Source organism: Vicia villosa, linkage group LG2, assembly GCF_029867415.1.
Source record: "Vicia villosa cultivar HV-30 ecotype Madison, WI linkage group LG2, Vvil1.0, whole genome shotgun sequence".
NCBI lineage: Eukaryota > Viridiplantae > Streptophyta > Magnoliopsida > Fabales > Fabaceae > Vicia > Vicia villosa.
Window position 1 is genome coordinate 186,539,485 of NC_081181.1, and position 72,089 is coordinate 186,611,573.

Here is a 72,089-nt window from a genome sequence, read left to right on the forward strand (position 1 = left end):
GTTATTTTAGAGGGAATATTTTGAGGCATTTTTAGAATGTTTTATGCAAGTGTGCTCTTATGAGGAGTGTCAAACCTTATCAACTCTATTGTATGCTTGATTTTTTCTTCTTCTTCGCGCCCTCTAATTGGAGAAAAAAGAGAATTCAGTTTAGACCTTGCTAGTAAAAGATGGAGTTGAACTTAGTATTAACATAGACTATTTTTTGTCTTTCAGGCATAATACTTTAAGGATTGTAGAATGCCCGACCAAGGAGTTTTTTTCTCTCAAGAAGTTGAGTAGATGGAGGCAAGGTAGTTGATTGTTGTGTTTATTGGACATGTTTGTAAGTTGATGATTATCACATGGTTTCTTCACCATTGTTTATAGGTAACCATTCTTCAATTGATCAACATTAAGGTCTCTCGTGTTACTTTGTTGCTTTTGTTTACAATTTAATTCCCTCTAAAATTTTGTATTTTCAAGATGAGAAACGAATGTATTCTTGACCTCGGTAGTGGATACTCACTCGTTTCTTGATATCCATATGGTGATTGACCTATAATTTGCATACGTGTAGTAACTTGTGTTGTTTGATAAACTTGGGAAGAAAATTGTTTTAAAAGAATATTCTTTTAAAATCTAGCCTAATTAAGTTTGGTTAGAAATAATAAGTTAAAAAAATTAGCCTTATTTAGCTTGAGATCTACTGTGATATTGTTGTGGTAATATTGTAGCGCTATAGCTAGGAATTAAATCTTAAGACTGATCGTTAGCTAAAATTCAGTGGCGGTTTTGATAGGAAATTATAAATATTAGTTGGAATTTTTCTAGGAAATTTTGGACTAGATAATTAGCCGCTCAATCCTTTCTACGGCTTATTTAATAGTTAATCCATAACTAATCCCAGCCTATCTCTGTTTGATAGAGATTAACTACAAATTAGACGTGATTTCCGTCGTAGCTAATCATAGATTTTCTTGTCATGTCATCACAACTAGAAAATGATTCATTCTTTAGGGGAAAAATTGTCATGTCATCACAACTAGAAAATGATTCATTCTTTAGGGGAAAAAACAGCTAATTAATTCCTAAATACGCTTCTTAAGAAACACGACAATATTCTCTCTGCATCTTCATCTGCTTGTACAAGTTTCCAATAAAAGCTTCAGCTTTTGCAAAAAGTTGTTGTCCATTAACACCACAAATCTCATCTTCTACTTCAGCCTTCCATTCTTATTCACTTCCAAGTCATCATCTTCATCTCCTATATAAAAAATACTTGGCACAGATGGACATTTTTTCATATTAGAAACAACATATTAATTTGATTAGTTATGTTTTGGTACAAATATTAGGACAATGTGACATTATAACATTTGCAAGTTGAAATTAAACTTGTTACATTATGAGTATTTTGAGTGTTATTGAATGTTTTATGATAAGGTCGGTAAAAGAATAAATATATTCCTCAGCCTTTATTAAATTTTTTTGACAAAGCAATGAAGTAGCGACGAATGTAAATTTGTTTTTGAACCTTTCTAAAATTTCTATGGCATCTTTGGTCTTGAACCTCATTCCAAAAATGGTCCTTGAGATGAGTCCCACAAGGCATTTATTTTTGTGGAATCTACTAGTATTAGCAATATAAAGTTCGTCTAAAATGGTGAATTTTTTTCACGTGTTTGATTATTAATGTGCTTGACTAGATGCCTAGAATAAATGGTGGTCATGACCCATGCTCGGATGACTAAGCTAAACATTTTATATTAGACATGATGCGTAGAAGGCCATTTTTATGCTACTGATGCTCACAATTCTAAGCTAGTATGTAGAAGGCCATACAAGTGCTAGTTTAGTAAGAATAGTTATCTTTGTTACTTTTTATTATGTCATTGCACATAATAAGAGAATGTGATGATGGTAAAAACCAATTGTATTTCTCACTACTGTTACGAGTTCATAGGCTCTGTTTTGTTTGGGTTATGGTTGGGTTTAGGTATAGATGGTAGTGTTCATTTTGCTATTGGGCACGAGTAAAATTATGTTGATGGACTTGTTTTATGATCAATTGTGAGTTTGACACGAATTTCTTCAGTGTCATTTTTTTTATCTTGTATAATATGCCATTCATTTGTTATTTTAGAGGGAATATTTTGAGGCATTTTTAGAATGTTTTATGCAAGTGTGCTCTTATGAGGAGTGTCAAACCTTATCAACTCTATTGTATGCTTGATTTTTTCTTCTTCTTCGCGCCCTCTAATTTGAGAAAAAAGAGAATTCATTTTAGACCTTGCTAGTTAAAGATGGAGTTGAACTTAGTATTAACATAGACTATTTTTTTCTTTCAGGCATAATACTACTTTAAGGATTGTAGAATGCCGACCTAGGAGTTTTTTTCTCTCAAGAAGTTGAGTAGATGGAGGCAAGGTAGTTGATTGTTGTGTTTATTGGACATGTTTGTAAGTTGATGATTATCACATGGTTTCTTCACCATTGTTTATAGGTAACCATTCTTCAATTGATCAACATTAAGGTCTCTCGTGTTACTTTGTTGCTTTTGTTTACAATTTAATTCCCTCTAAAATTTTGTATTTTCAAGATGAGAAACGAATGTATTCTTGACCTCGGTAGTGGATACTCACTCGTTTCTTGATATCCATAAGGTGATTGACCTATAATTTGCATACGTGTAGTAACTTGTGTTGTTTGATAAACTTGGGAAGAAAATTGTTTTAAAAGAATATTCTTTTAAAATCTAGCCTAATTAAGTTTGGTTAGAAATAATAAGTTAAAAAAATTAGCCTTATTTAGCTTGAGATCTACTGTGATATTGTTGTGGTAATATTGTAGCGCTATAGCTAGGAATTAAATCTTAAGACTGATCGTTAGCTAAAATTCAGTGGCGGTTTTGATAGGAAATTATAAATATTAGTTGGAATTTTTCTAGGAAATTTTGGACTAGATAATTAGCCGCTCAATCCTTTCTACGGCTTATTTAATAGTTAATCCATAACTAATCCCAGCCTATCTCTGTTTGATAGAGATTAACTACAAATTAGACGTGATTTCCGGCGTAGCTAATCATAGATTTTCTTGTCATGTCATCACAACTAGAAAATGATTCATTCTTTAGGGGAAAAATTGTCATGTCATCACAACTAGAAAATGATTCATTCTTTAGGGGAAAAAACAGCTAATTAATTCCTAAATACGCTTCTTAAGAAACACGACAATATTCTCTCTGCATCTTCATCTGCTTGTACAAGTTTCCAATAAAAGCTTCAGCTTTTGCAAAAAGTTGTTGTCCATTAACACCACAAATCTCATCTTCTACTTCAGCCTTCCATTCTTATTCACTTCCAAGTCATCATCTTCATCTCCTATACAAAAAAGACTTGGCACAGATGGACATTTTTTCATATTAGAAACAACATATTAATTTGATTAGTTATGTTTTGGTACAAATATTAGGACAATGTGACATTATAACATTTGCAAGTTGAAATTAAACTTGTTACATTATGAGTATTTTGAGTGTTATTGAATGTTTTATGATAAGGTCGGTAAAAGAATAAATATATTCCTCAGCCTTTATTAAATTTTTTTGACAAAGCAATGAAGTAGCGACGAATGTAAATTTGTTTTTGAACCTTTCTAAAATTTCTATGGCATCTTTGGTCTTGAACCTCATTCCAAAAATGGTCCTTGAGATGAGTCCCACAAGGCATTTATTTTTGTGGAATCTACTAGTATTAGCAATATAAAGTTCGTCTAAAATGGTGAGTTTTTTTCACGTGTTTGATTATTAATGTGCTTGACTAGATGCCTAGAATAAATGGTGGTCATGACCCATGCTCGGATGACTAAGCTAAACATTTTATATTAGACATGATGCGTAGAAGGCCATTTTTATGCTACTGATGCTCACAATTCTAAGCTAGTATGTAGAAGGCCATACAAGTGCTAGTTTAGTAAGAATAGTTATCTTTGTTACTTTTTATTATGTCATTGCACATAATAAGAGAATGTGATGATGGTAAAAACCAATTGTATTTCTCACTACTGTTACGAGTTCATAGGCTCTGTTTTGTTTGGGTTATGGTTGGGTTTAGGTATAGATGGTAGTGTTCATTTTGCTATTGGGCACGAGTAAAATTATGTTGATGGACTTGTTTTATGATCAATTGTGAGTTTGACACGAATTTCTTCAGTGTCATTTTTTTTATCTTGTATAATATGCCATTCATTTGTTATTTTAGAGGGAATATTTTGAGGCATTTTTAGAATGTTTTATGCAAGTGTGCTCTTATGAGGAGTGTCAAACCTTATCAACTCTATTGTATGCTTGATTTTTTCTTCTTCTTCGCGCCCTCTAATTGGAGAAAAAAGAGAATTCATTTTAGACCTTGCTAGTAAAAGATGGAGCTGAACTTAGTATTAACATAGACTATTTTTGTCTTTCAGGCATAATACTTTAAGGATTGTAGAATGCCCGACCAAGGAGTTTTTTTCTCTCAAGAAGTTGAGTAGATGGAGGCAAGGTAGTTGATTGTTGTGTTTATTGGACATGTTTGTAAGTTGATGAGTATCACATGGTTTCTTCACCATTGTTTATAGGTAACCATTCTTCAATTGATCAACATTATGGTCTCTCGTGTTACCTTTGTTGCTTTTGTTTACAATTTAATTCCCTCTAAAATTTTGTATTTTCAAGACGAGAAATGAATGTATTCTTGACCTCAGTGGTGGATACTCACTCGTTTCTTTATATCCATAAGGTGATTGACCTATAATTTGTATACGTGTAGTAACTTGTGTTGTTTGATAAACTTGGGAAGAAAATCGTTTTAAATGAATATTCTTTTACAATCTAGCCTAATTAGGTTTGATTAGAGATAATAATTTAAAAAAATATCCTTATTTAGCATGAGATTTACTGTGATATTGTTGTGGTAATATTGTAGCGCTATAGCTAGGAATTAAATCTTAAGACTGATCGTTAGCTAAAATTCAGTGGCGGTTTTGCTAGGAAATTATAAATATTAGTTGGAATTTTGCTAGGAAATTTTGGACTAGATAATTAGCCGCTCAATCCTTTCTACGGCTTATTTAATAGTTAATCCATAACTAATCCCAGCCTATCTCTGTTTGATAGAGATTAACTACAAATTAGACGTGATTTCCGTCGTAGCTAATCGTAGATTTTCTTGTCATGTCATCACAACTAGAAAATGATTCATTCTTTAGGGGAAAAATTGTCATGTCATCACAACTAGAAAATGATTCTTTCTTTAGGGGAAAAAACAGCTAATTAATTCCTAAATACGCTTCTTAAGAAACACGACAATATTCTCTCTGCATCTTCATCTGCTTGTACAAGTTTCCAATAAAAGCTTCAGCTTTTGCAAAAAGTTGTTGTCCATTAACACCACAAATCTTATCTTCTACTTCAGCCTCCCATTCTTATTCACTTCCAAATCATCTTAAGACTTGGCACAGATGGACATTTTTTCATATTAGAAACACCATATTAATTTGATTAGTTATGTTTTGGTACAAATATTTGGACAATGTGACATTATAATATTTGGATATTTTATGATAAGATCGGTAAAAGAAGATATATTCCTCAGCCTTTATTAATTTTTTTTTTTGACAAAGCAATGAAGTAGCGACGAATGTGAATTTGTTTTTGAACCTTTCTAAAATTTCTATGGCATCTTTGGTCTTGAACCTCATTCCAAAAATGGTTCTTGAGATGAGTCCCACAAGGCATTTTTGTGGAATCTACTAATAGTAGCAAAATAAAGTTTGTTAATACTCTAGGTAGTTATTATGCATGTTTTTCATTTTTTATATTTTAACACATGTAAAAATAGATATCTTATATTTATTATTGATTAATTGATCTAATTACTAATAATTTGCCAATTATTTTGTATTTTTATCTCATCATATATGACTTCAATCAAGGAAAATAACAGATCAGAAATTAAATCAAGTCTCATCTATTTAAATTAAGTTTTATCATTTTATTTATTGATTGGAAGTATAAATAAATCAAATCTTGTTATATATCATTATTATGAAAATTGACTTTTATCTCGATTGGAAAACGACTGATACATCAGTTGGAGATCCGAGGTAATTAATAACGAAAGATATTACGAAAACTACACAATTTTTTCTCTCGGGTCATTAGCCGATGTGAAAAACTGAAAAAGTGCACCACTTTTCCCCTAGTTGAGAGTTTAACCAGGGAAAAATTCCCCCCTTTTCATATTGGTTGGTATTTTGCATATTTTTGTTATAATCTGTATTTTTGTAAAAGAGAACCTAAATGACACATTTTGTATCATATATTTAATGACTACAAGGTCAAAACAAAAACCATGAATATTTACATCAAAAGCAAAATGAAACACGTTATGTACCAAAACAAAAAGTATACATATTTACATCAAATAAACTAATCAATTATGTCTAGAGTAACTCATAAACTACACATATTCATTTTTCAAAAAAATAAATAAGCATATCAGTGGTTCAATTGAACTCATAAAACTCAAGTAATAAAGTTTTCTAAGGTGAAGAGGCATACCTCATATAATTCTTCTTTTGTGAGTGGTCGGTGTCCATTTGTTAAACACTAACTTAGAGACCAATTTACCATATATTGTTAAAAGAGTTTGTGACATAAGACACTTGTTCTATTTGTGATGCCATGATGAAAGGTTCGTTCATAAAAACTACATTGCGAATGTTAGTTGAGAAGGATGTGATACCGTTTGAGGAATCTGTGATCGAGGATTTAAATCAAGAGAATGTAAAACTTAGCAAAGTTGTGCTAGAGGAAATTACACCTATTTGCGAGTTTTTGGCATCAAGGGAGGATACAGATTTTAAGCCATATAGCTCAAACAATAAGAAAAATAATAGGCAGAAGGCTAATAAAAATGGTGCAATCACATACAACTCTAGATCGCATGGTGGTAACACAAAAATTAATAATGAATGTATTTTAATGGAATGCACAAAAATGATTGTTAATCAAGGGCATGCTTTTTTGAGCATTCAATGGTGGGATTAATCCCACACTATACCAAATAAGACCTTAGGCGTCATTTTTTTGACCTTAGGCGGTGCTTTTAAGAATGGTTTAATCACATATAACTCTAGATCGCATGGTGGTAACACAAAAATTAATAATGAATCACTACAGGAAAAAAGGCCTCCTGCCACGCCCAAAAAATCGAGGCTATATGCAAAATAACCGTGGCGTAATGCTTAGGCCACGGAAATCCAACTGTGGAGTATACGGCCGTGGCCTAAAGTAAAGTCCACGGTTTTTTGGTATAGACCACGCCTTTTTTACAACCGTGGCTTTTTTAGGCCACGGTTTAAGTAGCTTGATTAAGGCCGCGGTTTGTACTTGCCATGACTTAAAAACTGTGGCTATATGGTAAAGCCACGGTTTCATTTTAACGTTTACGACACAGTATTAGTTCAAGATATAGCCACGGTTTGGTTATGACCACCTATTTAAAACTGTGACTATATTTTGTATGTTCTAAACCATTAATCTTGCCACGGTTTATTTCTGTGCCATTACATAAAAATGGCATTATAGAACTAATTTTTTAGACATTAATGATTAGAATCTAATTACAAGCAAATTAACATTAACGTCAAAAACAAAATATTCATTAAGAAGTGACGTTACGTACCCACTAATAAGTTCGATAAAAAATAGATAATTAAGTTTTGATGTCTTCCCAAATTCAAAACCATGGGATTCAAAACAAGAGCTAAATTAAACACTTAAAAACAACAAAAATCCATTGACAAAACTAACTCTATCTTTCCTCTTACAATTTGCACCACCAAACAAACTCTACCTAGAAACTGAACATTTGAAAATAAAAAGAAGTACACATGAGCTGAATCTTCCTCTTTCCTCTCCAAGAATTTGATGTAGCTTTAAGTGGAGCCGGTTAATGACTGAAGTAAAGCTACTGCATCTCCAGCATCCTTTGTTGTTACCAATGCTGGACCTACAGGACACAGTGCAAGTAAGTCTCATGAAGATATTGATTACTTAAGCATCTAGTTTAAAATAAATCATGAGGAAGAATACAAATGCTCATAAGAAATAAGACTAAGCTATAGTATTCAATAGATAAAACATAAAAATTAACAATTAAGGATGATACTCTAGAAACAAACTTCACTTGGTGAGTTCAAAGACATGAAAATTATTTAGAACGCTATACAAACCCAATTTGGGAAACCTCTCCCGCATCAACTCTTCAAAAACAAGTTGATCCACATGATAAAATGAACATGTATTTGAATATGTCAAAAATTCAAACAGTAGTTATAAATTTTCTCTAATGTACTAGTGTGTTAATTCTATATTAATAATATAAACTGCTGTTTTAGACAAATTCTGCAACAAAACCAAAATTGAATGCAATATATGACCAAACCTGTTACACACCAAGCTGTAGAAATTTCCCCAAACTATCATTCATATAAGCTAAATTTAATGCATTAAATAAAATAATCCAACATGTAGTATATCTTGAATTTCAAATTGCCAAACACTTAAAATTTCAAGTTCCAAAAATGAAGTTTACCCTTCTCAATCTGCTGTCTCAACACATGGTCAGGGAGTGTCAAAACAAATAAAATAAGGGACCGTGAGGATTGAGGAATGCTGGATTATGACATGTTGACCCACACTGAAAGAGACATTCTAATATCATGTTGATATTTCCTTGAGATTTTTTGAATTTTCAAACAAACAGATGCTTACACAAAATGCATACCTATATGCCTTGTATTCATGTATGCGAAACAATTTCATAGCAAAACATAAATCAACCCACCAAGTCCAATCAAGTTGTAGCCGTAATTCGAATCCTAATGTAACAAGATTCGTCGAGTTCATTCAAGTAGCACCTGCCAATCTCCAGACTGTTGAGGCTCTCAATATACCTTAATCTCTAAGGCAAATTGTGATGCCATTTGATCATTCCAAAGGTAGCTGAATGATAAAGCAGCAGTTATAAACCTATAAGGCAAACCAGAACATGTTTCTAGTTAAACCTTAAATTCTAAATTTATAAAAGCAAACCAGCACATGTTTCTAGAATAATAGAGATACAAGCAAGTGCAACCAAGATATCAAAGGACAGAGTCAGATATTCAGTTTCAATAGGATCCTATAAAACCATGTCCAAACTCCAAATATCCTTAGTAATAAGTAACATTAAAAGAAAAAAATGCAATACTAGTAGTATCTGAATCTCTCATGAGATGTGCACAAGTAGTAAATGAAAGCAAAAGACATTTAAGAATGAAAAGAATAACAACAGAAGATAACCTTCAAGTATAACAGAAACAACCAAACCCTATCCCACTAAGTGGAATCGAATCGATTACATGGAACAACTTTTCCGATAATGTTGTATCTCGAACCATGCTTATATCCAAATCATTAATTTTGAGATAATTCTTAATAGCTTCTCTTAAAGTTTTTCTAGTTATTAAATGAAATCTATATATTGGATCAGTAAGTTCAACTCAGGAGAGGGAGATTTGCAGATATTATTAAATGAAATCTAGTTATTGGATCAGTAAGTTCACCTCAGAGGTTGCAATATATGACCAAACCTGTTACACACCAAGCTGTAGAAAGCTCCCATAGAAATACCAACAGCAGTCAAGTTTCCAACCAATATTAAAGTAGAATAAGATGAACATTTTTACTCAGATAGTAGAACACATACTTGTTATATAGTAGCTTTCAAAAGTATGAAAAGACAATTATTTCACTACCTATTTTTTTATTTAGTACTGTTCTACTCTGAGATCAACAAGGAGTTGGGGTGGTTCTGGATTTCTGATATAGTTGAATGAAGGCTGACCTACAATATTAATACTTCAACGTTCAAGTAGTAGGGAGTGAGAAATGGAATTTGAATGAAATATGAATTGTACCTTGAAAGTGACCCGCATTCACCACCTAAATAGGATTGGTGGTTGAACCGCGTATGTGAGTAAGATGTGGCTGACCATTGGATAGTTTGTGGGAGATCATGCATTCAATTGTATTGTAATTATTATCATTCATTTTTCGACATTAAGCTAAGTTACATAATGAAATAATTAGTAAAATTAACCTATTGTATGACTGAATACTCCTAGTTGCTTAAACCTTTACCATCTTCCAATACTGCTCCTTCAATCTATTTTAAAAAAATGAGCAACTCATTAACAGAAACCAAAAAAATACAAATACAAATTAATGGCTCTATTTTCCAATTTAGCATTACTACTTATATATGCATTGCAAAAGTGAATGTTTCTATATTCAATTCTTTGTGAACTAGTGATTAGATAGCATGTAATATAGGCTCTAAAGCTGAAAAATCTTTTGTTAATTTAATTTATCATGATTCATAAATAAGAAATCTACATAAGTGAAGATATAGGACATAAACTGCTCTGTACCTCAATGTATGTGTGTTCGTCTCTTAAGCTGAATTTTTTCCTTTATGAAAGAACTACCTTGATCAAGAAAAAGTATTTGCAATTTTAGGGGAATCCAAGACAAGGTGGAATCAGGATAAATTAGAAAATACTAAAGTAATAGACCAAAGTAGTTTTCTACTGTAAATCTATAAAGGTGTATAGGTAGCTGTCAATAGAATAAATACTAGTCATTTTCTAGTAACCATTATCTTTTGACGACCGGGGAACTTAAACTTAGCATGATGAAGGGCCTCTTTCGAATGGTGGTTATTGTTGTCCTTAAAAAGTGATAAGAAAAAGCCCTGTCCAATAGAAACTCTGGCGCAAACTCCTTCTGGTTTTATAAAAACACCCAGCGTACCAGTTTGGATCTTAACATCTCCATTACATGAAAGTTAGATATCTAGAACAAGCAAACCCATAACATAATAAAAAATTAAATCCCAAAAAAACTAAATTTACATATATGTAGAACAAAAGATAATTTAACCAATTTTACCTTGAAACTACGGATACGGCGAGATGCATGTCTTTGACCTTAAGCTGCACATCTTTCCGAGATGCACGAACATTAATAGGCCCCAAAAACATCCTCAGAAACTTCCCTAAAACCCTCACACACTAAAATTAACCAAAATTAATCAATCAATAAATCAAATTAGTGAAAGTAATTAAGAAACTGATTAGCAAACTAACCGTGAGCATGTCCTAGAAGAAGCGAAGAAGCATCGCCATCAACAACAATACATCTGTCTCTCTGCAAATCTTTATCTAACTGCAACAAACAAAAATAGATCCATCAAATAAAACTGAAATTCAAAATCGAAATTCAAAATTAACAGAAACAGTACCTTATCGGCTAGGGAGTGATTAATGAGTTTATTGTTGAGGAGAGAATCGAGAAAAAACAAAGTGAAAGGATTTTGGAGTCGAGAGCAAGAGCACGTTGGCGGAGAGGATGTTCATCGCTCAAGGATTTAGAGATGTGACCAGCGACGGAGTCTTGAAGCTCTTTAGCTTCTTCCAAAACGGAAGCCACTGATCCCTTTATGGATCTCCCGAAGTCTGATTTAGGGCTTCTTCGAGGAACGGACTTGGTAGCCTTTGGGTTAGAAGGAGATTTGTGAGATTCAGATTTGCTTTCTCATTTTGGTGTCTACCTCTTGTTCTCTATTCGCCGCGCCATCCTTGGGACTCTGAGGTTAGGTTTAGGTTTGAAGGAGAGGAAGAGAGGCGAGTGATGAGAGGGAGAGGAGAAGCGACTGAGTGTTTCTTTGAAGCGGTTGAGTGTTTCTTTTAGGGTTTTGCAGAGAATCCCAAAGGTGACTTAACCCTAATCCTCTTTTATGTTTATTTGTTTTAGTTTTTTTTTCTTTTTAATCTTAACAAAAAATAAAATATAAAACAAAATAAAGAGGGAAACAAAAAGAAAAGAGGGAAAACATGGCGGACACTAATTTTTTGGACTTGGTCCACAATTTTTAGTCAAAATTATAAGGCCGCGGTTTTTCTTTGCGCCTTAAAATATCCGCAGTTCTATAACCGTGGCAATTGAAGTAAAGGCCACAGTTTCATACTCCGGATTCAATATTTTATAACATAATTTTACGCTTTGATAACCATGGCCAAATCATATATGTGGCCACAGTTTCTGAGTTGTGGACAATTTTAGCGTGGCCGTAGGCCAAATTTCTAGTAGTGAATGTATTTTAATGGAATGCACAAAAATGATTGTTAATCAAGGGCATTCTTTTTTGAGCATTCAATGGTGGGATTAATCCCACACTATACCAAATAAGACCTTAGGCATCATTTTTTTTACCTTAGGAAGCACTTTTAAGCGTTGTATATTCTAGCTCTGCTATAGGTATAGAAAACGCTTTTTTAATGTAAAAGCGCTAGCATAAGTGCACTTCACGCAATGCTTTTTGGTAAAAACATTGACTTAATTGCACTTTAGACATCACTTCATCTTAAAAGCGATGGTTTAAGTGCACTTCATGCATCACTTTTTGTTAAAAGCGATGCCTTAAGAGCACTTTAGGCAGCGCTTTAAGTTAGATGCGTTAGTTTAAGTGCACATTAGGGAGCATTTTCTATTAAAAGTGGTGACTTAAATATACTCTAGACTACACTTTCTGTTGAAAAATGCTGGCGTAAGTCCTCTCTAGGCAGCACTTTCCGATAAAAGCACAGACGTAAGTCTTTTTTAGTTTCAATGTAGATTTTTTCTCTTCAATTTATCATAAATTCTACAATTCTCATAATCATAGATCAATATCATATCGTGATCAATAATAACCACAAATGAACGAACTTAACTTTGCATAAATTTCATAATTTCTATAATACAAATTCAAAATTAAATATATGGGGAAAATGATAACCTATATCTATTCAAAATTATATAATCTTCATGATATATTGAAGTATAATTCCTTCTTTTTTGATAATACAGTATGTAATTACTTCAATAATATCTTCTTTCAGATCTTTCATTTTTATATACCATGCACATAAAACATTTATGTGATCACTCTACTTATGTCATATATATATATATATATATATATATATATATATATATATATATATATATATATATATATATATATATATATATATATATATATCATATTTCAATCAAGATTTTAGTGACCAATCATCATATGTGATAAGGAAATTTTAAAACTAGTGAGTATCATAAATATATACAAATTAAAAATTTTGGTTCACTAAAATGCATATTTTCAACGTTTTCACTTAAAGTGGTAGGATAAGCCATTTGAAAGTAAATCAAAATGACACTAAGATATTATACGAGTATCATATGTTTTAAAAAATTATTCCTTAATATTTAATTTCTAGGATCACAATTGATAACCTATAACCTTCTCTAAGTAACTATTATTTGACATATCTGTATTCACTTCAATCCTCCTTAATTTCATTCAATTTATGTTTCGAGTAATTTCTGTTACTTTTTTTGGCAAGATGTAATGAATAACTACTTGTAGAAGTGATTGCATCGAGACATGAAAATCATAAGATTTTAAGCCAATTAATTTGAGATCTTTCGTTGGTACTTATTTGTTGACATTTGATGAGTACCCTTGAGGAACTTCGATATCCTGCAAACACGCATTGTTTTTCTTTTCTAGACAGCGTATGACATGTTGGTGGAAATATGTTCTTTTATCTATTTCTTTTGGAGCTAACTCTTTTCATATACCCATATCCACTATACTTAGACAAACATTTTTACCATTTTTTTGGCCTTGAATGTTGAGAAGTGTTTTATTTACACTGTCAGACATTTTATTTCACATGTATCATATCAAGACAATATCATACATCGAGGCTAGATCAATATGGAAAATCAAAGAACACCGACCTCTTTTTCCATATATTTTTCTCTACATAATTTTTTTAGTTGTTTCTAAAGACAACATCAATGTTTTTTTTTGTCGTTGATAAATTTCCTCCATGATAAAGGGCTTTAGTGGGATATCAAACTCCTTTTCTTCATTAAAATCTTTCTACAATCTACTATATGGATGATTAGGTCTTAGAAATTCTCGATACCCAAGGTAAATAGTAATTTTCCAATCTTTAGCTGGCGTAGGCATGCCTCAATTTCACATATAAGACACGGTTTATGCCCCCTAATGTTGTAGAAAAAAAAATACCATAGGTAGGAAATTCGTTGATTGTGCAAAATAAATGATACAAATCTTAAGATTTTCACCCGAATACGTATCATCAACATCGAAGCCTTCCTCCCAAAAAATACTAAATTTTTAAACAATGAACTTAGATAAACATCTATGTCGTTTATTGGTTGTCTTGGGCCTGAAATTATAATAAATAACATCATATATTTGTGTTTCACAGACAACCACGAAGATAGATTGTAAGTTATAAGAAGAACATGCCATGAAGTATAATTAGTACTCAGATTACCAATCAATTTCATTTAATAAGTGGCAAATCTAAGACTGAGATTTCTTGACTCATGGCCAAAATCCAGAAACAACAAATCAATATTCTTCCATAGGAAAGAATCATCTACATGACAATTTTTTGCATCACATTTTCATGCCATCTATTATTCTTTGCTACAACACCTTGGTAGGAGGAACCTTCTTTCTTACGCTATCATCATCATGAGCAACATCAATGTCCTTCAACTTGTAGCTTGACTTCCCACACAGTTTGACAACAGTGTATTTTAACACACCATCTTTTACTCTGTTCTACGACAATACGACAATTTATGACTTCTCGCATTATTTTCATTACTTTTAATGTGTTTTTTAAATTTAGTTTTTAATTTAATTTTATTTTATTTCAGTTCTTTATTTTTGTAATAAGATGTAGTTTGACATCTGTTCCAAAAGACCTCTTATCATCTGCCACCAAAAATTACAACCATTTATTAGACAGTGACAAACATGATTCACAAAACAAAGAGTGTTATCTTTGATTTGTGCCCTTTCAACTTTACGTGGGTAGGGTGTTAGGTGCCAAATTGTGTTAATATTTAGTTTAATTAATGGCACCTTTCGACCGTTTTTATCGGATATTCGTACAATTCCCTGAAGTTTTAGATAATTATTTATAGTTTATAATTTTAAGCTTTCTTTTAATGATAATATGTGTTTTAGTTGTGATCTTGTAGGTTTTAGCCTTTTTTGGGAAGTTTGGAGCTTGTTTTGGCCTTCATTGGAGAATGCTGGGCAGAAGATAGCGCGCGTCGCGCGGAGATATGGGCGCGTCGCGCCCTGGGCAAGATATTTTGGAGCTTCCAAACCAGAGAGTTGCGCGCGTCGCGCGCATTGGCGGTTTATATTTCTTAAGTGTCTTGGCACGAAGCGCGCTGGAGGGCGCGACGCGCCCTGGACAGAAAACTGTTTTACTATATAAGGAGTAATTGTGATATTTGACTTCTTCTTGACATTCTTAAGAGCTCTTGGAACCCTAACTACTGTAGCAAGTGAAGAATTGGAGATTCGAAGCTTTGATTGTCGATTAATCGCCGTAGATGCTTGTTGATCTTCATCCTTTCCTTCTTGAGCAAGCTACCATTTTTATGGATAGTTAAATCTCTTTTGTTTCAAGATAAGATGTAATCTTCTTAGCCTTTGTTATGTTTTTCTTGTGAATATACTATGTATGAACAAGTGATGATCAATATAGATGGTTTAGTTTGTTTATTAAAGCTTTTCTTTGGTATAAGTGTTTGAGACATCAATGTTTGTATCTAGACTTAAATTTATCATCTATCAAACTATAAATTGCAGACATGGATTTAGCGTTTGATGTTTACTTAGTATCAGTTTTAAAAACGTTATTCGTATTGTTTAAACGGTGGAGAAATCGTCGGTTAAACAATACGGTAAATCTAATTATATCGTTGCGGACACGGACGATATAGGCGTCGATACGTAATTATATTGATCGTTACCGAGTTATATACATATATTTATAAGGAGGCATACAAATTTAGGTTGATGAAATCAAATCTTGATACATTTTCTTTAACTTAGAACTTTCATTAATTTACTCTTTGCTACTAAAATTGATTGAATGAACTTTTGCAAACTCAAAACTAAAGTAACATTAACTCAAGACAAAATAGGCTATAGAACGGCGGTGATATCGCAATAATCCCTGTGGATATGATATAAACGAAAAGTACACCACAATACTCTTCCAACAAAATGGCGCCGTTGCCGGGGATTTTTGTTTAGATATTGCAAGCATTGCAATAGTTTGTTTTGAATTGAGTCTTATAATTAATATCTTGTTTCTAAATTTATTTTCCTTGTGTTTGTTAATTTGCTTGGTTAGTTTTTCAGATTACAGTTTATGCGAGGACGTATACCTGCAGATCAACTCCTTTTTGATCATGAGATTGACAGGACTGCTCGTAGAGAGAATAGCAAAACTCGTAGGAGGATACAACTAGCTAGGGAAAGAAGACGACAACAAGAAGCATCTTCTTCTTCAACTCCGGTTGAAAACTTGGTTGAGGAAGAAATGGCTGCGGATCCTAATGTTCCAGCTCGAGGGCCCTGTGTTAATAGCCCTCGACTCAATGCACAATTTGCTCGTGATCAAGCCAATGGAAGAAACTCCGAGATGAAAACGGGGTTACTTCAATTACTTTATCAGAATCCTTTCACAGGAGCAGATCACGAGGATCCTTTTACTCATCTAACAAAGTTCTATGAGATCGCCGGAACCATTGGTGCTCCGGAAGCCGAAGAAGAACAGGTGTTCAATAGACTCTTTCCTCATTCCTTAATTGGAAAAGCTAAGGAATGGTACCTTGATCAACCAAATAATGTCATGACAAATTGGAACGAGTTAGAAGAGAAGTTCTTGGATCGGTTCTTTCCTCACAATAGGTTCATGGAAGCGAAAACTTCTATTGCGGTGTTCTCTCAAGGTTCGAATGAATCTCTCAATGAAGCATGGGAGAGGTTCAAGTCCATGGTTAGAAAATGCAAAGGTCATGGGTTTGAGGAATTGTCTCAAATCCATATCTTTAGGAATGGACTCCAACCTCAACCAAAAACTCTTTTAGATGCTACCGCGGGTGGTTCGTTGATGTCAAAAACAGCTGCTGAAGCAATTGCTATCATTGATAGGATGGCTTTGAATGATCATCAAGGGAAACACAACCGTAGTGCATCGCAAAGAAAACCAGGAGTTCTTGAATTGAATACTAGTGATGCAATACTTGCTCAAAACAAGTTATTGACACAACAAGTAGAATTGCTCACTCAACAAATGTCAAAACTCCCTCAGCAAATCAAAGAGATACATGGGATCCCTTCTAAAAATCAACAGGTGATGTGTTGTGAATTGTGTAGGGGTGACCATCAAACTGGTTTTTGTCCTCCACCGGGTGAAGAGGTGAACTATGTTGCAAATCCGAATCAAGGCTATGGTGGGAGACAACAACAACCTTACAACAATAACCAAGGTTACCAACAAAGAGGTAATCAAGGTTATCAAGGATGGAGGCCGGATGCGGGTCCATCGAATCGTCAAAATCCTTATCAAGGTGGTTACAATCAACAACCTCAACAAACAAAGCTTTCAATCGAGGACACTCTTAGCCAATTCATGCAATTGCAAATTGCAAGCCAAAAGAGTACGGATGCCGCCATAAAGAACCTTGAAACTCAAGTCGGGCAATTGTCAAAGCAACTTGCCGATCAAAACAAAGGTCCTTTTCCGGCTACTACACAAGAAAATCCTCGTGAGCATTGTAAGTCAATTCTAACTCGTAGCGGTAGAAATATTGATATGGGTGTAGGAGAGATAGTTGAGGAAGAAATTGTTGAAAGTGAAAAAAATAGGGAGATTGAAGTAGAAAAAAATGTTGAGGGTGATTTAGTTGAAAATGAGAAAGAGAAAGAATTAGTGGAAAAAGATACTCTTGATAAAGTTGTAGAAAAAGAGAGAAAAAAATTGAGTGTGAGTGAGAAGGGGAAGAAGAAGGTGGATGATTCTATACAAGTGAAGAAATTACCTTACCCTCCCGGTCCGTCAAAGAAAGAAGATGAAAAGCATTATGCTCGGTTCTTGGACATCTTTAGTAAGTTGCAAATCAATGTTCCTTTTTCCGAAGCATTAGAGCAAATGCCGATGTATTCTAAGTTTATCAAAGACATCATCACTAAGAAGAGAAGATTCTTGGATCCGGAGGTAGTCACTGTGAGCTCTTGTTGTAATGCGTTAATTCAACGTACTACACCGATTAAATCAAATGATCCTGGGCGGGTAACCTTGCCGGTGTCTATTGGAAATGTTCAAATAGGCAAAGGATTGGTGGATACCGGCTCTAGCATTAATTTGATCCCATTGTCTATGGTGAGAAGGTTAGGAATTAATGACTTGAAGCCGACTAGAATGACGTTATCATTAGCGGATAAATCCACAGCTCATCCTCATGGAGTTACGGAAGACTTGCTTGTCAAGGTTGGCAAATTTTGGTTTCCTGTTGATTTTGTTGTCATAGACATGGAAGAAGATCCTGATATACCTTTGATCTTAGGAAGGCCTTTTATGAAGACGGCCCAAATGATGATAGATATTGATGATGGCTTAATGAAATTAAGGTACCAAGATGAAGAATTATGTCTTGGTCTCTTTGAAGCCATCAAGCATCCGAGTGATGATGATGATTGTTTTAGAATCGATGCTACCGAAAGGGCTATTATGAAAGTGGAGGATCAAATGCACTTGTCGAATCCTCTTGAGAAGACTTTAATGGAAGCTCTTGAAGTTCTCACCAAAGATCAAGAGAAAGAGATTGAAGATTGCTTGAGAAATTTAGAGGCTTGTGATGAGATGAATCCATTTGAAACTCAAATTGAAGAGTTGAAGGATAAACCTAAAGTTGAAGAGCAAAAGGTGGAGTTGAATGTGTTACCGTCTCACTTGAAATACGTGTTTCTCGGTGAAAATTCTACTAAGCCGGTTATCATTAATAACGGTTTGTCTAGCAAGGAAGAGCATCGATTGAAGGAAGTATTGATAAAGAATCAAGAAGCAATAGGATGGGTTTTATCCGATTTGAAGGGTATTAGTCCAGCCTATTGAATGCATAAGATTATGTTAGAAGATGATTTTCGGCCTGTGGCACAACCTCAAAGGCGATTAAATCCAACCATGAAAGAAGTTGTTAGAAAAGAGGTTGTGAAGTTATTAGAGGCGGGGATGATTTATCCCATCTCCGATAGTGAATGGGTGAGTCCGGTGCATGTGGTTCCTAAGAAGGGTGGATTGACGGTTGTGAGAAATGAGAAGAACGAGTTGATTCCTTCGAGAGCGGTGACCGGGTGGCGTATGTGTATTGATTATAGGAGATTGAACCAAGCAACAAGAAAAGATCACTTTCCATTACCTTTTATGGATCAAATGCTAGAGAGGTTAGCCGGAAGAAACTTCTATTGTTTCCTGGATGGTTATTCAGGATACAATCAAATATCAGTGAATCCGGCGGACCACGAGAAAACTGCCTTTACATGTCCTTTTGGCGTTTTTGCATACCGAAGAATGCCATTTGGACTATGTAATGCTCCCGCAACATTTCAAAGGTGCATGCAAGCTATCTTCTCAGATTTGATCGAGATAAGCATCGAGGTGTTCATGGATGATTTTTCTGTGTACGGGTCGTCATTTGACTTGTGCTTGAAAAACCTTGATGTGGTGATGGAAAGATGTATTGAAACAAATTTGGTTCTCAACTGGGAGAAGTGCACTTTCATGGTAACGGATGGGATTGTTCTTGGCCACAAGGTATCTTCAAAGGGGCTTGAGGTCGATCCGGCAAAAATCGAGGTTATTGAAAAGCTTCCCCCACCGGTGAATGTGAAAGGCATAAGGAGCTTTTTGGGACATGCTGGGTTCTATAGAAGATTCATCAAGGATTTCTCCAAGGTCGCAAAGCCTTTGAGTAATTTGCTCAACAAAGGTATGGAATTTAATTTTGATGAATCATGTCTAAAAGCTTTCTTAGAACTCAAAGAGAACTTGACTACCACACCCATAATTGTCGCCCCTAATTGGTCGCTTGAGTTTGAACTCATGTGCGATGCTAGTGACTATGCGGTTGGTGCGGTCTTAGGCCAAAGGAAGAACAAACAATTCCATGTTATACATTATGCGAGCAAAGTTTTAAATGAGGCATAGGTTAACTATGCCACTACCGAAAAAGAATTGCTCGCAATTGTATTTGCATTGGAAAAGTTTCGTTCTTACCTCATTGGTTCTAAAGTGGTGTGTTATACTGATCATGCCGCAATCAAATATCTTCTCACCAAGCCTGATTCAAAACAGAGGCTTATTCGGTGGATTCTTTTGCTTCAAGAATTTGATCTTGAAGTAAGAGATAAGAAAGGTACAAAAAATTTGATTGCGGATCATTTATCTCGGTTAGTGAATACCGAGGTGACAAACAATGAAAAAGAAGTGAGGGAAGAATTCCCTGATGAAAAACTGAACATGGTACAAGAAGTTAGACCCTGGTTCGCAGATATGGCTAATCACAAAGCATCTGGCTGGATACCAGAGGATCTAACTTGGAATCAAAGAAAAAAGTTTTTGAACGATGCCAATTTTTATGTTTGGGATGAGCCTCACTTGTTTAAGTTGAGTAGTGACAATCTTTTGAGAAGATGTGTCGCGGATGAGGAAACAAAAAGCATTTTGTGGCATTGCCACAATTCGCCTTATGGTGGTCATTTCAATGGTTTGCGTATGGCCACAAAAGTCCTTCAATCGGGATTTTGGTGGCCTACTTTGTTCAAAGATGCTTACCACCATGTTGCCTCATGCGACAGTTGTCAAAGAATTGGTGGAATAGGGAAAATAGAGGAACTGCCCCTTCAAAGTATTGTAGAAGTAGAAGTAATTGATTGTTGGGGCATTGACTTTGTTGGACCATTCCCTTCCTCAATGTCAAATGAATACATCTTGGTAGCTGTGGATTATGTGTCTAAGTGGGTGGAAGCGATTGCTTCACCCAAAGCGGATGGTAAGACCGTGATCAAATTTCTGAAGAAAAATATATTTTCGCGGTTTGGCTCGCCAAGAGTGTTAATTAGTGATGGCGGATCTCATTTCTGTAATGCCCCGCTTGAGAAAGTGTTGGAGCAATATGGAGTAAAGCACAAGGTAGCTACTCCATATCATCCACAAACTAATTGGCAAGTTGAGAGGACCAATAGAGAGATTAAGAAAATTCTTGAAAAAACTGTTTCTAGCTCTAGGAAGGATTGGTCGATGAAATTAGATGAAACCTTGTGGGCATATCAGACCGCTTTCAAAGCACCGATCGGTCTTACACCATTCCAAATGGTGTATGGTAAAAGTTGTCACCTTCCCGTAGAATTAGAACATAAGGCATATTGGGCCTTGAAACTTTTAAATTTTGACCAAAAGTTGTGTGGGGATAGAAGAAAAATCCAACTAAATGAGTTGGAAGAGATGAGATTGCATGCCTACAAGTCTAATTCTATCTACAAAGAAAAGACAAAAATTCTATCATGATAGTAAGATTAGAATGAAAGACTTTAAAGTAGGGAAATTAGTGTTACTCTTCAATTCCCGGTTAAGACTTTTTCCGGGAAAGTTGAAGTCGAAGTGGTCCGGACCGTTTTTGGTCAAAGATGTGAGAAGCCAAGGGGCTATTGTGATAGAGGACCAAAAATCAAAGCAAGAATGAGTAGTTAACGGTCAGAGGTTGAAGGTTTATCGAGGAAGCGATTTTAATCGTGAAACTTGTGTTTTATCGTTTGGTGATCCTTGATTGCCTTTGACCGTCGAGCTGACCGACATTAAACAAAGCGCTCTTGGGAGGCACCCCAAGTTGTATATATTCGCTTGTATTTGTGTTATTTTTGCAGGTGGGATTTTTGAGTTGTCGTCGAGCCAGAAATGATCTACCGATATTTTTGGACATACTGAGCTAATGCAGTTTTTCTGCTGTTTCTGGTGTAGCGCGCGCCGCACCCATATGCGCGCGTCGCGCGCTAGATAGATTCAAGACCCCCTTCCTGGCAGAGATGAGGGCGCGTCGCGCGCTTTACATATTTTTGAAAAAAAAAAATTTTGGTTTGGGCCCACCCATGCTGGGCCCGACCCGGTTTCGTTGGCAGAAGGTTTAGTTAGGGTTTTGGAGGTCTTTGCCTCCATTCCACCCTTTCTCCTTTTTGTTCCAAGAAAAGAAAAACACAACACACACTTGTTCTTATATTCTTGTGCATTTCCCTCACTATTTTCGTTCTTTCATTGTCATCATCATCAAAGGTATGTTCTCTCTTCCCTTCTATTTCCATTAATTTAAGTTTTAGAAGTTTAGGTTTTTAGATTTAGGAATTTTTGATAGATTTTGAAAAACTAGGGTAGAAAACAACCATGGGCTGTATCTTTTGCCTGCTGGAACCCTTAGAAGGTAGGAGAAGTAAGTTCTTCTCTTCTGTTTTGCAGAAAAATGGTGTTTTTGTCTGGGTTTCGCAGAGCGCGCGTCGCGCCCTGGGTTCATTTTTAAAATTTTTTTTATGTTGTTTGGGCTGTGTATAGTGTCTGTTTGATGATTGATGATGACTGTAGCTTGAATTGTGCGGTTAATTTTGAGCATATGCTAACTTTGTTTCAATTATTGTGTGTTTTGTTTGAATTATAATTGTGCAGGAATGGCACCTTTTTTGAAGAGAAAGAAGACTGGTTCTGGTGAGGGATCTTCCTCACAATCTGGCAGGTTTGATCGGACGAAATTTCAAGGTCCGGAGCAAGAGGCGAGGTACCATGAGCTCGAAAGCCGAGTTGTGTGGAGCGAACGCACTGTAGTTCCTATTGACCACGGCCACTTCCAAAGGGCGTGGAATGCTTTGTCTGAAACATGCTGGGACAAGTTGTTCACTCCAGGACAATTCTATTAGGTGGAGATTGTCAGAGAGTTCTATGCAAATGCCTTACCTCCGAGGTAAGGCCATTGACTTTAGCAAAGAGGCAATTTTTGATTTTCTGGATAACCCTCTTGCTTTGGTAGAAGAGTGTGAGTACCATCCCAGGTTGAATAGAGGAAACTGGGATGTGGAGAGTATTAGGGAAAAGATTTGCAGGCCAGGTTTCACCTATACTCTGACGAAGGCTGGGCTACCTAAGACTTTTACCCGTAGTCAGTTGACGGATGAGGCTCAGTTGGTGACCTCGGTGGTCCTTTATAACATAAGGCCACAAAGTCACACTTCCTCCATCACCATTGATATTGCAGGTCTGGTTCAGGGTATCTTAAATGGTGATAACATTGATGTGTCTAGGATAGTGGCAAATGAGCTGAAAAGGGTCGCCCTGAATGGGACTCTTCATGGAGATGGGGTAAAATGTAGGTTGATTTTTCCTGGTTTAATAATGGGTTTGTGCAGGAAAGCTGGTGTCCGGTTTCCATCTGGGGGTATGATTCCCATGGATGGTGTTATCGATGATGTTTTTGCTAACAGGTACTGTTTGCCTGGAGGTCGTCCTTTTGGTGCTCCTGCTAATGCACCTGACCTTCCCGACGCAGCTCGAGCCGTTCCTGTTGCTGCTGCACCGCCTGCTGGTTCTCAGTATGGTGAGGCAAGTGACTGGAACTATCAGATGCACATGGCGCATCAGAGAGCGTTTATGTTTATGCAGGATTCTATCCGGCAACTTTCTCTACAGCAGCCTGTTGGTTCTAGGGAGGATTTGTCTGCATATGCTTCATGGCCTGAGGGCAGGCCAGATCCTGAGGAGGGGATGGCTGATGAGGAGGACACTTCTGATGAGGAGTAGATTTTTATGCTTTCTTGTTTTTATGTTTTATTGTTTTTAGTTTTATGTTAGAACTTGTTAGTTATTTTGTTTTAATTTTGTTCCATCCTTTGGATGAGGTACTTTGAAAGGCTAAGTTTACGCCTTTGGATAGTTAAGACCGGTTTGGTGTGGTTTTTTATTTTATATAAGTTCAGTTTACTTTATTTATCGCATTTTTTTTAGTATTTATATTTAAGATATAATTAATTTTGATAAGTTATCCTGATGATTAATTAGTTGGAACATGAATTTTTGTTGTCACGATGAATTTGGGTGATGCAACGCAATTTGAGTGGTGATGATATAAGTTGAAAACTGTACGTGCAAGGTACATCCTTTATTGTTTTGTTTATCAAGTACCGTTGATTCTGATGCTTTTAATTATACAAATTAGTTGTCATTAATTTCTGTTGATAAAATTAGTTCAATTGTGAATCACTTTAGCCTAGCTGTAGTTGTGAGGAGACTTTCCACTGTGTAGATATATAATAAATTGTGCTGGATACCAGCAATGTGCATTTTAACTCGTTTTTATTATGATTAATCTTGCATTTATTATTAAATTGTGTTAAGCATGAAAGTGATCAAGGCGTTTTGTTCTGCACTATGAGAAAAACTTCCAATCCAAATGTAACCTACCCGGTGAGTGTGTGAGTATTTGATAACCACTTTGAGCCGTTTTTGCCAAGATTCAATCGGTATCATTTCCTTGTTTATATTTGCCGATTTTTGATCTGAATCTTGATGATTTTCTTTTAACCTGGAAGAGTACCATGAAATATGGTTAAGAGTGTTTCCTTTTCGCCTTAGAATAGAGAGCATTCGTGATTATGTGGTGGTAATATTCAAGTTGGGGAGAATATAAAATTTTTTGGTTGTATTGGTGATGAGAAGAAAATAAGTGATTGCTCAAGAGAAAAAGAAAAAGAAAGAGAGAAAGAAAAAGAAATAGAAAAATAAAAAGAAAAAGAAAAAAGATTTGTATATAGCTAGTTTCCTTTAAATTAAAAAGGTGAACTCTTGAGCAATAAATTTTTGAGATTGGTTGATAAGGATATGTGGATGTAATTGTATTTGAATGCTCTCTTAGGTATTGACCCTTTCGTTTCAATGGCCGTGAGATATGACACTTCTTTGATAACCAAGCCAAGCTACAACCCGAAAGTCCTTAGTGATTCATGCTTATATACTTTTTATTTATTCTGTGCTTAGACGAGTTCATAATTAATTCGGTATGTTTGCGTCATTGTCTGGTGAGTGTTAGGATCCTCCATTTTTGTTCTCTCAATAGAGATGTGCGTAGGTGTGATTCATTCTTGAACTTCTTTTGCTTGTGGAATTTTTGACATAAAATTTGTACATAGGATTAGCATTGTTATCACGGTACTTTGATGGAAAATGGTAAGGATTGATCTTTTTGTACTGTTGGAATTTGAACCACTCAATTGTTCTTGCTTATGCCTGGTTGTTTCATTTGTGAAATTTTGTGTTCTTGGTAATTTGTCATTGTTTTGTTTGAGGACAAACAAGAGTTGAAGTTCGGGAGAGTTGTTAGGTGCCAAATTGTGTTAATATTTAGTTTAATTAATGGCACCTTTCGACCGTTTTTATCGGATATTCGTACAATTCCCTGAAGTTTTAGATAATTATTTATAGTTTATAATTTTAAGCTTTCTTTTAATGATAATATGTGTTTTAGTTGTGATCTTGTAGGTTTTAGCCATTTTTGGGAAGTTTGGAGCTTGTTTTGGCCTTCATTGGAGAATGCTAAGCAGAAGATAGCGCGTGTCGCGCGGAGATATGGGCGCGTCGCGCCCTGGGTAAGATATTTTGGAGCTTCCAAACCAGAGAGTTGCGCGCGTCGCGCGCATTGGCGGTTTATATTTCTTAAGTGTATTGGCGCGAAGCACGCTGGAGAGCGCGACGCGCCCTGGACAGAAAACTGTTTTACTATATAAGAAGTAATTGTGATATTTGACTTCTTCTTGACATTCTTAAGAGCTCTTGGAACCCTAACTACTGTAGCAAGTGAAGAATTGGAGATTCGAAGCTTTGATCGTCGATTAATCGCCGTAGATGCTTGTTGATCTTCATCCTTTCCTTCTTGAGCAAGCTACCATTTTCATGGATAGCTAAATCTCTTTTGTATCAAGATAAGATGTAATCTTCCTAGCCTTTGTTATGTTTTTCTTGTGAATATACTATGTATGAACAAGTGATGATCAATATAGATGGTTTAGTTTGTTTATTAAAGCTTTTCTTTGGTATAAGTGTTTGAGACGTCAATGTTTGTATCTAGACTTAACTTTATCATCTATCAAACTATAAATTGCAGACATGGATTTAGCGTTTGATGTTTACTTAGTGTCGGTTTTAAAAACGTTATTCGTATTGTTTAAACGGTGGAGAAATCGTCGGTTAAACAATACGGTAAATCTAACTATATCGTTGCGGACACGGACGATATAGGCGTCGATACGTAATTATATTGATCGTTACCGAGTTCATATACATATATTTATACGGAGGCATACAAATTTAGGTTGATGAAATCAAATCTTGATACATTTTCTTTAACTTAGAACTTTCATTAATTTACTCTTTGCTACTAAAATTGATTGAATGAACTTTTGCAAACTCAAAACTAAAGTAACATTAACTCAAGACAAAATAGGCTATAGAACGGCGGTGATATCGCAATAATCCCTGTGGATACGATATAAACGAAAAGTACACCACAATACTCTTCCAACATAGGGTTTATCATTTCTTCTATAATGATGCTGATGATTATTGAACCCTTTTATAAACTAGTCACAAAGCATTGCCAAAAAAACACACACATAGAATAACAGGCCCGACCCACTAAATTTCTAACAATAAAAGGCCCTTAAAACTTTGGCACAAATAACAATCTCTGATTAATGTTTTAATATATTAAATAAATAAAAACATTAAAAATCAAACATTTAATTTAATATTACATATTTAGAGGAAAACATAAAATCATAATCATGAAAACATTGAAAGAATGTGTAAATACGGGGGGATGGTTCTGAGTCGTATAAGAGCGGAAGGTTCAGTTCTCTGGGGTGGCGAGTTATCCTATCGATTGAACTCGGGGAAGGGGGTTCCAAGCCTTCTTGGTTTGAAGAGAAGCTGTCTAAAGAAATAGGAGACGGAAAAGAGTCTTTTTTTTGGTTAGATCCTTGGTGGGACGGGAAAAGGTTGAAGGATGTTTATCCAAACTTATTTAGCTCTCGCTAAGGAAGCAACGGTATTTGAATCCGTAAGAAGTGAAAGAGGAGTTAGTATATGGACTGCTAGCTGGTCCGCCCCGTTAGACGAAGGAAACCAAGAATCAGAAAATTGCATTCGTGAAATAGTGAGGAGTATCGCCATAAAGAGAACTTTAAGGATAGGTGGAGATGGTTCAGGGCTGATTACTCTATTAAAGAAGCTTATCCTCATATCCTAGATAGTGTTGTTGCTGTAAACAATGAAGATAAGGTCTTTGCAATTGCTTGGAACAAATTGGTTCCCCTTAAGGTTTTGGTTTTCGTTTGGAAGGTTCTGCAGAACAAAATGCTGTCAAAAGATAATCTTATCAAAAGAAGGCATCTTAGTTGATTCTCAAAATTCATGTTCCTTTGGCTGCGGTATGGAAGAGAATGCCGCGCACATTTTCTTCGAATGTCCGATAGCCTTTTCGACATGGAGCGAGATCCTAAGATGGCTTAATCTTTCCTCTGTTTTTCATAATAACGTTTTGCATAATTTATATCAGTTCCAGGGATTAATCAACGGAAAAAAGATCATCCCGGTGTCGCTTAGCGTTATCTGGTTTGCGTGCATCTGGGCTCTGTGGAGGTCTCGAAACAGGAAAGTTTTTAGGGTGTCTGGAGAATTAAGATCATCAATCTTTGAAGAGATTCAACTGTCATCTTGGAAATGGTTTAAGAGCAAGGCGGTCGGTTTCAGCTACGGTTTCTATCATTGGTCGACTAATCCGGTAGCCTGTTTGAATAGGAGTGGTTCTGGCCCTGTCTCACTCTGATTCTGCTGCCTTTTGTAGCCTGCTTTTCCGGTTCATGGCTGCCGGTTCTATATATTCCTAGCTGTATTTTTAGTTCTGCTTTTGACCTTTGTTCTGTTGTAATGGGCTGTTACTGTTACTGGTCTGTGGTAGTTTTACTCTGCTACTGATGTATGGGTTTGAATGGGAGTTGTAATATCCTGTGGTGTTACTGGTTTAGTGGAACTGTGTTGTAATTTTGCAGGCATAGCTTATGCCTCTGAGTATTTTAATGCTATTATTTCTTGGCTTTCCAAAAAAAAAATCAGAATCACCTCTCTGCACAAAAAACAAGGTAATTAAAACCAAACCAGACATTAAATTGGTCTCATGACCTATTTTCTTGGAATTGAGATTAAACAAAGTAAGAATGAAGTGTTAATTTGTCAAAGAAAATATGCAAAGGAAATTTTAAAAAATTTCAAATGGAGGAATGCAAATCTGTTAGCACACCAATGAATCATAATGAGAAGTTTAGCAAGGATGATGGTGCTGAAAAAATTGATGAAGGATATTACAGAAGCTTGATTGGATGTCTAATGTATCTCACTACAACAAGGCCGAACATTCTATTTGCAGTAAGTCTCTTGTCTCGTTTTATGCACTGTCCAAGTGAAATTCATTTGCAAGCAGCAAAAAGAATATTGAGATATGTTAAAGGCACTATTGGTTATGGAGTCAAATTTGATAAATGTCAAGAATTCAAGTTGTATGGATTCTTTGATACTGATTGGGCTAGATCCATTGATGATATGAAGAGCACTTCAGGATACTGTTTCAGCCTAGGCTCAGGAGTATTCTCATGGTGCACAAAGAAACAAGAGATTGTAGCACAATCCACCGCTGAGGCTGAATTTATAGCAGCAATAGCCACTGTAAATCAAGCTTTATGGTTGAAGAAGGTTTTATGTGATTTATCTTTGCAGCGGAAGAACAAAACAAAAATTTTTGTTGACAACCAGGCTGCAATTGCTATTGCAAACAATCCAGTATGTCACGGGAAGACTAAACATTTCAACATCAAGCTCTATTTTTTGAGAGAGATGCAGCAAAGTGGAGAAGTAAACTTAGTTTAAGAACCTGTGTTGTTTAATGACACCGTACTAGCTAAGTCCCCATTTTAAGCTTGAAAAAAAAATCCAGATGCAGAAAAACATATTAATACAATTCAAGATGAAGGAGAGTACCTTAGAGGGAAGAGGAAAATTCAACGGTTGAGATGGGTCATAACTGCATTTTAGAACTATCACCAACTTTTATAGTCCCACATCGGTTGTTTCAGCATCAAAATTGGTCTTTATAAATCAATGAAGCACATGAATTACCAAAATAAAAATAATGTGGGACTAAATGGACTATATTGAAACTTAAATGGGCTAATTACTATTTAAAATTAAAATAATATTAAAACAATAATTTCTATAAAATATTAATATTAATAAAAGTATTAAAACAATATATTGTTTAAAATATTAATAAAACAATAACTACCACGTAAAACTTTTACGTCGCCAATATTACAAAGGGGGTCTGCTTGCAATTTTTTATATAAACACAACGTATATTTGTTTAACATTTTCTTCCTTAACTGACCCGACAATTATACAATGTGTAATTTTATTTAAAGGAACAACAATTTTATTATAAATTATATAACCACAATAATTTATTGTAGGCTTTTATACTATTGGTAAAAAACATGAAACAAATAAGTTCATTATTTACTATTTATAAGAAGCATGGAACTTGTAAAGTAAAGAAAATAAAGTATAAAAAATAAAAATAACAATTAGCGAAACAACTGCAGGACCTAAAAAAATTACCAGACAAACAACATAGACAAATTCATTTTGTGAGACACTTTGATATTTTCTTTTGAACAATATAATGTATAGTTAGACTAAAAGAACATTATTACACGCTAAAATAAAATAGCTCTAATAAGTTAATTTAAAAACAACCGGACTTATTGGAGCTATTTCTTTCTGGCCTCTAACAATGTCTTTTCTTGTAAAAATATATATTGTCCAAAAAAGAATATCAAAATCAAGCACAACATGGATCTGTATACACATGCTTGGTGATTTCTTTAACCGTGGCAGCTGCTTCCCTTCATAGTGTTAGTTTCTATTTTATTTTTTTAATTATTTTTTTCTTAGGAGTCATTCCATACTTCAATATAAATTTGTAGTTCCATTGTAATGAACCTAAACTTAAAGAACAATAAAATGATGTTGCTGATCTTATTTTCATACTGTCTCGGTCAAACAAAAAGACTATTTTACAAAATAATACTACCAAATAATACTCTCAATATTTTGGTTTCTCAAACATGTCATATAATTCCAAATTATTCAAGCAAGAAAACCAAAAAACAAGTAGATGCACTTTTATAGACAGACAATGGAATCAGAACTATAAATGAATGTTTGAAATCATAACTTTAAATCAAAATGTGCCTAAAATGCACCAAACGTAAAACATCCCCTATGAGATAAACCAAATTTATATGTGACCCACATTAAACTTAAACCAGTGAAAATTAGTATGTTAAGAAGAGTATTGCGTCATAGATAATATAAGTTTTAAACTGTAATCTTGTAAATTACCTGTTATGTAATACTAGTAAAGCAAAAGCATACCATAGCTACGACGCACATGCCCGGGGACAAATCTGCAGCAGTATGAAAATAGGCTAATCACAAAGCTGAAATCTTCTCAGATGCAGAACCATTTCAATAATCTAGAAAGAACGAGGATGTCATTAATGAATGAATTACAACCCCTCATACACAGATTATTAGCGTTTGAAAAACCACTACTAAAAATATGACATTTGCTTAAAGGATTTTACATCAGATATTAAAATATAGGATGGAAAAAATATTTGTAAAATAATTTTACATCAGGTATTTATTTCCAATGATATAAAAAATATATGAAAAAATAGGCGGTGGCAGAATTGTAAATAAGAAGAATTTTTTATAAGGGATTTTACATCGGTTATAAATATTAACCGATGGGAGAAATAAAGAAAATTAAAAAAAAAAGGCGGTGGCAGAATTGTAATTAAAACCAAATTCGTTTATAATGGCTTTTACATCGGTTTTATAGATTAACCGATGGGAAAGTGGGCCTTTATATCGGTCCAATATTCAACCGATGGGAAAAGCTAATGGCCATTGGGCCTTTACATCAGTCCAACATTCAACCGATGGGAAAAGTTAAATGAAATTCTTCCAAAAATCCTATCTTTACTTCAGTGCAACAAATCTTTTAATTTCTTCTTCTTCTTCGAGTGCGGCGCCGAACCCCCGAAACCATCTCACCTCCTCCGTTCTTCTCCTCCGTCACCAACAACCAACTTTCCTTCCTCCGTTATTCTCCTTCGTCGCTGAAAACCATTCGCCTTCCTCTGTTCTTCTCCTCTGACCGCGGCGCCGAACCTCTATTAACGGCCGACCACGCCGTCCACCCATAATGTTGGAAACTGCATAGAGTCACTGGAATCTGAAAACCTGAATAAGCTCCGGCAAGGTGTTTCTTCTTTATTTTTTTGTTTTCTTGTCATAGCCTTGTTTCTGTGTATATGCGAAGCGTTTCCCCCATGCTATTTACTTGAAGCCATGTTTGCTTGTTCTGTAATTTGAATTTGAGTTTTTTAGGGTTTAACTTTAGAATCTGAAATTAAGTGTTATAGGGTGTGTATTGGTAAATTCAGAGAGGAGATTCGTTTGGAGGATTGAAAATTGAGTGGATTCATATCATTTTGTTTAGGGTGAGTATTGGTAAATTCTGGTGTTACTAGTAAATAAATGGAAAGCTTAGAATTGCTAATGTTTTCACTAGTTCACTAGTTTCTGTTTTCACTAGTATTTTTCATTCATTTCAATATGGTTGCATTGTTCTACATATTAACAACAGTAATAAACGAAGAAGTAATTGTATTTTATGTCTTAAGGATGATTACCAACGTTTCTTTGGGGCTGATATGTCATGGTAGTATGAACATTATCATTGCTCCTATAATGTTCTACTAGGATAGAATCTGCGCAGTGCACAAGGAGATATTTTGTAAATATTTCAAATTTTAGTATACTGTGTATATTAGTTTGGATTATAAGCAAGACCTTTGGAAAAAAAAGGATGTTTAAATTTTGCATGATTTTAATGTCAATTTAAAATAAAAAATAAAAAATTTAATCATGGGTCATTTGCACTTTCAAGTTTAATTTTTCAAAATCTGCCATGAGTTATAACTTGAGACATCAATAATCACTACAAGAAAAAAGGTCTCCTGCCACGCCCAGGAAACCGAGGCTATATGCAAAATAATCGTGGCGTAACGCTGAGGCCACGGTTTGGCCACAGAAATCCAACTGTGGAGTATGCGGCCGTGGCCTAAAGTAAAGTCCACGGTTTTTTGGTATAGACCACGCCTTTTTGATAACCGTGGCATTTTTAGGCCACGGTTTAGGTAGCTTGATTAAGGCCGCGGTTTGTATTTGCCATGACTGCAAAACTGTGGCTATATGGTAAAGCCACGGTTTCAATTTAACGTTTACGACACAGTATTGGTTCAAGATATAGCCACGGTTTGGTTATCACCACCTATTTAAAACCGTTGTTAAATGTTATGCTTTCTAAACCATTTATCTTGGCACGGTTTATTTCTGTCATTGCATAAATATTTCATTTTATATATATATATATATATATATATATATATATATATATATATATATATTGTTAAAATATACGAATACTAGCATTTCTTAGGATCCATGTAGTAAGAAAAACTACTAATATAAAATGACCTTTTAACCTTTCACTAAATTACAGAAAAACTATTAATACTAGCATTTCTTAAGATCCAGGTAGTAAGAAAAAGACTTCCAACGTACACACAAGAGTTCACATTATCTAACAAGGTCATGGATGACTAGGAGAGTACGCTTGTTGTGCTAGAGAGGATGACATTGCCGGTGAGTTTGATAGAAAGATGTTGGTTGTGTGAACATCAGAAAAGTTGACAAATAATATATTTAAAATCAAAACACTCATGTGCCAGAATGAAAAGAAAACCTCAGTCAAAAATATAGAAGAATAACATCCTCAAATTCTAAAACAACCAAAAGCATATAAAACTTCTAGGTCATTCTTTGAGCAGCTTCCTTGGCAATGAGTCTTTCCTTGGCCTTAGTTTTTGCTTTAGATTTGGAACCCATGATACCGCCACCCCACTTCTTCCTGTATTCCTCATACTTGTCGTTGAAGTTAGCCTGAAAAAAAACAAGACATTATAGATTAGTTAAATATAACAAACTATTCAAAATTTAGAATATGAAAATGTAAATGAGAATATAAGAATCAAAGCTTTTAAGTTCAACCACCCTAATGGCTTCTAGGATTCTGCTGAATTCCATTTTGTCTTCATTCTTGACAGTTGTCAAGCACAAAACTGCAACAGGTTTAACAATTCATTTTTATAGGCTACATTTATTATTATTTTCAAATGTATAAGGATCCTGCTATTTTTTAATGATGTAAGATATTAACATGTAGATCACGAATCCTCCTAACAGTTCAAAAAAACAAGGGAATGCATAGATAAAAAATAACATCTCAAGAGACCCCCTTGATCATTCTAAAGTCCAGCAAAGAAACCATTTTAACACAATCTTGTGCATAAACCCATAAGGGAAGTAAGAGAGGGTTTAATTGGAAATAAAAAGTACAGAATCATTGCCTTTTCATACATCTTGATGGCTGGTGCATTTGATGCTCTCACAAATAGATCAACAAAGTAGGCTTTGTCACTGCAAAATCAAATTCTAATTAATATCAAGACCTCCTCACACACACAATGATTAAGATGCTGATAACACATTCAAGAATCTCACCACAAATTCATCCCCCAAACCCAAAATCAACATATTTAATCTCTTGTTCCACATAATCCTATTCAATATATTGAGATTAAAATAACTGATCCATTACAATACAACTAATCCTCGACAAAATTTAAGCAAATTGTAGTATAAGATGTATAAACTTGAATGAGACTAATTGATAATTAAAAGGATTGCATGCTCATCTATTTAGGCCAATTAAACAGATTAGAAAAAAATTCTAGTCAAGTTCAAAATTAGCTAGCCATGTAAATAACCAAAACCAAAACCTTCGACATCCAAGAGAATTTATACAAAACAAATAGGAAGAGAAAATATCAATTAAAAACTACTGCTAACATACAAACCTCCAATTCATCCATAATGGAAGTCGTTGTGCGTTCTTGATGAAATTGTACTTTCTCTATCACCACGTGCTCAAGCTTCAACTTGCTGAAAGCTATTTTCAACATTCAACCCTGTAAAAGGACCATGCTATGCTCATCTCAAAATTACAAGCCATTTGTTACATGCCGTACAAATATAATATACTGCCAAATACCTCTACTGATTGTGCAGTTGCAAGCCTGTAAACATGAACAAGCTTTGTTTGACCAATTCTATGACATCTATCCATGGCCTGCAAATCCATTTGAGGATTCTGGAATTCAGCGAAATCAGTACAACAAAGTCATAAGCAGATTGCAAGGTAAATACTGTAAAGCAGGAAAAAGTCAAAAAGTACCCAGTCACTGTCATAAATAATGCAAGTGTCAGCTGCAGTAAGGTTTATTCCCAATCCACCAGCCCTTGTAGAAAGAAGAAAGATTCTGAAATTGCTGTTTACATCATTGAATTCCTGGATCTGCTCGTGGGCCAACAAAACAAACATAAATTTAGCCTTTTCGATCTGTAATAGATGATTAAGATCAGAGTTCCCAAAGAGAACAGGAGATAATAACAGAAGAGTGTTGCAACACAAACAAAGAGAACAGGAGATAATAACAGAAGAGTGTTGCAATCATCAAACTGCCATGCTATATCATTTGACTCTTCAGCAAGGTGTAGAGAGTTGTGAATTGATTCAATGACATCTTCACATGATATGTAAGCAAGGAAACCATATATTAAGTTACCAGACAAAATATTTAATTTCCAGAAATGCTTTCCTAAAATCAAAGTTAACAGAGTTTGAAAAAGAGTATCAATTCCACTTCATGTTTCTTACATGCTACAACTTGTAAGAACAAGAAACCAGAAAAACAAAACAAAACACTTAATTCAAAACAACACACAATTCAAAACAAAAAACAATGAGAATCATAGACAACACACAATTCAGAAGTTTCTTACATTGCCCTTCCATGCCATTTTGATATTGATCAAAACAACAAGCCCTCTTCAAAAACTGCAGATAAATCAAAACCAAGAACTGCTGTCCGATGACACATCTAGATACTGAATCAAAACTAAAATCGGTATTTGAAACCCTAAATAGCAAAACTTACAAAAACAAAACTCTAAAACTGAACAAAATACAACAAACTTTGCAAACGAAAACAACCTTAAATAAAATGAAGATGTGTAGATGATGCAAAGCTTCAAGAGATAATAAAGGAACCTTGTGCTAAAAAAGAAAAGGAACAATACGAAATTGAAGATCCATCTATTGACAAAGAGTTAGTTAATGATTTAGTGAGTGAGTATAAGTATAGATGAAAATAAACCTTGCTGGAGCAGAAAGGGGATTTCAGATTAGCCTCTTCTGATGCTTCTGCTTCTGCTAGAAGACGATCAGCGAGAAGACGCCTTGCGATTTCGGGAAAAGAGAAAGCAGAATGTGATTTCGGTTGTTCTGACTCTGCCTGATCTTTCTCCTTGAGAGTACAAGGAAGCAACAGAAAGTTTTCTTGAGAGTACTCTCAATATTACTGTTAATAGTTGCTGCAAATATTTTGTCCTTGTGTATTGTCTGAAAATTGAAAAAAAGTAGAGAGAAACATGAGTTGTTGACGCTATATCATAAAAAGGAAAAAGAAAATAGAGAGAAACATACCCGGATATCCATCCCTGTTTGCAAGTGAAAATTTGTTCTTGTTGACATGAGCTTTCAAAGCTCCTTCCATGGCCGCAAGCAAAACGCGAGAGATAGAAAGCTCACGAAAGAGAGGGCCGATCGCGAGAGAGATAGAAAACAAGAAAGAGGGTTTTGTTGTTGTCTACGCGGAGAGGAATCGATCGAAAGAGGAATAGAAATCGAGAGAGAAATCCGGAGAGAGGTCTTGATTGTTGTTCATCGAGAGCGATAGAGGGGAAGATGGGAAAACTTTCTGTTCTTCCATTGTATTTTCCATAATCGTGAAATTGAAGGGAAAAGAGGCGTTGTTGCTTCCTTGTACAAAGAAGAGAAATGAAAGGAGGTTGGAGGAGAAGGAGCGGCTGTGTTTGGGAAAGAGAAAGAAGAGAGAACTTTGATTGATTTTAGGGTTTCGTAGCGTATTTATCTTTTCAATTTTTTTTTTACTTTTTTAATATAAAAAGAATTATAAAAAAAAATTATGAGAGGGAAACTAAAAAAAAAGAGGGAAATTTTGGAGGGATATATTTTTTTAGGCTTGGGTTATAGTTTGAAGTGAAAATTATAAAACCGCGGTTTGTCTTTGCAGCTAAAAATATCTGCAGTTGTCTAGCCGTGGCAATTGAAGTAAAAGGCCACAGTTTCATACTCCGGATTCAATAATTTATAACATAATTCTACGCTTTGATAACCATGGCCAAATCATATATGTGGCCACAGTTTCTGAGCTGTGGACAATTTTAGCGTGGCCGTAGGCCAAATTTCTAGTAGTGTAAATTAATGAGTTTGTGTAGATGTCGTTCATTTAACGTAGCAGAATTATATGAAATAAAGTGGATGGAGTGCAATGGAAACAGTAAAGTGGAGTTTTTTTTTTCTTTATTGAATATTTTGTAATGAAGTGGAGTTTTTCTAAGTATTCATTAAAAGACTACTTGAGTGAGCCTAAAGTGTTGTCCCTCATAACATATGCTATAATAATTATTTGATATTATATAAAAACTATATTTAGAATTGATTCTAAGTATTAATTAAAAGACTACTTTAGTGAGGCTAAAGTGTTGTCCCTCATAACATATGCTATAACAATTTTATATATATATATATATATATATATATATATAATATATATATATATATATATATATATATATATATATATATATATATATATATATATATATATATATATATATATATATATATATATATATATATATATATATATATATATATATATGAGGAGGGTTATATTGACTCCAAGAGTAAGTTATAATAACTTACTCCACATCTTGACCATTAATTATTTTCAATCTTATGGTTAAAATTAATAAGGAATAGTTTTCTCTTTCCACATTTAATGACTTATTAATTTTAACCATTAGATTGAAAATAATTAATGGTCAAGATGTGGAGTAAGTTATTATAACTTGCTCTTGGAGTCAATATAACCCTCCTCTTGGAGTCAATATAACTTGCTCTTGGAGTCAATATATATATATATATATATATATATATATATATATATATATATATATATATATATATATATATATATTACAAAATGAGTTCATACAAATTTCACTAATGTTTGAGTTGTTCTTAATTTTACGTTGTAGGTATGGATCTTAGTTGGATGAAAGCTAATCGATTAAGTGATGAGTACGAACATGGAGTGATGGAATTTCTAGAGTTTGCTGAAATTAATGCTAAACAAGATCTTCCTCTTCCTAAAAGTAATGCTGAACATAGTCACCCTACGCTTTTTTTTCTGTCCATGTGTTCGTTGTGCAAATAAAGAACCAAAGCTTAGTAAGATAGTCACCCTACATTTTCTTATTTTATTACTTTCAATAGGTTATATCTTCCATCATTTTGAATCTAATGTTTATTTTAAAATTATTCAGGTATATTCATCGTCTATGTATTGATAATTCCACATCAGAAGTGTATGGAATTATGGACCCTGGTAGGTGTATGTATTATGATGATGTGCCGAGATCTTTAGTAGATGTTAGGCAATACGTACAAGATAAGTTGATGTCGCAAAACAAAGTTTGCTACTTACTACCACTTGTTCACGGGTAAGTTTTTATGAAATTCTGTTTTCTATTTTTTAATTTTGATAACATAGATATTTTATTTGACTTTTGTATTTCCATACACAACACATGTACAGACAACATTGGCAATTATTTGTCTTGTGTCCAAGAGAGAATACTGTGGTCTTCTTTTGTTCACTTAATTGGGATATTGATAAAAACACGAAGAAAATTATTTCAACGTAAGTTTATCTTTTATGTGAATTTTGTTATAATATAGTATATATCATATATATACATAACTTGTTACAAAAGTAATTTCATATTTTATGTGGCTGGATATGGATTTTTATTTGAATTAGTGCTTTTGAGGTTCATCAAATTTCAAATGGCAATAGAAAAAAGGCTATTACATGGCTTAAGCCCAATGTAAGTGTGATGTAGATTATAATTTTATATTTAATTTTATGATAATTATTCATTAATTATGTCTTTCATTTTGTAGACAAGGAAACAACATAATACTAATGATTGTGGATACTATGTGATGAAAAATATGTTGGATATTGTCTCTGCCAATATAACTGAATCTTGGATTCAGGTAATAAAATAACTCTAATTTGTTATTTACTTTGCATTTTGAAACTTAATGTGAATTTTCAAAGAATAACTCTATATTGTTATTTACGTATTGTAGGTATTTAATGATCCTACAAAATTGACACAAGAAGATTTGTATGATTTACGACTCCGTTGGGCAAAATGTTTCTTTGAGTTATATAAAGGATAACTTTATGTTTCTCGTGGATGCGTGTTGGTTTTTCAAGTGCGCGAAAGGACTTTATGTTTCTTTGAGATAATTATCTTGTAGTAGAAAACCGTGTGTAAACCTTTCTTATCATTTTGAACACTTGTGTATTCTAGATTATATATAGCGGTCTCTTTGAACACTTGTGTATTCTAGAATATATATATATATATATATATATATATATATATATATATATATATATATATATATATATATATATATATATATATATATATATATATATATATATATATATATATATATATATGCATGTTAGCTATTTGGTCTGTGTGCTGTGAGGAAAAAATATATAGCGACCTCTTTGGTCGGTGTGGTATACGAATCTTATATTGAAAATTAGGTACAGAAAAAATTACAGGTTAAAACAGAAAAATAGAAAAAACAGCCATTATGTTGTAAAAAACAGAAAACATTTTACATCGGGCTTTGTTAAAACGGATGTAAAAAGCACTCTATTACATCGGTCCAGCGTTATATCCGATGTAAAATGTGGCTTATGTTTTTTAAATAAAAATTTTCAATATTTTTCACATCAGGCCTATTCCCTAAACCGATGTAAAAAGCACTCTATTACATCGGCCACGATTAAAAACCGATGTAAAAGGTTGCGTATTTTTTTTTTATAAAAAATTTCAGTGTTTTTCACATCAGACCTATGAGCTCAACCGATGTGGTATGATAATTTTCACACCGGGCTCTGGCCCGATGTAAAATGTCTCAGACTTATTACACCACCTGTCTTTACATCGGGCCTAGAACCGATGTAAAAAGTCTTTTTCGCCCGATGTAAAAACTATTTTCTGCACCAGTGAACCTATAAGATTCATACAACAAATGACAATTACGGTCTCTCATTAGAAAGTGCTTCTTAGTGTACAAAAATTGAAACGACTGAATCTAACTACATTACATCTGGTTGGTCCAATAATTAATGTAAACTTGGATAGAAATTTTTGAAATAATTACGGTCTACGAATTAATCAGTTTTCAAATTATAAAAACTTATTTCCAGAGAGAGAAAGTTAGAGAGAGAGAGTGGGCTAGGGTTTGTCTTCCAAGCATTCTCACCATGCAACAAAATGACAAAGATAACGACAAAGGGTGGAACAAGATCAACAGAAACAAGGGAAGAAGCACTGTTACATCAAGATGGGATATATGGAAGAGCGATTCACGAGAGGGCAATGGCTCAGTTATCTCTTTCTTTATAACTGATTTTGACGATTGTTGGAGAGCTAAAGACTTATACTATGAACTCAAAGACTTTGGCGGTATTGAAGAGATAGTCATTCCCCCAAAGAAGATTGGAGAGGAATAAGATATGGTTTCGTGAGGTTTTTTAATGTTGATGATGCGAGAATTCTGGAAACCAAACTGGATAACGTGTGGCTGGGAGAGAAGAAAATCAGTGCCAACATAACCAAATATAATAGGAAGGAGGTCTCCCGTAAAAATGATACAGGGAGGGGCAAGTTGGATGGTACCCGTGGGAAACTCAATACTTCTCGCAGCTATACGAAGGTTCCACTCCCCACGAACTCTAGTCCTTCGAAGAGTTTTGCTGACGTGTTGAAGGGACAGGTATCCGAAGTGAAGAGGGTGGATAAGGAGGATAATAAGGCCTTTTTCTATCAAACGAGCTTTGAAGAGAAGAACCTGTTTAGTAAGGCAAGAGTGGGGGTAGCTGCAGCACCGGGGCTTGCTTATGGTGTAAAGCAGGGTTTGATTGAAGAGGGTATTTTCACGGTGAAAGCTACGCTGTTAGGGCCAAATCTGTGCCTTCTAGAAGAGGAGGTTGCTGGAGATCTCGATATGTTCTTAGCTGAGGGTGGGGACTGGATAAAGAGGTGGTTCAAAGAGGTGAGGGAATGGAAATCTTCTGATGTTGAATGCGCTAGGGCGGTGTGGATATCGGCATATGGCATTCCTTTCCATGTGAGGAATAAACGGTTCATTGATACCTTATTCTCCGATATTGGATCAGTGGCTAACTACGATTGGACTCAGCAATCATCAAGCAGAATGGACGTGTTAAAAATCATGGTGTTCACAAAAGAGATCGAAATCATCAGAAACAAAGTTTCAGTTTGCTTAGATGGAATCTGGATGAATATCCTCTTAATAGAAGAAGATCAGTGGACAACGGGGAAGAGGAGAGTGCAAGCGGATACGATTCAAGTTCTTCCGACGGATCAGACAAGGAAAGCTCTTCGGTGTTGGGAAGTGGGAGGGAAGAAGATGAAGAGGTGATAGCTGCTTTTTCTGAATCAGAGTATTTGGGGAAAGATGAAAGGGATGGGTAAACTCATAGGAGGCTGCAAGAGGGCTTTGCAGACAAGATAGAGAAATTGAGGATGGAGAAAATGGGGCATGGTGAGGGCATTAAATGTCCTTACGTGAAAGAGGATAAAGGTCTAGCTAGGGAAGAGAAAGGCTATACAGAAGACAACATTTCATCCACATCAGTTAGCAAAGTCGCGTGCAGCTTTGAAGCGGTTTCTTCTCCCAAAATTGAGGATGACGAGGAAAGGTTAGTGGGGCCCGCGGGAGTATTTGTAAATTACCCAATATTGGGAGTTTTATCTTCTGGGCCGAAATTGGATCATACTGGATCTATTTTAAATGGGCCTTTGCGAAAGGAAATGGGTGGACCGGGTGAATGCAAACTTATGGACACGGGCATAGTGAACCAGGGCATTTATCCTTGCGTCTCTGTAGGAAGGGAGGTTCGGAGGAAATCTCTAATGATTGAGGAAGGAAAAAATGGCAAGATATTGAATACAAAGAAGGTCAGAAAGAAGATGAGGGAAGTTCTCAATCTTGGATTGAAGGTGGATAATTACTGTTACCCAGCGGAAGAGTGCGGCCCACCGAGAATAGATTGTCCAGCGCTTCAATCAGGTTCTTTTTCAATTCCCTGTAACAAGAGTAATTCCTTGGGTGGGTTATCTTTGTCTGCTGAATCATTGACACATTCTGATGTGAAAATGTGTAACTCAAGAATTACTAATGGGGCTTTAGGAAAAGCAACAATAGGTCTGTGGAATTCCACTAATAAGTTGGGGATTATTAACAGAGCTTGTGATTTTAATCCAATTGCCAAACTGGAAGAAATAGAAAATCGGGACAGGAAAAGTGAATCAGGGGATAAGGGGAAAACTTCAAAGTGTGATCAATGATAGTGGTTTCTTTGAACATGAGAGGGGGAGGAAGCTTAGCAAAGAGAAAGAGAGTGGGTCATATTATTCAAAAAGGGGAAGCAGAAGTCTGTTTCATCCAAGAGACAAAGCTTAGCAGTTTAAACAGTAGAGTGATAAAGGAATTGTGGGGAGATGCCAATGTTGAATGGTCGGTTTCGGATTCGATAGGGGCGTCGGGAGGTATCTTAACTATGTGGAAGAAGGGTTATTTCGATCTTCTGTACAGTTTCAGAGACGAAGGTTTTCTTGGCCTTTGCGTTGAAAAAATGGGAAATCTCATTTACTTCGTTAACGTCTACGCTTCATGCGATAGGAGCATTAGAAGAAGGACTTGGGAGAGATTAATAGAGATAAAAGATAATAATAAGGAAGGTTCTTGGTGCATAGGAGGGGATTTCAATACCGTAGCTACTAGTGATGAACGGGTAGGAAGTTCAAAAAGTAACAACAAAAAAGAGATGGAGATTTTCAATGGTTTTATTGAGAAGATGGAGGTGATGGATGTACCTACCATAGGAGGCAAATTCACTTGGTTTAATAGCAATGGCAAATCTATGAGTCGGATCGATAGATTTTTGTTGTCGGACAAGTTAATAGTAGAGTGGAAAGTGGATGGCCAAAGAATTGGTAAGAGAGACATTTCCGATCACGCACCGATTTGGATACAAAACAATAGGAAAGATTGGGGGCCGAAACCATTTAGATTCAATAATCTATGGTTCAATCATGAAGACTTTATCCCGTTTGTGACCAAAGAGTGGGCGGATATTCATTGTAAGGGGAGAGGAGATTTTTGCTTGGTAGAGAAGTTGAAGGTTCTCAAGGAGCGCATTCGAAGGTGGAACAAAAATTTGTACGGATGGATAGATTTGAACATCGGGAAAGCCGAAGAGGAGATGCACCATTTAGATAACATGTTTGTTCATTTTGCAGGTAATGTTCCGGAAGAGGTGGTTTCAAAGAGAACTAAGGAGGTGGAGGTCTTTTGGGACAACATTAATAAGAAGGAAGGTTTGCTCCGGTTGAAGTCTAGGCAACTATGGCTTTCCGAAGGAGATAATAATACTCGTTTTTTCCACAATTCTCTAAGGGACAGAAGAAGAAGAAATCTTATGTGCTCTCTTGAATCTAGTAATGGAAGATTGGAAGAACCGCAAGAAATCAAGGATTTCGTCATTAAACAATTTAAAAGTTTTTTCAAGGAAGATGTGGAAAACCGCCCGGAGCTTAGTGGAGATAGCTTTAATTCTTTGTCTCATGATGAGTCTTTGGAGTTGGAAATTCCTTTTTCGGTAGAGGAAGTTAAGGAGGCGGTTTGGTCGTGTGATGGGAATAAAAGTCTCGGTCTGGACGAATATACTATAGAATTTTTCAAGAGGTTTTGGGATCTTCTAAAAGATGATTTGATGGCTCTTTGCAACGACTTCCACAAAAAGGGAACTCTAGTGAAATCCATAACCTCCTCCTTTTTGACATTGATTCCAAAAAACAAAAATCCGCAAGATTTATTGGAATACCGGCCAATTTGCTTGGTTGGAAGCATCTATAAAATTCTTGCGAAGCTTTTATGTGCAAGAATCAAAAGGGTAGTTGGAAAATTGGTGTCTCCAAATCAAACCGCGTTTGTTCCGGGGAGAAGTATGATGAATGGTGTTTTGTTGGTGAACGAGATTCTTGATTGGGCGAGGAGGAAGAAAAGGAGGTGTTTTTTGTTAAAGGTGGATTTTGAAAAGGCTTACGATTCCGTATCATGGAATTTCGTTAGATTCGTGATGGTTAGAATGGGGTTTAGTAAGAGATGGATGAAATGGATGGAAGCGTGTGTGTTTACTAGTCATATGTCCGTGTTGGTTAACGGAAGTGCCACTAAAGATTTCTCGGTTAACAAAGGTCTTCGCCAAGGAGATCCTTTGTCACCTTTCATCTTCGTCCTTGTTATGGAGGGTCTAACGGCTTTGGTGAAGAAGGCGGTGGAGGTAGGGGAGTTCAAACCTTTCATGTTTGGGGAAGAGGACCACGTTGATATCCTTCAATTTGCGGACGACACCGTAATCCTAGGCGAAACCTCTTGTGACAATCTTTGGAACTTGAAAGTGATCTTGAGAGGCTTTGAGCTAGTTTCGGGTATAAAAATTAATTTCGAGAAAAGTAATGTTATAGGGGTGCATGCCGGAGATTGGTTTATGAATACGGCAACTTGGTTTCTCTCTTGTAAGAGAAGTTCCGCTCCCTTCAAATTCTTAGGTGTTATGGTGGGAATTTGCCCTAGGAAGATCAACGCTTGGAAGGAGGTTTTGAGTAACATAAAGGCTAGATTGTCGGTTTGGAAAGGTAGAAACATTTATTTTAGAGGTCGGATAACTTTAATCAATGCGGTGTTAAATGCATTACCGACGTTTACCCTTTCTTTCTACAAGGCACCGACAAAAATTATAAAAGAAATAAGAAGTCTTCAAAGCAATTTCTTGTGGAGCGGAAACGTCAACAAAAGGAGTATACATTGGGTGAGATGGGAGATAGTTTGCAAACCCAAAGAGAAGGGAGGTTTGGGGATTAGTGATGTTCGTGAGGTGAATAGAGCCCTTCTTTTAAAATGGAAATGGCGCATTTTAACCGATAATAACTCAATATGGAGTAAGTTCATAGAATTGAGGTATTTAAATCCCAAACTCAAGGTTCAAGCAACGGGAGAGGATGTTACAACTTCGGAGGACTCCATTTGGTGGAGGGATATTATCAACAACGATTTGGGCTTGACTTCCTTCAAGAAAGGGTTCTCCGGTTGCATTAAGTGCACTCCAAAAAGCGGTAAAAACATTCTGTTTTGGCATAGTAATTGGATGGGAAGTCAATCTTTGTGCGTTCTGTTTCCTGACCTGTACGCTTTTGCGGTCAATAAATTATGCTCGCTCTCGGATGTAATTAATTGGCAGAATGGGGAGGCTCGGTGGAATAACTTATCGATGCTGTCTGAGGAGTTTTTTCAAGCTCTTGCCTTAGAAGAAGCAGCGTCTGCTGCTACTGGTTCTGTTGCAAGAAGATGGAACAGTTTCCATGCTTTTCTCCAGATCCCGGTGCTGAACAGCAGTGAGGAAGACAGCTTCACTTGGCTGCTGAACAGTGAGGGTTCATATTATGTCAGCAGTATTTCTGGTTTGGAGGCTAACAGTAAGGAATTGGCCTGGCAGGCTGCTACGGTAAGTCACATGAATGCTGTTTGGAAATTAGGCTTACCGTTACGGATTAAGGTGTTCGCTTGGAGATTATTTTCGAACAAGCTGCCGGTGAAAGAACAATTGCTTATCAGGAACGTTCAGAATTTAAATTCGGTGGATTGCGTGTTTTGTCAAGCTCGGGAGGAGAATATGCGTCATTTGTTCTTTGATTGCGTAGTCACTAGAAGAATTTGAAGTAGAATTTTGTGTTGGATTGGGGTTGATTCGAATTTGTCCTTGGATGAGTTTCTGGATTTTGGTTACATTCAAGACAAAATAAAGGATGCTAATAGCAAAATCAAGACTAACACGATTTGGGTGGCTACCATTTGGAGTATTTGGATCATGCGAAACGTGATTATCTTTGAGAACAAGCCTTATAGCTTTGATGTGGTAATCTCTAATGTCTTTTTTCTTTCTTGGAGATGGATGACTCCAAGTCACTCTTCGTATCATAATAGTTTTTATGAGTGGTACAAATTACCGCTATCTTGCAATCTCTCGGTTTAGACCTTTGTTTTTGTAAGGGTTGCACCCCTAGTGCGATATCTTATAAATTGCGTATTGAAAAAAAAAATTATAAAAACTTTATGAATAACACAATAAGCTTAAATTGAATTTGAAGAAATAAACAACCTATAACAATGCAGTAAATCTGGTTGGTCCAATAATTAATGTAAACTTGGATAGCAATTTTTGAAAAATGTCATTGAAATTTCACAAACTAAAAAACCGAAACCTTTCTTGCCAGAAATTCACATCATTTAAAAAATGCCACTAGATTTTTCATATCATGCTCGTTTTAATTGCTATGTTCCTTCTACTATCAACACAGTAAAAACAACAATTGAAATGCTAACAAAAAAAAAGAACAAATCAACAAACAAATAGAAAAAATTTAGAAAATAACCAAACCACATTATTTTTTTAAGATCAAAATCAACATCAACATAAACTGCAACATCAATAGACCTCACAATCAACTGCATCAACAAACTCTCTAATTGTATCAACAATAAAAAATATGGACTCACGTAAGAAAAAAATCTCCAAAACATTCCACACCTCATTACGTTACATGGATGGACTATTAGCGTTTGTTGCAACCTATTTTTATAGCCAACAATCCATTTGGTGGAGAGATTTATGCAAGATTAATTTGTTGGATGGGGTGGTTGCCAACGGTTTTTCCGGGAGTTTCAAGTGTTGTTGCAAGAATGGCAAAGATGTTCTTTTTTGGCATAATAGGTGGTTGGGTGATCAACCTCTTTGCTTGGTCTTCCCGGATTTATATGATCTTTCTAGCATGAAACATTGCACAGTGGCGGATATTTTAGAATGGATCGATGGGATGCATAGTTGGAGGTGGGAAGCTTTGTTCTCGGCCGAATCCAACCCCGGAAATGGCATTCCAGCCGCGGCAGCAACCAGCCAGAACTGGGCTCGGTTTGCCGACAGCATAAGCGGATTTCTCCCTTGTGAATCAAGCCGAGATTCTTTCTCTTGGTCCTTCTATGGAGACAACGATTTCACCGTTTCAAGTTTGGCTCATGCGGTTGATAATGCCAAATCTTTAGCTTGGGATCCTATAGTGATTAATTCGTTGAAAGTGATGTGGGATCTCAAACTCCCACCGAAGATTAAGGTCTTTGCTTGGAGAGCCTTCATTGATCGGCTTCCAACTAGAGATCAATTGTTGAATAGAGGTGTGGTTACCGTTACTTGCCCGGATTGTGTGATGTGTGGTTCTTTCCTTGAATCTTCTTCCCATCTTTTTTTCTATTGTCAAGAGGTGAAAGTTATTTGGAAACATGTCTTTTTCTGGATCGGTTCACCGAAGGAATTTACCGAAGAGGAGATGCCGTGCTTTGAAGTCATCCAAGAAAAGGTGAATTGTAGTAAACGTCGTATTTTGATCAACTTCGTTTGGTTGGCTACTATTTGGAGTATTTGGCTTATGAGGAATGCCATTATCTTTAAGGGGGAGGTGTTTTGTTTTGATGTTATTTGTTCTAACATTGTGTTTCTTTCTTGGAGGTGGTTATGTACTGGATATACTAAGTTTAGACCAATTTACTACGAATGGTTTAAACTTCCCTTATCCGTCTCTTATAACCTCTAGTGCTTTGTGCCTTTTTGTAAGGGTTGCACCTCTAGTGCGAACTTTCAATCAATTGCTTATTAAAAAAAAAAAATGACACCAAATTCAATATGCATCGTCAATTATAGCTAAATGAATTAGTCAAATATCATCAATAATAGCTAAATGAATTAGTCATATTTGACTGACTCATACTTAGTTAGTTTATGTTATTTTGTTCCTAATTAATAGGTTAGTTTCTATATAAACCACGCCTAAGCACTGCCCCAGTTTTGAAGATGTATAAAGCTGTCTTTTAAAAGTATGTAGGAAATTTAAATATTCTTTTATATATATATATATATATATTTTAAGCAAGATATATTAAAAACGGAGAACTAAGGGTTCTTCAACCCGATTACACAGAGAAACGGGATAACCCGACAAAAAGCGAAATTACAAACCAATTACCATTACGACAAAAAGTGCAAAGGATCCATGCAAAAATCGTAGAAAGAGTAATTGGCATGAGTAATTTTCCCGCAAAAAGACCACCTCCAAGCCAAGTGCTTAATGTTCCAAACAGTATTATTCACATTCCAAGCATCCTTCCGGAAACAACTTCCATTCCTAACCAACCATATAATCCAAGTGGTAATTAGCCATACCATCCCCAACTTCCTAACTTTTACTTTTTTGCTATGAAAAAAAGAGTGTCAATCCATAAAATTCGATAAACACTCATCAACTACCTTATCCCCTTTACCAACCCAAAACGCGACCTCTCTCTAAATATTTTTCACCACCCAACAAGCAACGAATAAATGATTACTAGTTTCCAAGCAAACACCACAAAACAAGAACTTTAATTCATCCAAAGGAAAAGAAATACCTCGATACTTCAACAAATCTTTCACCGGAAGTCTATTAAGAAATAATCTCCAACCGAAGGCCTTGATTTTGAACGGAACTTCCAATTTCCACAACCTCCCAAAAGCTCCATCACACCTATTAAGAGGACCATAACGAATACGAAGATTATTGTAGAAATTGTAACAAGATGCAACCGAAAAACTCTTCTCCTCGGAGTACTTCCACACAACGGAATCCTGTAATATTAAAAAGCCCTATAAATTTTTTTATTGAAATTTGTTAAAAAAATATCTAACTTAATTTGATATTTATGAATTTAAAGTTTGAAGATGATATTATTAAAAGGGAGAAAGTAAAAATTTGTCTTAAATTAAAAGACATGTGTAATATTAATTAATGCACCGTCAGTATTATAAACAAATTTTACATTTTTGATTTATTCAACCATTGATGTATATGGACTATATACAAACTAAATACATCGTCTGTCAAATGAATTAGAAAAATTAAATTTGCTTAACATAGTGATCAGAGGGTGTAAATTCCAATAATGAGTTTCTCGCTGCCAACATTAGCGGCACAAAAGAGCAATTGTTGACATGAATCAACAGAGGAGTAAGTGAGGAAGAGGTGGTTGTTGATCGCGAGACCTAAATTTGCATCGTCAACAAACTCAAGACCGTACGAAACAACTTCTAGGTAAGAGTGCGAAATAAGGTTTTTTCAATAGCTTCTGGTTTTGAAAAGTGTAACTGACTATTGCAAAACAAAAAAGAAATTATGTGATAAAAATTTTCTCTGGGCAGCCCAATAAGCCCAGATGATTAAGGCCTAAATGTGGGAAATATGACAATCGATTTGAACCTTTAAAAACAAGCTCTTTCAAAGTTAGTAAACAAGTGACAATTAATTGTGGCATCTATGACAATCGATTGTCGTCTTTAAAACATCAAGTTTCTTCAATTTTCAAAAACTTTCATGAATGAAAATATGATTAAAAAAACTTCTAAAACCGTAAAGAAAATTTTAGATGAAGGGAGATACTTGAGCACTAAATGTATAACCAGTAAATTAATTTTTCACAAGTACCTCAATCAAAAAAATAATTCCATGAATTAGCACTTGAAAAGATGATTCAAATATTTTTTCCTCTTTGATATCACTTTCATGTTAATCTTTTGTCTTCATCAAAACCAATGATTACAAAGACGATGAACATCTTCTTCACATAATCAACAATAATAGAGTGAGATAATTCTATCTTAATGGAGTCCTACTAATCGCTAAGCTCGCTTAGTAAATAGGGTTGTTAGGACGATAGTCATTTTAATAGGTATGGGAATAAACAACCTTCAAAGAGAATATTTATAATTATGACACAACTAATAGAGAGTGATTAAACTCTTAAAGGATTCAAAGAGCTATAACTACAACAAAATTAATACAGAAAATTAACTACAAAATTAATACAGTAATTAAAGGATTCATAGATCTTTTTTTTAGCTAATTTTTTGTTATGATTTCTAAAAATTTAAGTAAATATATGTAATTACATAGATCTTATTGATCTGACATTTACCTTTATCTATCATATAAGAAAAGTATGTTTTTTTCTCATCACATAGGCTGCCACATCAGCATCTCTTCCCTCAAAATTCCACGTCACTTTTTTCAATTTTGTGCTCTGCCTCCATTATGCTACGACAATTACACTTCTCATGTTGTAGTTGCGGTTTGTTTCATTTATTATGTGCCCATCCACGTTCTAAATTCTCACAATAATGGCTTTCCTTCTTTCGCACGGACGTACATCGATTTCCTCTTCTCTTCTCCGACGAAAGATCCGGTCTCTCTTTCTCTGATATCGTTCTTCTTCTAATTTCAGTGCATGCAGTTTTGTTATTGAATCTGGTTGTTGGTTGTTGGGTTTGTTGTTCGTTGAGGGTTTGTTGCTGAGTTCGGGATAATGAATATGATGTTGATGATGGCGATGAACACGTTTGCGGATGATATCGTGATGTTGATTCTGAACCGTTGATGGTTGTTGCTGAGGGTTACGGTCCTTGCCCGACAAAATTTAAATATCAAAGCCATTTTGAATCGTTTGGTATTTTGATATGTTTGATTGACGAACAATAATTTTTTTAGTATAGATTTCAACAATCATGTGATTCTCTATTTGAGAACTAAAGAAAAATATTTTTTTTGTAATTTTTAAAATAAACTTTTGTTATTTTTTTAATAAAAGAATATATATTAATTCTAAAATCAATTACAACCCAAGTGACAGTAAGGTCCAACCTTTCAAATAGACAAAAAAAATCAAAACCTACTTACATCTTCAATTTTGCAATATGGCTCTTAAGGTTAACTGTTTGCCAACCCCTATATACCACTATATCTATAATCTTTTTCCCAATATGCATGCTATCTACAGGTTCCCAAAGCATTCTTCATTTCTATAATTCCATATTTTGTATACTGTCTCAGCAAAAGCCATTTAAAAAATGGATGCATTCCTTCCCTTTCCTCTTGTCATGCATATAATCCACTGTAATTCCTCTTCCCAACCTTTTGGGTCGCTGTCCCTTTCAATCCACCTCAATTATTCCTTCCAAATGTCTTTTGTTTTGCAACAGACAAAAAACAAATGAGTTAGTGTTTCCTCCTCATGCTTGCAAAGGCTGCACAGGCTACTGTGAAGCATACCAAATCTCTTCAGGTTATCCTTTGTAGCCATCTTACCATGGTAGGTCATCTAGAGATAGAACAAAGCTCGAGGCCAACCTTTGTTGCAACTCAGAACTTTCCTCCAAGGAACTTGATGGTCATCCTCAATAAACCTAAAGTATATTTTCTGCATTGGAAAATGGAGTTGACTCAAGGACTGGTCCAAGATTTGTTTAACAGTACTGCTGATGGTTTTTCTTTGCTGCAGAATGTTTCTGAAAATCCAGGAGATCATTTTAGTGCCAGCATAGTCCATCACATATTCACCTTTTAAGTAATATACGTGGATCCATCTCACCTACAGGTTATATTAAGAATGGTGTAAGTTATATTATCAATCTCAGAACTTTATGATGGTTACAGTATGTGTTATATAACTAGCTAAGATGATAGACACAAACAAACTAACAAACAAATAAACATCTAACAAACTAACTAACTATAGAAAGTTAGTTAGGAATATCACACGTCGCTTTTTTCTTCTTCTTCATTGGCTTTATTATTCACAGAAACATTGCATCCAATATTGGCTTATGGAACATGCTTTGCGTTTGACAAACTGGAGCGTCCATGCACATCTCAAGAGTTTGGTGGTCCAATGTTGGACTCTCCCAACTATTTTCTTAACCAAAGGCATATATTGATTAATGGTTAACTTCTTACTTATTAGAGGGACACCAAGATATCTAACAGGCAGAATACCCTCTTAAAAAGCAGTAATATCTCTCATCTTCTCCTTGGTGTCACTATCAAACCTCCAAAGTATATTCTATATTTGGAGGAGTTTACAACCAGACCTGTTGATGCAGAGAATATCTTGAAAGTATCCATCATCATCTCTACAGACTTTGGATCACCCCTACAGAATAAGAGGATATAGTCTGCAAAAATCAAATTGGTGAGCTTCATATTTTCACACTTGGCATGGTGGTTGAAATTTGCATCTCCATGCATCTTGATCATACACCTATGGAGATACTCCGTAATGATAACAAATAGCAAAGGGGACATGGGGTCCCCTTGCCTAACCCCTATCCTTGCCTGCATACAATTTGTAAGCTCATAAGTTTATTAATGAGAGAAAATTTATCAAAGAACAATTTTTCTAAAATTAAATAATTAAATAAATTACTTTTAAAATAACAAAAAAAAAAGGTTTTGGATTAAGAATTAAAAAATTATCAAATGTGAAATTGATTTTTTTGAGATACTAAACTAAAAACTACACAAATAAAAATAAAGACAAAAAAAAAACAAAAGATAAGTTTGTATTAAAAGCTTGACTTTAATTGATGATGGCTCTGTTTGGTAAATCCTATTTTGAGCTTATAAGTTCGTATGATAATAAAAGACTTGTTTGGTAACAGTCTTTTCATCACGAGTTTATAGTTTATTTTACTAAGTTATAGTTTATTTTTCAAACGCTATTTTAAATAGCATTTAAGTTTAAGCTTATAGCTTATCATTTTTCTTCCATTATTACGCTTATAAATTTTAATTATTTTAAATACATATTTAATTATTAATTAAGTAATATTTTTTTTGTCATTTTACATGTATCAACTAGTTAAACCACTAATTTCACCAAATACTTTAATTAACTTATTACCTTTCAGTCATCAGTCATCCTCTATAAGCCATAAGCTATCAACCACCACCTATCAGTCATAAGCTATAGACTATCAACTAGTTTATTATCCAACCGCTAATTTTATCACATAGAGTTTATGTGTCTTTCCTGTAATGTATAAATGTAATATTTATGGACAAAATCTATTATATATATTAAAACAGAAATCCAACACTTTTCCCACGTCATTTAAATTTTGCAACATAAATCAATTTTTGCCATGTCAACAATTTGATGATGTGGCATCTCTCACCTCACAACTTTCATCCACAAGAATTGAACTATTTTCTTTAAATCATTCAGATCTAATTTATTTGATCTACAACTATTTATTTTGAACTTTTTAACATGACTTTCAATTATCCTATTAAATATTACATAATTGTTACAAATATTTAATTAAAATAAAACAGTAAGAATCATCCCATTATGAGTTTTAGGAGCATAATCCAATTAGTTTTTTTTGTCACATCTTCACCAATAATATTTGACGTCTCCAAAACTATTTTTCGATTCTATCTACCTCACTGCCCCCACAATGTGTCCATGCCTACAACATTATCTGTAACTACAAAGCATACAACAACGGCATTGTGTGATGTTAATAATTGCTTATTATGTATAAATTTGACATAAATTACCACTATTTTATATAAAAATAACATGAAAAATAGTATTTCTCCTAATACATTCACCAAATACATTTTATTATCTTTTGTAATATTAAAAATTTATTCATTAAAAAAATAATACGAGAAAAAAGGAAATAATTGTTACATTAAAATATAAAGATTTTAATTTTAAATTTTGTTTAAAATATACATTTAATCATAAATTTTAAAATTGCCGTTAATGTTGTTTTTTCTGAGTTGTAAATTTAATCATAAAATTATTAAACATAAAATAATTTGTAATTAATAAAATATTCATATTTCAAACGCCAATTATGATATATTTATGCGTCTATTTAATATTCACCCATTATAATTACTTTAGATATTTTTGTTATATATTTTTTTCTTCTCAAATTACATTTCTTGTAACATGAATTACGTAGTTATAATTAACAAAATTTATTTGCTTTCATTGCCATTATTTTTTAATTTTCCAAATAATACAACACATTATATTAATTTTCACCTAATTATGTCTTATATGGTAAAAAGATTTACAAATATTTATAGAGAACTCCTATTTTCTTAAATGAGTATTAAATAATATTTAATATATAAATATAAAATATTTTTTAACAGATAATTTTTTAAGATAAATAAAATTTTATGACATATAAATGGAAGTTATGATATATTCATGTGTGTCTTTATTGTTCACCCGTTATAATAATTTATGTAACATCAATTAACCTAATTAAGTCTTATTTTAAATTTGTAATTGAATAAAATTATAAATGTTTATAAAGAATTTTATATTTATTTATTATGAAAATTAAATAACATTTTATATATCGGTGTCCATACTATATTTATTGATAATATTGAAAAAATGAATTTTTTGACATAAAATCTCCATGATAATAACTAACCAATTTCTAATAATTTACCAATTAATATATTGAATATATTTATTATTCAATTGGATATTTTCTTTAATTTTAATAGTAATTTCCTTATTACAATTATGTCGAAAAACTCATTACAAATAGTGTTATTGTATTCTTTTAGAAATAAATTTGTAATTGTAACAACTCAAATTTAAATTAATATTTTAATCTTATCAATCTTAAAAATAATAAAGCTTGCTTATTTAATTAAAAAAAAAAATTGTGGTCATTAAATTTTATGTACTTGTAATATTTTTTTATAGAAATTTTTTTATTTAAATGAATTACTTCTAACTAACAATGAGATTTTTTTTTATAAAATTATAATAACTTTTTTGTCGTTATTACTTAATTTTCAAAAAATACAACAAATCATGTTTTAAACTATTATTTTTTCAACCTATAAATTTTGGAACCTAAAAATGAGATACAGTTTAATTGTGACATATTCAAAATTTGTCAATAAATGACATTACAAATATTTATAGAAAATTTCTATTATCATTTTTTATGAAAATTTAAATAAATTTAATATAAAGACGTCAGTGTTTTTTATTGATAATATTTTAAGAAAAATAAAAATTTATACATAAAATATTTTTAATATTAATTGAACAAATTCTCATAATTCTTCAATTGATATATTTCAAATATTTATTATTTAATTTACTTTTTCATAAACTTTACTTTTTTTTAGACAACATGTGTATTTAATATTCACCCGTTATAATAATTTTTAATTAACACAATAAAGATATAAATTTGAGAACTAAAATTATATAACTAACAATGAAATAATAAATTTAAGAAAGATTTAATAAATAATTTTGAAGTTTTTAAATATTACTACAAATCCAACAGATCATTATTTTTTCAATCCGTCTAATTACTATATATAATAGAAATATCATGGATACAATAAAAAGAACGGAGCGGAATGGAGCGGGATGAAATAGAGCGGAACGGAGTGGAATGGAATAAATACATCATTCCATTGTTTGGATACATCATGATGGAATTGAATAATTTTTTCATTCCGCCCAAATCGGAGGGTACAAAAAATGGTGGAAAGTGATGGAATGGGATGAAATGCATTCCATCCGTTACCACTCCATTTCATCCGTTTTTAATTGATCCAAACGATGGAACATAAACCTATTCGATTCCATCCCGCTCCTTTCCATCAATCCAAACATACCCTAAAGTTGGAATGATAAATTAAAAAACAAGAATTCAACTCTACCTCTAACAAAATAACAACTAATATTTATAATTAACAAAATAATGATTCTTGTTATTTTATAAGTTTAATTAAATTAAGAATTATGTTACTTGTATTTCATAGGACCATAATCACCTCTATGCACCACAGACATTTATTTATTTATTTTTAATAGACAATGAAACATTCAAGAGAGTAAAATGATACTCCACCCGGAACAAAAAGAAAAACATTAAATTAGAGTTTTTTAACCTAAATTTGATCCTGACTGATTAACAAAAAATTTAAAATAGATTTCGTTTTTATTAAAAAAAAGACAATTTTGTTATAAGGTTTATAACCACAATTATAAACTACAATAATTTATTGCAGGCTTCAAACTATTTGTAAAAACATAAAACAAATAAGTTCATTAACATGAATTTCTTATTCTTAAATTTTATGTCCCTCTTAATATGGAACTCGTAAAATAAAGAAAGAAAAATAAAGTAAAAAATAAAAAATAACACCAGCAAGAGAGGTAGTTGCTGCCGCAACTAAAGAAATTACCTGACAAAAAGCACTGATTAGAGAAATTCATTTTGTGCTTCATTTGAATAATCCTTTATGATCAATGTATATTTTCACTGAAAATACATTGCTAGATGCCAAAATCAAATAACTCTCATAAGTCCAGCAATGGAGTACTAAATTTGTCCTTTGGGTGATTAAAGTTTTCAACAATGTCATTGAAGAACAATTGTTGGACTTACAAGAGATATTGGATTTAGGTCTCTAATAGTTTTTTTTTCCAGTGGAAATATACATTGCTCAGAAAAGAATACCAAAATGGAGCATAAAATGGATATGTCTCTACATGCTTAGTGTTGTTTATGTGGTGATTTCTTTAGCTATTGCAAATGCTTCCCTTGCTCATATTAGATTTTATTTTTTGCTTTGTTTTTATTTTATTCTTTACAAATCATTCCATAATTCGACACAAATCTTTAGTACCATTGTAATGAACCTAAAGTTAAAGAACAATAAATTCATGTTGATAAACTTATTTTTTAATTCTTAAAAACCATTCATTGGAAAAAACTGATAATCATCCAAATAGAGTTGTATGCCACAAGTAGGTTTCTTCTGTGTCTAGACCTAATGAATAGGTATATGAGGGCATTTTGCAAATACAAACAAACTATACCGATCAACAAAAATAATGTTTTACAAAATAACACTAACATATAATACTCTTACACCCTCGTCATATTTTGGTTTCTAAGCCTGCCATATACTTTCAAATTACTATAGCAAGGAAACTAGAAAACAGGTAGATGCACATTTATATACATACATTGGAATTAGGACTATAAATGAGTGTTTGAAATGAATATTATAAATAAATGCCATTGCATATTATAGTAGCAGATTAGTAGTGTTTACCTATAAACGCAGTCGTCAACATCAACAACAATCAAAGTGCTGAGCAGACAAAAGGCAACAGTTCAGTAAGTTAATCAATAAACAAATAGAAAAACTTACAAAATAAGCATACCGCCCATAAATTTTTGAGATCGAAATGAACATCAAAATAAACAACAGCCGCACAGTCATCCTCACAGCATCAAGAAACTCTCTAATTTATCAACAATAGAAAGATGTAGAGTCACCAAAGAAAAAATCTCCAAAAACATTCCACATCTCATTACGTTACATATGTTGCACCCTATTTTTATAGCCAACAAGAATTACACCAAATTAGTCATATTTAACTAATTCTTACTTAGTTATACGAACAAGTGCAACTATAATTGCTAAATGAATTTGTCATATTTGACTGATTCATAGTTAGTTAGTTTATGTTATTTTGTTCTTAGTTAAAACGTTATTTTTTATGCAAACAATCCTATTTTGATTCAAAATTAATAAGCACACCTTATTTTTGGCTTATAATAATTCTACGAGAAAAGGAAATATAAAGCTGTAATTTAAAAATATGGAGGAAATTAAAATTTTTTTTATGGTGGCATGTATCACCAATGAGACATAAAAATATTGGATTATATTAAATTATTGGTTCAGGTTTATTAAAAAACAAAAAATATAACTCTTTACATTCTCTCACACAACTCTGACCCCGCCATTTAGCATCTATGTCTACATCAAAACTTCAACAGATCACTTATAAAAAAAAAAAAAAAGATTGTTTTTCAAATTAAAAAATTGTGTGAAAATTACTTTTCCAAATCTCAAGCTATCATATTTTTTTACATCAAATATATCCATAGCAGATTAGCAGCAGTTAATATAGAGAAAATATTATCTTGAGAATTTAAAGATTTAATACATTGGTTCTTGAAAATGCTATAGAAAAGAGCGAACAAGGATGTAATAGAAAAGAAATATCAATTGCCTAATATATAACTGATAAAAATTATTACTTTTTTATTTAACTTACAACAACACTTATATTACATAGGTACTCTTTCTTGGCATAGTGATTCCCTTCCCCAATTCATTATAAGAGAGTTTTTTAACGACATAATGGATCTTCTAAATTTTAGATTTTCTTGACTGGGGTAGTTGCGATCTGGAGAAAGCCTGCACATGCTGAGAGGTAGACCATATAGGTTTTTGGGAATACCCCTCCCCAACTATACATATTATTGATTATATATATTAGCATTTATTTCGTTAAAAAACCTGCCTTGTGAAGGTCAAGCCGTGTGAATCCTAATTCACTGATTTGTACATAGTGTTAATGTCAATCCACTTGTATTTAAATTAAGGCACTTTAAATATAATAAAATCAATCTTTCAAATCTATCCAATGATCTCAAAGTAAGATCTAGATGCCATTAAAATATTCTTATTTTTGGAACTACACAACTACATGGATTCAATTTCAACCATAACCATACTATTTTGTATGGTACTACGTTCATTATTTGATTTTGTGTAGAAGGAAAAGTTACCAATGTCGTAAGCACTCCATGTTATTGCATTACATTTAGGCATATATGACATTCAATTAATTATTTCGCATGCACATTCATCATTAAATATTCTTTCATTAAACCAATCTATGAATTTATTTTTATGCTCTGATAATCATTTTTCATACATGCGGGAGAGTTCTAGCTTGATAAGTCTTTAGTGAGAAGATGAATAAGGTTGAACTTCACCAACATTATTGAAAATATATAAACATGCTTGAAGAACCATATCTCGGATCATTGACTTAAAATTTAAACCTTGAGTACATCTACCTTCATGTCTTTCACCATGAAGCGACTTGAGAATTTCTATGGAGTCAACTTTTCAAAAATAGTCTTAACAAAATTCAATAGCTTCTTTCTTATGTAATGTACCCTTCAACGATCGAGGTTTCTGGACGGTGATGATTATTTGTATATCCTTTAAAGATCTTCATGTATCGCTCTACTAGATACATCCACCTTAAATAATTTGGACTATAAAATCTAATCTTCCTTACTAGATGAACAATTAAGTGAACCATAATATTTAAAAATGACGGTGGGAAATACATCTCCAATTAACACAAGATAATTGCAGCATCAGGTTCCAATTAATCTAAATTTTCTTGATCAATGACTTCATTATATCTAGCATTGAAAATAAGCACAATCTAGTTATCGTTTCTTTTACCTTTTTTTTGGCAAGATGCAATGAGTAACTACTCGTAGAAGTTATTGCATCAAGACATGACAATCATAAGATTTTAAGCCAATTTATTTGAGATCTTTCATTGGCACATGTTTCTTGAAATTTGATGAGTATCCTTGAGGAACTTTTATATATATCCTGCAAATACATGCATTTTTTTCTTTTCTAGACAAAGTATGACATATTGGGGGAAAATATATTCTTTTATCTATTTCTTTTGAAGCTAACTCTTTTCATATACCCATCTCCATAATACTTAGACAAACATTCTTACCATTTTTTTGTCCTTGAATGTTGAGCAGTGTTCTATTTACACTGTCACACACATTTTTCTCCACATGTATCACATCAAGACAATATCATACATCGAAGCTAGACCAATATGAAATATCAAAGAACACCGACCTCTTTTCCGTATATTTTTCTCTGCAGAATTTTTTTAGTTGTTTCCAAAGACAACATCAATGTTTTATTGTTGTTGATAAATTTCCTCCTTGATAAAAGGCTTTAAAGGGATATCAAACACCTTTTCTTCTTTAAAATCCTTATGCAATCTACTATATAGATGATTAGGTCTTAAAAATTCTCGATACCCAAGGTAAACAGTATTTTTCCAATCTTTAGTTGGTGTAGGCATTCATCCGTTTCACATATAAGACACGATTTATGCCCCTTAATGTTGTAGAAAAATAAAATAAAAATACCATAGGCAGGAAAGTCGTTGATTGTGTAAAATAAATGACACAAATCTTAAAATTTTCACCCGAATACACATCATCAACATCAAAGACTTCCTCCCACAAAAATATTAAATATTTAAACAATGAACTTAGATAAACATCTATGTCATTTATTGGTCGTCTTGGGTCTGAAATCATAAATAACATCATATATTTGTGTTTCACACACAACCACGAAGATAAATGGTAAGTTATGAGAAGAACATGCCATGAAGTATAGCTAGTACTTGGATTACCAAACAGTTTCATTTCATAAGTGGCAAATCTAAGATTAAGGTTTCTTGACTCATGGCCAAAATCAAGAAACGACAAATCAATATTCTTCCATTAGAAAGAATCATCCACGTGGAAAGTTTTTCCATCACATTTTCATTTATTTGCATGCCATATATTATTCTTTGCTAGATCACCTTGGTTGGAGGAACCTTCTTTCTTACACTATCATCATCATCAGCAACCTCAATGTCCTTCAACTTGTAGCTCGACTCCACATACTTTGGACACTGACACAATCATTAAGACATACATATATTTTAATATAGTCCATATATCCATTGTATACAATATCTTCTTGGAATCATTATTACAGTTTGACAAAAGTGTACTTTAACACACATCTTTTACTTTGTTCTACGACAATATGATAATTTATGACTTCTCGGACTGCTTTTAGTGTGTTTTTTAAATTTAGGATTAAATCTTATTTATTTTATTTCTGCTCTTTATTTTTGGAATAAGATGTAGTTTGATATCTTCTTCAAAAGACCTCTTATAATCTGCCACCAAAAATTACAACCATTTATTAGGCACTGACAAACATTATTCACATAACAAAGATTTTTTTTTTTAAATTCACACCGCAATGGAGGTGTACCATAAAAGTATATTAACTTGAAAAAGATCACTGAAATTAATGAAGCCAAACATAAGTTGTATCAGCTGCGGCCTCTAGTTCGGAACTGGTAGCATTGGCGACTTCGTCTCGCGTAGAACCCGTGTTGGCATCGCAGCAAGTAGACAAGGCAAGATGGATGCACGATAAAGATGCTATGTTTTCGGTGTCAAGCTGCCACAAGATAATTAATTCTGTTCATATTCCTTTTGGCCCTATGGAAAGAAACGATAAGTCCTACAAGCTTATTTGGAAAATGGAGGTGCCTATGAAGGTGAAGGCTTTTTTCTTGGAGGTGTTTTAAGAAAGAATACCGGCACGAGCCGCTCTCGAACATAAGTATCATTCCCAATTCTTCCAATTTCTGTTGTTTCTGTGGCTTATTGGCTGAAACAATTGATCTTCTATTTTTGGAATGCGGTGTCGCCACTTTGGTGTGGAAAGATACGACGGAGTGGATAGGTTGGAAGGCGATTAAGTTTGACAACTTGAAGGGTAGTTTTATGAAGTGGCACAATTATTGTAAACTCAAGAAAGTTAGGAAAGGAAAAGAAGGGGTCTTGTGGATGGCCAGTTGTTGGAATATGAGGTTGGTTAGAAATGGTATAGCGTTTAGAAACCATTCGTGGAATATCAACGATATCGTGTGGAGTTATAAAATTTTGGCTTGGAGATGGATAGTTATAGGAAAAATTAGCCTAACCAATTGTAACTTTTATAATTTTAGCAAAGATCCTTTGCTTTTTTTATCGTAAGTGCTAATTGGTATATAATTTTTCTTCAGGGAGTAGCGTTGCTCGCCCTTTTTTTGTAAGTTCGGTTGAGAACCTGGGTTCTCTTTTATATTGAATTTTTTGCTTAAAAAAAAAACACAAGTTATATCTTATTTGTGCCCTTTCAGATTTACGTGGTTCGGGTTTATCGTTTCTGCTGTAATGATGTTGATGATTATTGACCCCTTTTATAAACTAGTCACAAAGCATTGTCCAAAAAAACGCACACATATAATAACAGGCCCGACCCACCAAATTCCTAACACTAAAAGGCCCATCAAACTTTTGTACAAATAGTAATCTCTGATTAATTTTTTCCTAAAATAAATAAATAAAACATTAAAAATGAAACATTTAATTTAATATTATATATTTAGAGGAAAACATAAAATCAGAATCATAAAAACATTGAAAGAATGAAGATCCTTCACTAAATCAGAATCACCTCTTTGCACAAAAAACCAATATAATTAAAACCGACCCAGATATTAAACCGATATACTCATGGATTTAAGGTTTAAAGTTTAGACTGAGATTCAACCGGTAATAGTTGTATATAAATATTTTTATTTTATATTAGGAATATGAAAAAAAGAGAGAATATAATACTTAAATTTTACATTAATAAAATTTATATGTTTACTCAATAATTCTCTAATCCATACTATAATTTCACTTTTTATAATAATTTTTTAATAATAATTATATGTAAATTAATATTTGTATCTATTTAATTTCTAATAATCCTTTTATTTGATTTATTTTTTATACGTTTATATTTTAACATGTTATTATTTATAACGAAGCATGGAACTCATAAAGTAAAAAAAATTAAAAATAAAGAAAAATTAAAAATAACAATAATAAGAGAAGCAATTGCAGGAGCTAAATAAATCACCAGACAAACAACATTGAACATGTGCGGAAAAATTTAATTTGAGAGACAATTTGATACTTTTGTTAACAATGTATATTTTCACTAAAAAAACATTAATACATGCTAAAATCCAATAACTCTAATAAGTCCATTTAAAAAAAGTTGGTGGATTTATTGGAGCAATTGGATTTTGGCCTGTAACATTGTATTTTCTAGTGAAAATATACCTAATAAACAAAAGAATATCAAAATGAATCACAACATAAACCTGACTACACATGCTGGTGATTTCTTTAACTGTTGTAGCTTCTTCCCTTCTTGGTGTTATTTTCAATTTTTATACATTATTTATGTTTTTTTGCTTAGGAGTCATTCCATACTTCAATATAAATTTGTAGTGCCATTGTAATAAACCTAAAGTTAAAGAACAATAAAATGATGTTGATGAACTTATATAATACTACTAAAGCAAAAGCATGCAATAGTTACGATGCACATGCACATGACCGGGGACAAATCTGCAGCAGTATGAAAATAAGCTAATCACAAAGCTGAAATCTTCTCAGATGCAGAATCATATAAATTCCACACTAATGAATGAATTGCAACCCCTCATACACAGATTATCATTATTATATATTAGGCTATTGTATAGATCTTAATCTGCTCAGACTGAAATAGTCCAAGGAAACCATATAAATTATCATGTATCACTTAATTGGGAGTTTTAAAACATCCAACTCCACCAATAATCAATAACAACACCCATGCAATAAATCCATCAGATGGGTGCACATGAAAACCTACAAGATTCTAACAGCAAATGACAATTACGGTCTCTCACGAGGAAGTGCTTCTTAGTCTACAAATACTGAAACAAATGAATCTAACTACATTACTATATTCATTAATCAGTTTTCAAATTATACCATCTTTTTGAATAACACTATAAACAACCTGTGAGATATTGGATCGAACTCTAGTATTGTCGAAGGGTAGCTTCTTGGTTCGACAGTTCGACAGAGTTAAGCATGAAGTCGAAGGATTGTTCACATGCTGGTGTCGAAGTGTGTATGCTGTAGTCGAAGATGGGTCTAGCATGCAGATGTCGAAGATGCTAGGGTTGTTAGCATGTTAAATTAGGTTTTAGTGTTTAAACCCTAATTTGTTAAGTTAGCTTATTTATTAAGTTGGCTTGTGTAATGGGCCTTGCTGAAAAAGCCCATTAGTTAGTATGTTAGGTTTTATTATAAATAGCATACTAGTCTCTCATCATTGCTAAGCTGCAAATCCTAATTTAGGGTGAGAGAGGTTATTTGTTATTCTTTTAAACTTGTAATCTTGTTCTAAGAGAAAGTGAAAGAATAACGGTTATAACCAATTATTGTGTTCTTCTTCTCCCCTATAATTCCCTATTATACTTTGTTATTGGTATCGTTTTTCACAACAAATTGGTGCGGTGAGCGTGGAGAAGATGCCTTCAACAAAGTATGAGATTGAAAAGTTCACCGGAGTGAATGATTTCGGTCTGTGGCGCTTGAAGATGAAAGCCCTACTGGTTCAGCAGGGTTGTTTGGAAGCGTTGAAGGGAGAGGCAGCCATGAATGCAGAATTGACGGCAGCGGAGAAGACAAATATGATCGAGAAAGCACACAGCGCAATTTTGTTGAGCCTTGGTGATAAGGTTCTCCGGCAGGTATCAAAGGAGACGACGACATCAGGGTTATGGGTGAAACTTGAAAGTTTGTATATGACCAAATCGCTGGTAAATCGACTCTACCTGAAGCAAGCTTTGTATTCATTCAAGATGATTGAAGACAAAGTATTGGCTGAGCAGTTGGATATGTTCAACAAGCTGATTCTTGATCTTGAAAATATTGATGTGAAGATCGATGATGAAGATCAAGCGCTGTTACTATTGTGTTCTTTGCCTCGATCACATGCTCACTTCAAAGAAACTCTCTTGTATGGAAGGGAGTCCCTGACGTTTGAAGAAGTTCAATCAGCCTTGTACTCTAAGGACTTGAATGAACGAAAGGAGCATAAACCTTCGACTGTTGGCGAAGGTTTGGCCGTTAAAGGAAAACTCTTACGAAAGGATGGTAAGTTCGACAAGAAGAAAGGCAAAAGCCAGTCGAAGACTTACAGTGGCGAAGCATCTGGCATTCGATGCTACCATTGTAAGAAGGAGGGTCACACAAGAAAGGTGTGCCCTGAACGCTTGAAATATCATGGAGGTAAGGATAATGGCAACGCTGCCATTGTTCAAGATGATTTCGAATCATCTGATGTTCTTGTGGTTTCAAGCAGTGACTCTAAGAAGGAGTGGATTATGGATTCAGGTTGCACTTGGCACATGACTCCAAACAAAGACTTGTTCGAGGAATTATGTGATCAAGATGGTGGATCAGTATTGCTGGGAAACAACAAGGCTTGCAAGATTGCAGGTGTTGGATCTGTGAGATTCAAGCTCCATGATGAGTCAATAAGGTTGTTGACTGAAGTCAGGTATGTTCCTGATTTGAAGAGAAATCTGCTTTCCCTTGGTGAATTCGACAAGAAAGGATATGTTTTCCAAGGAGAGAAAAGTATCCTAAGAGTCATGAAGGGTTCGAAGGAAGTCTTGAGAGGCGTGAAGAAACAAGGCTTGTATACCCTTGAGGCTGAAGTTGTAAGTGGTTCGACAAATGTTGCATCCACGAAACCTTTGTCGAAAACAGAAATCTGGCACATGAGATTGGGCCATGTCAGTGAAAGGGGTCTGGTCGAATTAGGGAAACAAAATCTGCTTGGTGGAGACAAAGTCGAAAAGCTGAAGTTTTGTGAACCCTGTGTACTTGGAAAATCTTGCAGAGTGAAGTTCAACAAAGGCAAACAAAGAACACATGGATCCCTTGATTACATCCATGCTGATCTTTGGGGGCCTGCAAGGTGTCCATCACATTCAGGAGCAAGGTATTTTCTATCCATAGTAGATGATTATTCCAGAAAATTATGGGTATTCATCCAGAAGACTAAGGATGAAACTTTTGAGAATTTCAAAAGTTGGAAGACTCTGGTTGAAAATCAGACTGGCAGAAAGGTCAAGAGGTTGAGAACCGACAATGGCCTTGAATTTTGCAATGAGGCATTCGACAGTTTTTGTGCTGCCTCTGGTATTGCAAGGCATAGAACTACTGCAGGTACTCCACAGCAAAATGGTTTGGCTGAAAGGTTTAATCGAACTATTTTGGAGAGAGTCAGATGCATGTTGACTAGTGCGGGGTTAACAAAGGTGTTCTGGGCTGAGGCTGTTTCGACAGCAACATATCTGATAAACAGATGTCCTTTGACAGCGTTAGATATGAAGACACCTGAAGAAGTTTGGTCGGGACATCCACCAGATCTCGACAAACTGAGAGTATTTGGCTGCGTAGCCTATGCTCACATTAGGCAAGACAAGGTCGAACCTAGAGCTCTGAAATGCATGTTCATGGGATACCCTGAAGGAGTCAAAGCTTATAGGCTATGGTGCCTAGAGCCAGGTCACAGGAGGTGTATCACCAGTCGAGATGTAGTTTTCAATGAAGCTGAAATGGCTTTTAAGAAAACTGATGATGTTGGTCGAAGTACAGAAACATCTGACGAAGAGCTGGAACAGGTAGAAATTCCTGTTGAGGTGGAGCATGTTGATGCTGAATTGCATATCCCAGATGAAGTCGAAGAAGAAGCAGAAGATGCTGAAGTTGAGGAAACTGACGATGACTACCTATTGTCGAGAGATAGGTCGAGAAGAGTCATCAAGCCACCTCAGAGACTTGGATATGCAGATCTTATAGCTTATGCCTTAATCTCTGCAAGTGAGGTTCTAGACGAAGAACCTAGAGACTATAAGGAAGTTATGAGGAGTCGAAATAAGACTGAATGGCTGAAGGCCATGGATGATGAGATGAAATCTCTTCATGATAATCATACTTGGGAACTGATCAAGAAACCTGTTGGGGCAAGGTTAGTTAGCTGTAAATGGATTTTCAAAGTTAAGGAAGGAATTGAAGGAGTGACGTCGAAAAGATACAAGGCAAGGTTAGTTGCAAGGGGTTTCACTCAGAAAGAAGGTGTCGACTTCAATGATGTGTTTTCTCCTGTTGTGAAGCATAGGTCCATTCGAATGTTGCTTGCCATGGTGGCACAGTTCGATCTTGAACTGGAACAGATGGATGTGAAGACTGCGTTCTTGTATGGTGATTTAGATGAAACGATCCTGATGAGGCAACCTGAAGGGTATGTCGAAAAGGGGAAAGAAGATTATGTGTGCAAGTTAAAGAGATCTTTGTATGGGCTGAAACAATCTCCTCGACAGTGGAATAGGAGATTCGACAAGTTCATGGCACGCATAAGTTTCATTAGAAGTCAGTTCGACCACTGCGTTTACTTCAGATTTCGACCTGGTAATTCATTTGTTATTTTGTTGCTTTATGTGGATGATATTCTCATAGCAAGCAACAATGTTGAAGATGTGACGAGGGTGAAGGCTGAACTCAATAAGGAGTTCGATATGAAGGATCTGGGAGCTGCTTCCAGGATTCTTGGAATTGACATTCGAAGAGATAGAAAGAAGTCGAAGTTATGCCTATCTCAAGAGGCATATCTACGGAAGATTCTTGAAAAGTTTGGTATGTCAAATTCGAAGCCAGTTGTGACTCCAACAAACCCTCAATTCAAGCTGAGTATTGATCAGTGTCCCAGTACTGATGTCGAAAGAGCCTATATGAATAGCATCCCATATGCTAATATAGTCGGTTCTTTGATGTATGCTATGGTCTGTACTAGACCCGACATAGCATACGCAGTAAGTCTTGTAAGCAGGTACATGGCGAATCCTGGAAAGGCTCACTGGCAAGCATTGAAGTGGATTTTAAGGTACATAAATGGATCTCTGAACAGAGTTCTAATTTATGGTGGAGCCTTGGGTGAAGATAGTAAAGCAGTAATAGAAGGATATGTCGACTCTGATTATGCAGGTTGTATGGATTCCAGAAAATCTATTTCTGGATATGTTTTCACTATGTTTGGCACTGCAATTAGTTGGAAAGCAACACTTCAGAAGGTTGTTGCTCTATCAACCACTGAAGCGGAGTATATTGCCCTAACTGAAGCTGTGAAAGAAGCATTGTGGCTTGAAGGTTTTGCAAAGGAGCTAAAACTTCAAGGTCGAGGTATCACTGTTAAATGTGATAGTCAAAGTGCAATACACCTGTCGAAGAATTCAGCCTATCATGAGCGAACTAAGCACATTGATGTGAGGCTGCATTTCGTCAGAGGAGTAATCGAGCGTGGAGAAGTCCAAGTGCTGAAGGTTTCGACTGAAGACAATGCTGCTGATATGATCACCAAGACATTGCCGAGTTGCAAGTTTTTCCACTGTATGCAGTTGATAAAGCTGCATGAAGAAAGCTAGTTTGTTCCTTGACGTTGTAGAGTTAGGTCCAAGGTGGAGATTTGTGAGATATTGGATCGAACTCTAGTATTGTCGAAGGGTAGCTTCTTGGTTCGACAGTTCGACAGAGTTAAGCATGAAGTCGAAGGATTGTTCACATGCTGGTGTCGAAGTGTGTATGCTGTAGTCGAAGATGGGTCTAGCATGCAGATGTCGAAGATGCTAGGGTTGTTAGCATGTTAAATTAGGTTTTAGTGTTTAAACCCTAATTTGTTAAGTTAGCTTGTTTATTAAGTTGGCTTGTGTAATGGGCCTTGCTGAAAAAGCCCATTAGTTAGTATGTTAGGTTTTATTATAAATAGCATACTAGTCTCTCATCATTGCTAAGCTGCAAATCCTAATTTAGGGTGAGAGAGGTTATTTGTTATTCTTTTAAACTTGTAATCTTGTTCTAAGAGAAAGTGAAAGAATAGCAATTATAACCAATATTCTTGTGTTCCTCTTCTTCCTTGTCCTTTATTCTTCCTTGTTTTATACTTTGTTCTTGGCATTGAATTCACAACACAACCTATACCAATGCAGTAAATCTGGTCCAATATATTTAATGTTCCTTCCAATGTTAACTTGGATAGCAATTTTTAAAAGTACTAGATCATTCATATAATGCTCATTTTAATTGCTATGTTCCTTTCTACTATCAACACAGTAAAAACAACAATTGAAATGCTAACAAAAAAAAAGAACAAATCAACAAACAAATAGAAAAAGCTTAGAAATTAAATGGACCATTCCACCCATTATTTTTTTAAGATGAAATCACCATCAACATAAACAGCAACATCAATAGACTCTATAATATCACCTATCCACCATACTTAACAGCAGCACAGTCATCCTCACAATCAACCGCATCAACAAACTCTCTAATTGTATCAACAATGGAAAGATGTGGAGTCACGTAAGAGAAAATCTCCTAAACATTCCACATCTCATTACATTACATGGATGGAATATTAGCATTTGTTACACCCTCTTTTTATAGCCTACAAGAATTACACCAAATTCAACATCCATTGTCAATAATAGCTAAATGAATTAGTCAAATATCCCCAATAATAGCTAAATTAATTAGTCATATTTGACTCATTCATACTTAAATAGTTTATGTTATTTTGTTCCTAATTAATAGGTTAGTTTCTAGATAAACCACCCTATTTTGATTCCAAATTAATAATTACTACCCCTCTTTTAGCTTATAATAATTCTATGAGAAAACGATATTAAAAACTCTAATTTAAATATATGGAGGAAATTTAAATCATCTTAAATTTATATATCTCAAATAATGTTAGATATTTAAAATTTAAAAATGATAAGGGACAAAGTAAAAATTCATCTTAAATCTAGAGACAAGTGTAAAATATTAATTAATAAATTACATGGTGGTGATAACATCAGCGGCACGGAGTTGCGAGAGTTGATCAAGATCAACGAAGAACTAACAAAAGAAAGGACGCTTATATGAAAAATATTCTCAGTAAGAAGTATGAGTTAGAGCTTGTTTTATAAGTATATTTGTTTTTAGAAAGTTTACGATGTTATTTTCTTATCAAATTAAAAATATATATATATTATTTGTCATAAAATTCATTGCATAATATATATGCCTTTAAAATATTTTGTATAATAGAAAATTCAACAACAAAATTTAAGAAACAATACCAAGTAAATTTAATTAATATAGAAAAGATAATTGTTGATTTTTAATTTCTCAAATAAAAATTGAAATTAATTTTAAAATGTATGATATAGTATGCATTTTAAAAATTTATAACAAAAAAAAATAGAGAAAGTAAAAGGAGAATTAAATGAAATAAAGATATTATATGATGTTCATTAAATAAAATAATTTTTTTTAATATGCAATGGAATTAAAGGGAGTAAAAGGGATTCTCCGCCCAAATACAACAGGAAAGCTCCTAAGTCTCAAAACAAGGGAGCGGAAGGATATTCCCACAATAAAAATTACATTGATCCACCCGTTTATAAAACGAACAATGCCACCTCCAAGAGTTAAACACTATCTCCGTCATACAATCGGTGAAACTAAAAGGCTCACTTTTAAATATCATCGCATTACATTTTAAGCCATATACTCCAAATCGTAGAAAGCCAAATCACCGCCCCTATAAACCTCTTGTTTGCACACTTTTTCTTGCAACAATTATAAAAGTAATTCACAAAATTCTCTATTGATATGGTTGTGCTAAAATAATTATCATAATCAAAATTAGATTAACTGATATATTCTGTTAATATAAATATTTTTATAACACCATCGATACATTACAACTACTAGTGGTTTCGCCGGGTTGTTCCGTCTCCTCATGTAAACGGTTCGGAGAACCCTTTGTTCTCTCTTCAATATATCTTGCTTATTGAAAAGAAAAAAAAACTACTACTGATATTGATACTTTATATGAATATTTAACTATTATAATTAACCCATAATATCACTTTTTTTATATTGCCATTGTCATTGCCCGTACGTATCAATTAAATTTAGTGAAAAATATAACAATTCATAAATCAATTTAAGCCTTAACTGGTTATTTTAAAATTAGTTTGTCAAAAAAATGATGTAAATAAATAAATAATAAAAAATAATTTTCCGATAAAAGACATTATTCTTAAAATAATTATAAATTTTGAAAATAAAAACTTTATTAAACAATCAAATTGGTTTTAATAGTTTATTAAAACTGTTGAAAAAGCAATACAATTGTCTACACAAAAATATGAGAGCTAATAAACTGAAATTATTACATAATCTTTATTTTAGAAATTTATTAATGTTACTACCCTCGCCAACATACGTACTTACATCTAGTTACATCAGTGCGATAATAAGTAAAGTCTAACTTTCTTCTTTGTGGAGCAGCTTTAAAGCGTCTTTGGAAGAGGTTAAAGAGAATTCTTGCTGGTTAATAGGAAATGGGGAGAAGATTAATTTCTGGTCGGACAATTGGAATGGTTCGGTGGTGCTTGATTCTTTAAACGCTTCCGGAGTTTCAAATCCGTTCTACAAAGACAAAGTTGCTGTGTATATTCATGATAGAAAGTGGAGGCTGCCTACTGATATTAAGGTAATATTTCCTCAACTGGTTTCCCTTCTTGATCAAGTTCATCTGTCAGTGGTTCAAACTGTGGACCTCCTGGTTTGGAAACCCGCAACTGACGGCATTCTAACCTTGAAGCTAGCTTACGACTTCATCTCCAGCAAAAGCAGCGTTATAGATTGGGGGAAACGCATTTGGAACAAGCTGATTCCATCCTCGTACTCCTTACTATTATGGAGGTTGCTTCACAATAAAGTGCCGACAGACGATAACATGGCTGTTAGGGGTTTCTATCTACCTTCTCTTTGCAATCTGTATGGTATTATGGGAGAAACAGTGGAGCATTTGTTCTTCAATTGCTCGTTTGCGGCCAGATTTTGGCATTTCTTGTCAGAGTCTTTATCGTTATTGTGCAATTCTATAGAAGACATTTGGTCCGTTTACAACAAACTAATTTCTGAGCAAAGCAAGGTGGTGTGGATGGCGGCGGTCTCTAGTGTGGTATCCATGATTTGGAAAGCTCGCAACTTATGTCGGTTCGAGGATAAAAAATGCAACTGGTACACCTTACTTTTTGAGGTTAAGAGAGATGTTATGTTTGCTGGAAATTCCACTCAGAAAAAAGGTTCAAATGCTATCTTGGATTTTCAATTCCTGAAAAGTTTCAATATTAATGTTAACCCTCCTAAAGCTTTCTTGGTCAAGGAATTCCTTTGGCATCCTCCTCTTCTGCATTGGATTAAATGTAACACTGATGGAGCGGCGTCTGGAGAACCACAACGTGCGGCTTGTGGTGGTATCTATAGAGATCATACCGGTATGCATAAGGGAAGTTTTTCCAAATTTCTAGGTCCTGGTAATGCTTTTCTAGCAGAGTTATTTGGAGCCATTTTGGCGATTGAGATTGCTAGACAGAAAAATTGGAATAACCTCTGGCTCGAAACGGATTCCACGCTTGTTGTTCTCGCTTTCTCCAAACCTCATATGGTGCCTTGGGCTTTCAGGAGCAGATGGGAGAATGTTATCAACCACATTAAATCCATTAACTTTTTGGTCACTCATATTTATCGGGAAGGAAACTACTGTGCGGATAGGCTTGCTAACATAGGATTACATGTACAAGACTTTACCTGGTGGGATGTTGTTCATAGGGAAATTCTTATGGAGTTTGCTAAAAACTCCATCGGTCTTCCAATTTATAGAGTTACTCATTAAGGGGTTTTGGTTTGGTCCCCCCCTCTTTTTTCTCTTTTGCTCTGTATCTTCTCTCTTCTTTTTAATATATTTGATGGAGG

The 72,089-nt window shown here is 34.2% G+C and overlaps 2 protein-coding genes and 2 long non-coding RNA genes across 7 annotated transcripts; 2 read left to right on the forward strand and 2 right to left on the reverse strand.

Annotated features, from left to right (window-relative positions):
• Positions 1 to 7,710: 7,710 nt before the first annotated feature.
• Positions 7,711 to 11,393, reverse strand: LOC131647671 (uncharacterized). Its single transcript, XR_009297897.1, has 8 exons — positions 11,218 to 11,393; positions 11,021 to 11,142; positions 10,725 to 10,924; positions 10,501 to 10,557; positions 9,988 to 10,235; positions 9,826 to 9,914; positions 8,874 to 9,058; positions 7,711 to 8,036 (listed from the first exon to the last, which is right to left on the reverse strand). It is a non-coding gene; the product is annotated as an uncharacterized LOC131647671 (long non-coding RNA).
• Positions 11,394 to 28,380: 16,987 nt separating this feature from the next.
• On the forward strand, positions 28,381 to 29,031 carry LOC131650875 (secreted RxLR effector protein 161-like). The gene has a single exon (XM_058920579.1). The coding sequence runs from the start codon at positions 28,381 to 28,383 to the stop codon at positions 29,029 to 29,031; it is 651 nt and encodes a 216-aa protein (XP_058776562.1).
• A 4,478-nt stretch (positions 29,032 to 33,509) lies between these two features.
• Positions 33,510 to 36,104, reverse strand: LOC131647672 (uncharacterized). 4 transcript variants are annotated; one of them, XR_009297898.1, is made up of 8 exons: positions 35,903 to 36,104; positions 35,574 to 35,818; positions 35,411 to 35,473; positions 35,182 to 35,254; positions 34,592 to 34,711; positions 34,409 to 34,507; positions 34,215 to 34,325; positions 33,510 to 33,774 (listed from the first exon to the last, which is right to left on the reverse strand). It is a non-coding gene; the product is annotated as an uncharacterized LOC131647672 (long non-coding RNA). The 4 variants fall into 4 exon arrangements; XR_009297901.1 differs by lacking the exon at positions 35,411 to 35,473 and having other exon boundaries at positions 34,592 to 34,655; positions 35,200 to 35,254; XR_009297900.1 differs by lacking the exon at positions 35,411 to 35,473 and having other exon boundaries at positions 35,200 to 35,254.
• A 10,186-nt stretch (positions 36,105 to 46,290) lies between these two features.
• On the forward strand, positions 46,291 to 47,334 carry LOC131650876 (uncharacterized). Its single transcript, XM_058920580.1, has one exon. The coding sequence runs from the start codon at positions 46,291 to 46,293 to the stop codon at positions 47,332 to 47,334; it is 1,044 nt and encodes a 347-aa protein (XP_058776563.1).
• The last annotated feature ends 24,755 nt before the right edge of the window (positions 47,335 to 72,089 follow it).

Bases quoted from the DNA above. Each gene is read 5' to 3' on its own strand.
- LOC131650876 (XM_058920580.1), top strand. From the start codon at position 46,291: ATGGATGGACTATTAGCGTTTGTTGCAACCTATTTTTATAGCCAACAA.
- LOC131650875 (XM_058920579.1), top strand. From the start codon at position 28,381: ATGGAGGAATGCAAATCTGTTAGCACACCAATGAATCATAATGAGAAG.